We start from the raw sequence: 72,089 nt of genomic DNA, 5'->3' as shown, positions 1-72,089 counted from the left end.
TATTATCAAAGGAGGAGAGTTTATTCACCCCCCTTCTAAACTCTATATTGATCCCCAACAAGTGATATCGAAGCAGATTTCTCTTGTTCTGAAAATTTGCAACAATTATGGCACATTTTAGCAAGGTTCTCATGTTCTCAAAGGAATATTTTGATGATTGGAAGATTCGGATGCAATCTAATCTTGCAGCCCAAGTTGATGACATTTGGTATGTCATCACAGACGGTCCATTAAAGATCTTAAAGACAAATACAGCTATTGCTGTTACTGAAGGTGTGACGTCCCGAAAATTTGAGGTCCACGTGAAGCACGTGCGTGCAAGTTATTAAATTCCTTATGTATTTTATTAAATGATTTTAATGCATGTTTAATTCATTGACTTGAGTTTTAGTTCACGATTTAAGAAATTGCATTATTTTAATATTTATGTTTAATTGATGCATGTTAAAATGTTTTTCGAGTTTCTTGTTCAGGCGATTATTCGAGGCGGGATCGAGGAAAGAACCGGTGACGATTTTTAGCAATTTAAAGGGTGGTATTTTATTTTAAGTTTAAGATGAGGTATTTTAAATAATTTATTTAGTTTTAGTATTTTTAAAAACATAATTTATTTATTTAGTAATTTTAGAGTTTAAAACCTTTAAATCTAGCATTTTGTGTGGGTTTGTTATTCTAATTAAGGCAATTGAGGGAGTTAGTGTTTGATTAACTTTAAATTAGTGGTCAATTTATTATTAAGCAATTTAATTCCCATAATTAACCACTAAACTCACACACTCACACTTTTACACACACCTAACTCACACACTAACACACGGCAACTCACAACACACACACAAACATATTTCTATTTCAATTCTTTTTGAAGAAAAACCTAGGTTTCTAAGAAACCTAGCAGCCGCCCCCTTCCCCGTTACCTTCCAACATGTTTTTGTTCGATTTTATTGCAAGAAAATCGCGTCACGTTCGTCCCGGATCAACCTCGCTTCCATCTCCGCTTCGGTGTCGTCGTACGGTATTTTTAAATATCAAAAGGCACGTATATTCTGTTCTTTCTGCATCGATCTTGTCATATTATGTGTTGGGTTATTTTTATGCGTAAAAATTCATGTGTGACATTCGTCGTTTGAGCGGAAAATGGTTTGAATGCGTTTTGAAATACTTTTTAGATCTGAAAACTCGTAACTTACTGTTCTGTCGAAAACTGCGATTTTTCCGTCGGGATTTTGAGAAAACTTTCAACTAGAAAATTGTAGAACTTTTAGATGCCCTCGATTTGATATAAAATTCGGGATTTTTGGATGAAAATTGAGTGAGTTATGACGTTTTTCGCGGGACTGCTCAAACTGCGTTTTCAGAAAATTATGTATTGATGTGTTCTTGAGATTTTATGGTTGCAGGCTTCGTTGGGGATCGACGGGTGATCGTTGCTGCGTCTAGGTATGCTTAGTATGATGTTGGGTTGTTATTTGATAGGTTGTTTAGTGTCGATAGGCACTCGACCTCATTAAAGCCGTAGGAAACGTTTCGGTGTCAATTGCCACGTTTTTGAATGATATGCGTCGTAAGGTGAACATTGTTGCTTTGGGAGTCTATGCGAATGTGTTTTAAGGTTATGGCAAGCTAGGATGGGTCTCGAGGTGTCCACTCATAGTCCGTACAATCGAGTCGAGAGCGCTAAACAAAACATGTACAAAATTCTCGTGAGTTTTCTTGTCCGCGAGTACACGGACCCTCACCCGGACCCCCACACGGGGTCCGTGCCTTTGTTCCCTCAGCAGTGCCAAGTTCCCGAGAGTACACGGACCCCTTGACGGACCCATGCACGGGGTCCGTGCCCCTCTCATTTCCGAGTGTTCCCTTCACAGTATCTACACGGACCCTGACCCGGACCTATAGACGGGGTTCGTGCCTTTACTTTTCGGCACACACACCATGCAGTGTCTACACGGACCCAAGCCCGGACCTAGGCACAGGGTCCGTGTCCTCCTAGGTTATTAAGAAACTTGAGAATAAGTGAATATGTGTGTTGGAATTATGTTATCCAAAACTAATTGGGTTGCGTAAGGTTGAATTTCAAATTTATGGGATATTTGTTCATATGAAATTTTGGGTGAAATAAAAACTAAGGGAATTAGCAGTGTTCAACATAAGTTATCAATGAATGAATATTAAGATTTTTATTGAATAAGAAATCTAAAAGCTTGATATGGGGATTCTAGAATTCTATTGGTTATAAGTGGAGTTGATTTATTAGAGTTAGTCCATCATTAACAAAGGAAACTTATTAAGTTTTATACGCTAGAATTAATTGAGTATTGGGGATACGTCTAAGTGGGACATTCGTTCCAATGAGGAAGGCTCAAGTGTCTTAGGCTTTAACTATATTGTAATCGTGAAGAAAATAGTTTAAGCTTGTGATTGATGCTTTATTATTTAAGGAGAGGATCGATATTATATATTTTGGGGTTTTACGGATTTATGTTACTCGAAATTAAAGGTTGACAGCAATTTTTATATTTGGGATGTACTCGTAAATAGCTAAGTTATATAAGTTTGTATCGTAAGGTAAATATTCGATTCAAGGATTGTAGGCCAATACTAACATATGAGGATTAAGATAAGATTTAACTTTTAAGTGTATTGCTGAGGATGAAAGTTGATCAGTAACCGTTGGTGCTAAGACCTCTTAGGTTGGACTGCATAAATGCGTATGTAATAGTTCGATGAGCATTAGGGGTATGGTATAAAAAGTAAGATACGATAAGTTTAAACCTCTATTCCTAATATTGGGAATTGTGAGAAAAGTCAGAATTCGAGTTTAATAGCAAAGTAAAACTAAGACACCATAAGTCGTTTTAAGTTGTGATTTGCAAACGAGGTTTTTGGTAGGTAATTTAATTAGGATTGGAGAGACGTAAGGACAACATAAGACTTAATTTTATTCAGAGTAGCGCAGCGGTAGCGTGGATCGTTGGGATACTAGAATTAAGAATCTAACTTTTGGATTATCGAGGATAAGCGAATTTCGGGGACGAAATTCAAATTAAGGGGGATAGATTGTGACGTCCCGAAAATTTGAGGTCCACGTGAACCACGTGCGTGCAAGTTATTAAATTCCTTATGTATTTTATTAAATGATTTTAATCCATGTTTAATTCATTGACTTGAGTTTTAGTTCACGATTTAAGAAATTGCATTATTTTAATATTTATGTTTAATTGATGCATGATAAAATGTTTTTCGAGTTTCTTGTTCAGGCGATTATTCGAGGCGGGATCGAGGAAAGAACCGGTGACGATTTTTAGCAATTTAAAGGGTGGTATTTTATTTTAAGTTTAAGATGAGGTATTTTAAATAATTTATTTAGTTTTAGTATTTTTAAAAACCTAATTTATTTATTTAGTGATTTTAGAGTTTAAAACCTTTAAATCTAGCATTTTGTGTGGGTTTGTTATTCTAATTAAGGCAATTGAGGGAGTTAGTGTTTGATTAACTTTAAATTAGTGGTCAATTTATTATTAAGCAATTTAATTCCCATAATTAACCACTAAACTCACACACTCACACTTTTACACACACCTAACTCACACACTAACACACGGCAACTCACAACACACACACAAACATATTTCTATTTCAATTCTTTTTGAAGAAAACCTAGGTTTCTAAGAAACCTAGCAGCCGCCCCCTTCCCCGTTACCTTCCAACAGGTTTTTGTTCGATTTTATTCCAAGAAAATCGCGTCACGTTCGTCCCGGATCAACCTCGCTTCCATCTCCGCTTCGGTGTCGTCGTACGGTATTTTTAAATATCAAAAGGCACGTATATTCTGTTCTTTCTGCATCGATCTTGTCATATTATATGTTGGGTTATTTTTATGCGTAAAAATTCATGTGTGACATTCGTCGTTTGAGCGGAAAATGGTTTGAATGCGTTTTGAAATACTTTTTAGATCTGAAAACTCGTAACTTACTGTTCTGTCGAAAACTGCGATTTTTCCGTCGGGATTTTGAGAAAACTTTCAACTATAAAATTGTAGAACTTTTCGATGCCCTCGATTTGATATAAAATTCGAGATTTTTGGATGAAAATTGAGTGAGTTATGACGTTTTTTGCGGGACTGCTCAAACTGCGTTTTCAGAAAATTATGTATTGATGTGTTCTTGAGATTTTATGGTCGCAGGCTTCGTTGGGGATCGACGGGTGATCGTTGCTGCGTCTAGGTATGCTTAGTATGATGTTGGGTTGTTATTTGATAGGTTGTTTAGTGTCAATAGGCACTCGACCTCATTAAAGCCGTAGGAAACGTTTCGGTGTCAATTGCCACGTTTTTGAATGATATGCGTCGTAAGGTGAACATTGTTGCTTTGGGAGTCTATGCGAATGTGTTTTAAGGTTATGGCAAGCTAGGATGGGTCTCGAGGTGTCCACTCATAGTCCGTACAATCGGGTCTAGTCGAGTAAGCAAAAACCCGTACAGAATTTCCGAAGATTTACTTGTCCCACAGGTACACGGACCCACGGACGGACCCTGACACGGGGTCCGTGCCTTTGTTCCCTCAGCAGTGCCAAGTTCCCGAGAGTACACGGACCCTCCACACGGACCCATGCACGGGGTCCGTGCCCCTCTCATTTCCGAGTGTTCCCTTCACAGTATCTACACGAACCCTGACCTGGACGTATAGACGGGGTCCGTGCCTTTACTTTTCGGCACACACACCATGCAGTGTCTACACGGACCCAAGCCCGGACCTAGGCACGGGGTCCGTGTCCTCCTATTTTTGGGATACATTCTTTCATCACTTAGGATTCGGTTTGAGGTTGTATGTTAAGGTTTAATATGATGTTTTCAAGGTCGAGTCATGGGAAAACTTAGAACGTCCTAAGTATTGATTGAGCTTAAGATTTAGTATGATTTCTACGTCTAAGTTATGTCAGTTAAGTATGCAGTTTCATGTTAGTATGTGCAGCAGCGACGGCCCCAGTCAAAGTCCAACGAATCCCTCAACGCCAAGTAAGTATGTATGACGTGCAATGAAAATATTTTAAGTTTTTGAGGTATGCTAAATGTCTTGTGACCAAATTATGAATGGGTTTGGAAGTCGGTGAACGTGGCCGAGGACCTCTCCACCCCGTTAAATTATGAACGGGTTTGAAGTTAGGATTGGAAAGCGTTAAATTATGAACGGGGACCAATCCGCCCGTTAAATTATGAACGGGTTAGATCGTGGTTGTGAAGCATTAAATTATGAACGTGGACCAACTGGCCTGTTAAATTATGAACAGGGATCTCATGTATGTGGCAGTGGATACGTCCCTGTCAGCCCAGTACTGTGGTGTGTCTGATCAGGCATTTATTATGTATGGGTCACTTGCTTTGAAACATCCTCTACGCAAAAATGATGAAGTTATGTATGTGCAAGTATGTTCAAGTATGCAGCATGTTTATGAAAAGTTTAAGTTATGGCACGTCGAAGTATGTATGTACGTATGTTCAAGTTTTGATACGCAAGTTCAAGTTTCAAGTTATGTATGTCCTATTTTAAAGTTGCATGTGATTTTATTATGTAGTACTCGTTATGCCAGTTTATACGTGTTGAGTCTTTAGACTCACTAGACTTGATCGATGCAGGTGACTATGTTGATGAGGAGACGGGAGGTGGCGACCAAGGGGCAGGTTTGGACTGAGTGGGAGGCTAGACCCGAGGACCGCCTACGTTATTTTAAGATTTTAAGCATGAAAACATTTACACTCTGATTCTATGATTTGAATGTTAGATATTATGAGGCAGCCTTTCTTTTAGTAAATTTTAGTTGGCGACATTGATTTCAAATATTATTTTGATGAATGATGAGTGACGACCATATGGATGTTTTTATTTAAGAAAATTTTTAATTTTTCCGCAAATTTTAAGTATGAGAAGTACGGTTCGTTACAGAAGGTGCTCCACAAATGGTTGAAAAATAAAGAAACGAATGGACTGGAGAAGATAAGAAGAAAGATAATATCGACAATGTTACGAAGGATATTCTTTATAAAACTCTTGATAAAAACACATTTAGTAAAATCAAGATGTGTTCTATTGCGAAAGAAATCTGGGAAAAGCTCATTCAAATATGTGAAGAAAATGAGCAGACCAAGGAAAATAAACTGTCTGTAGCAATGCAAAAGTTTGAAAATCTGAAAATGAAGGCTGGAGAAACTCTAAATGAGTTTGATGAACGTTTCAGCAGCCTGGTTAATGAACTCGCTGCCCTTGGTAAAGAGCATAGCAACAGAGAAATAACACTCAAGGTGATGAGAGCTTTACCTAGGGAATGAGACATCAAAACAATGGTTATGAGAGTGTCTAAAGATCTAAACAAGTTGGAGCTACATGACTTGTTCGTCGACTTAAAAGCCTACGAGTTCGAGCTAGAAGTGAGAAGCGGAGAAGAGCCATCAACAAACCTACCAACCAAGGCCCTTGCTGCAAGTGCTGCTACCACTTCTACTGCTGCTGATGTAGTCATCCAACAAGCAGTACCTGCTACATTTATTGAGAGTACTTCTGAAAAGGCTGCTGAAAAGACTGCTGACGCTATGTCTCTCTTTGTAAAAAAGTTCTCCAGGTTCATGAAGAAGAATCACCGAGCTTACCAAAACCCTAATCGGAACTTCAAGAAGGATTCACCACCTAGTGATATGGCGTGCTTCAACTGTGGAAAGATTGGTCACTTTATTGATGACTGTCCAAAGCCCAAGAAAGATGACCAGAAGAAGGAGTACAAAAAGAATGACAAGAAGTTCAGAATAGACCGCAAAGCGATGATTGCTGGAAAAAGCAAATCTAAATGGACGGATTCCAGTTCTGAGTCTTCTGACTCAGAAAGTCATTCCAGTGAAAGTGATGCAGAAGAGGTCAAATGTCTTATGGAAGATGTTGAACCAAACTCGACATCTGAAGAGGTATTCGACTTTGACTCTGACGAAATTACACGAACTGATTTAATTAAAGCATTGCATGACATGGTAGGGCAGTACTCGAGACTTTCTCAATCATTCGAGGAAGTTAAGATTGAAAATCTAAAATTAAAAAATCAAGTCAGTTAATTCACTTGCTTGCAAGAGAATAGCTGCAATGATTTGAAAGAGGAGATGAGTAAGTTGAAAACCGAGAATGAAAGAGTAAAGGCAGATTACCAGACAATGAGATATGAAAATCAGAAGCTGTCGGTTCTGGTAAATGCTTGGAATAAGTCTTTTGTTTCATTGGAAAAGATGCAAGAATTGCAAAAGCAATCCGGAGATAGAAGTGGTCTCGGATTCAGCAATAATGAAAACATTTCTGAAACCAGTACCACACCAGAACTGGATAAAGGCAAAGGGAAATTCATTCACTTTGTTAAATCCAGTGTGGTATATGAACCTGAAGCACCAACTGTTCAAGTTGAAAAGAATGTAAATCAGATGAACATAAGAAAGAATTATGCTCTGGGATATGTTGAACCTAAGGGAAAATTTTACCACAGTGCTGGATCCAGTAGAGGATTCAACTCAGGAGGACAACCCCCTATGAAGGTTAAAAACTATCAGTACTATAATTCTAGACATGTTCAGAAGAGATACAGGCTAGACAACACAAACATATGCATACTGTTAGAAATAACAGATCCTCTACTGCACACACCTCTATGGATACCCGAAGTACAAAATCACCGAAAATTGTACAAATGTGGGTTCCTAAGGGACTAATAAGGTTTGGACCCAAGTAAATTGGGTACCAGATACTAAAATTTGTATTTGCAGGAACAGGTGAAGAAAACTAAAGTAAGCAGCTCCACATGGTATCTGGACAGTGGATGTTCCAGACACATGACTGGACAGAGGAATCTACTTTCTGAAATAATGAGTTGTACTGGACCTAAGATAACCTTTGGAGATAACTCAAAAGGTAAAACTATGGGTAAGGGTAAGATTATCCATGGTAACATAACTATCAATAACGTACTACTGGTTGGGAATCTCTGTTATAATTTGATTAGCATTAGTCAACTGTGTGATAATGGTTATTATGTAGCATTTCAGAAGCACATATGCACAATTAAAGATTCTGCTGAGTCTTTTGTATTAACTGGAAAGAGAGAAGGTAACACTTACAAAGTCTCATGGAACTTAGATCATGTTACTGCTCTTACATGTTTAGTTGCTTCTCTTACTGATAAGCATTGGCTCTGGCACAAGAGATTGAATCATTTGAATTTCAAGTCTATCAATAATCTCAAGAAGCAGAACATAGTGGATGGTGTGCCTGATATTAATTTTGTTAAGAATCATGTATGTTCTGCATGTCAGCTTGGAAAACATATCAGGTCCAGCTTCAAGAACAAAGGTAGTAAATCAACTTCAAGATGTTTGGAATTACTGCATATGGACTTATTCGGTCAAATCTCTATCATGAGCTTAGGGAGAATGAAATACACCCTTGTTATTGATGATTTCTCTAGATTTACTTGGGTAATATTTCTTGCTGGAAAAGATCAAACCGGTAACCTCCTGATCAAGCTTCTGAAAAGATTCAAAATGAAAAATCTTCTTCTATTATTAAAATCAGAAGTGATCTGGGTACTGAGTTCACTAACAAAATTCTTGAGTTATATTTAGATCAACAGGGAATTCATCATGAATATTCAGCTGCCAGAACGCCTCAACATAACGGAGTAGCTGAGAGGAGAAACAGAACTCTTAAAGAAGCTGCTAGAAAAATGCTAGCAGATGCAGATATCTCTCAGCGCCTCTGGGCAGAAGCAATCAACACTGCATGCTATACGCAAAACAGAACAATGATCAACAAAAGGCATAATCAGACTCCTTATGAAATATGGAAAGGGAGTAAACCTAATGTATCTTATTTCCATATGTTTGGTTGCAAATGCTTTGTGCTCAATAATGGCAAAAATTATTTAACTGCATTTGATTCAAAATCAGATGCTGGACTATTTCTTGGTTACTCTGCTGTGAGCAAGGTTTTCAGAATCTTCAACAATAGAACTCTCAATGTTGAATAATCGGTTCATGTTGTCTTCGATGAGGAAATCAGTGCTCCTGAAATATCTAATATGTCAAATTTGAGTAACAGGTTAGACATGATTCACTTGGAATTGGATAGTGAACATGATGCAGAACCAAGTATCAAAGATATTCAAAATCCAGAACCAGAAATTCCAATAGTGGAACCAGAAGTACAGATATTAGATTTACCAGTACAGCAGAAGACACTCAAGAACCTTGTAGAACCCGAAAATCAGAGTACGTATAAGCCATGCATAATTACCATTATTTAAATTAAATATAAAGTTTTAAATCATGATTATTTATTTAAAGGTAGATGTTTAGTTTTATCTTTTCGGGATGAATACGCGAGGTCGGACCGGAGTTTGGAGATTAAAGATAAGATTAATAATAAGAAAATATTCCTAAATTTAATTTAAGCCAAGGAATAATTTAATTTAAAGAAAAAGAATGTTTTAGGATTTATTAAATTAAATAGAGCTAAGTTATTAAATAAGTTCTTTTGGATTCAATATTTAATTAAATCTTAAATTAAAATGGGTAAACAAATGGAGATGAATTAATATAGGTCAAATATATTCAAGAAATTAAACATAACATTTAAATACTTAAATTATAAACCATGCAATGTCATGCAAGAGCTTATTCTAAATTAATGTGGTAATTCATTAAAATGTATAATGAGTATTTAAAACCTGAACAATTTAAAATACAAGAATTTAACAATATTTTACCATGCAAGAAGCAGTAATAATATTTGGTCAAGACAATTCAAAAATGTAGTAAATCCATTCAAACCATCTCTAATTGCACTTCAAGGTGAATTCAATCCCCATTTTTATTCACTAGTTAGTAGTAAATTCAAATACTAAAATACCCATCATTTTTCCTCAAATTATTATCTTAGCAAACTGTCGAGTACATGCAGTAGAAAGGAGAAAAAAATCGATGGCAGCTAGGGGAGGAAATAATTCAAATGCTTTTCAACTTTTTCACTTGTAACCTCCCACCTTAATGCTTATTATTACACCTTTATCACCCCTTATAACACTCACCTTTATTAGTCTAGCAAAGAAACGAGAAAATGAAAGAAAAATGAGAAAAGAATCGGCAGATAGGTGAAGGAGAAACCATTCAAAAACCCATTCAATTTCTTGACTTGTAACTCCCAAACTAAAGGCATATAATGTCACCTTTAACACCTATTATATTATTCACCTTCATCACCTACAATCCCCACAACCTCACCTTCGAAAAGTAGCAGAAAACAGCAGCTTAAAAATCATGAAAGTAGCAGCAGAAAACAAGAAAAGAAACCAACTCCGTTCCGTCGCGTCGTATTATCGTTTTGATTTGTTTTCTTCAAAACAAATTCCAGGCATGTATATATTACTTCTTTGCTCTTCAATCAAGTTATATTAGCTATTTTAAAATAATATATGATCAAGAATCATGAGACATCACGAAATTACAGCAAGGTTTACTACAGATTTTTCCTAAATTCTTTTATTTCCAACTTCACGGGTTTGCTAAATTTTGTTGATTTCAGGATGTTGCTGGGTTCCAGGCTCAAATGGCTGCTACTAGGCATGAATTAGAATGTGTTAGGGTGTTTTTGGGTCAATGGTTCAAGTCCATACACGCACAACAAAGAATTGACATCAACATTTCAAGGAGTTACAGCTTTGTGTCAAAAATTTTTTGTCATTGATTTTCTAAGGGATGTGTTCGAATCCTGGCGGTCCTAGGGGCTGTAGCCATGGTTAGAACCCTCCCGTAGCATGTCTAGGATGTGGCCAAGGAGTCCTTTCCAAGTTTGGTTCACAGCTCCATCAGAATTTCATCAAAACAATACAATTGCATTCTGTTTCTTCAAAATTCTGCATGAGCACACTTTCGGTTTTGGGTTTTGTTTGGATTGTGGTTGGCTTCTAGCCCATAGCCATGATTTATACAACACTACATCATGTCTAGGTCGAGCCATGGATGATCAAATTTCCATTGGAACGACCCAAGACAGTAAAACAAGTTAATACATCTCAAGACACAGCAGGCTGCAGTTCTCGGCTAGCATGATGCATTGTCCTAGGTGTTGGCTCGGTTTATGGTTGGCTTTGAGCCCTTAGCCATGGTCCAAGCCATGCCTTGGGATGCTGGTAAGAGTCTTTGGGCGGTGGTTCAAGCCCATAGTCAATTATTTTCAGAGTTTACTACAAATACACACAAGCTCCCACTGCTGCACTTTTGACAGCAGCTATGGGATCCGGTTTTTGGGGTTGTTTGAGTTCTTGGTTGGCTTTTAGCCCATGGCTTTGGACTGGACAGTACCTCAATGAGTTAGGAAGGTCATGTTTTGGCCCTTCGTGATTTGGTCGAGTTTAGAGGTCGTACGAGAATTTACGGTGAAAGGTGCCAAAATGACTCTCGAAAGAGTGTTTTATGTTTTTGGATTCCTTTCACCTATTTTCGTGTTTTGCAATTCTTATGCATGTTTTTCAGTATGTTTGGGGTATTTTTAATCATGGTTAAATGTCGGTTTAATGTTGGTTCCAGTTGGTACGATACCATGATTGAAAAACCAAGTGGTTGGTCCTCATAGGCTCATTGTTGGTTCTATTGTTATGTTTTTGGTTAGATTGTCAAGTTAGGTCAAGATAATATTATTTGCATGTGTCACATATTAGAATAAAGTCGCAGCAAGCCTGGGAGCGATCCAACTCATCCGGTAAAATAAGGGTATAATTATATTATGTGCATAAAAATATAAAATGTTTATTTTCGAGATATATGCTATATGTCTTGTGGCCACATTATGCTTATGGGTTTGGAAGTCGGTAGGAACAATCAAGGACCTCTCCACCCGGTGACTTACGATCGGGTTACGATTATGTATGGGTACGGACATCCAGTCCAAGGGCTGTGGTGATCTCTACCGCCCAGTATACCATGATTTAGTCTGATCAGGCGCTTACGCTATGTTATGGGCCACTTGCTTAGAAACATTATCTCTACCAGAAAAATTATGATATGTTATGACAGAGCTCTATTGAGCAAAGCTTTTACGTATGAATTTTCAGATATGCACGTAGTTATAATTAGTCATGATACGATTTTCACCATACGCTCTACGATACAATATTTTTATGATGCATGCGATTTGATGTTATATTTACTTGTTATTCACGATATATACATGTTGAGTCTCTAGACTCACTAGACTTGATTGTTGTAGGTATTGACGAGGTCAAGACCGCGGGCGGAGACCAGTGAGCGATCTTGGGACAGCAGTAGTAAAACCGAGGACCTTATGATTTAATTTATGAATCTTTTATTATTCAAACTCAGTTTTAATACGTTGGATTATTTTAAGTTAATGTTTACGTTGGATTATCTTTAAATTGTTGGTTGAAAACAATATTTGCTTCCGTTGTTATTTTAAAGTTAAAATTATTTACATGTTTATTTTAATTAAATAAGACAAGATAAATATTTATTTAGAAAAGTTTAATAATTCCGGAAAATTATGAATACGAAATACGGGCCTCTACAGTTGGTATCAGAGCCTATGATCTTGTAAAGGGTTGTACTACTACCGATCTCAAGAAGCTCATGAAGTCACATCTTCGGTCTGTAAGTTTACATTTACGCATTTTATTTAAAGTATGAATTATTTTAACATCGTGTTTTCATGAAATGTTTTACGTTCAAATTTTTAATTATTCCAGTATTTATTTAAATTTAAGATAAATTATGGGATTATGCATGTTAGTTACGTATGAGCTATATATGGAACAGTATGCCTCCTAGATGCCAGGTTGGACGCCCGAGAGGTGGTGGTGAGCACCGTCATGAGGACGGTGAGGATCAGAGGCAAGAGAGGCAGTGACCTCCACCCCCTCCAACAGACATGAATGCCCAGATGTTAGCTAGGATGACTCAGTTCTTCGCACAGTTTACGGGGAACAACGTTGTGGCAGCCAGACAGACGGGGCCTGAAGCTGTCTGTGAGCGGTTCATGAAGATGAGGCCGAAAGAGTTCTCAGGGACGACAGATCCTTTGGTTGCAGATGGCTGGATTAAATCCCTTGAGGTTATTTTCGAGTTCATGGGGCTTGAAGATGGAGATAGAGTTCTTTGTGCGACTTATCTGTTTGGAGGAGACGCTCGCCTGTGGTAGGAAGGAGCATCTGTAGCTTTGTATTTGGCTACTTTGAGCTGGGAGCGCTTCACAGAGGTATTCTACTCTTAATATTTTACTGACGAGGTGCGTTCCAGGTTGACCAGGGAGTTTATGACAGGTATTTTAAGTTACCGTGTATGATATCTTGTGTTCAGGCTAGGAAGCTCATTCATTGAGGGTGCCGAGAATTTTTAGCTACTCTTGTATCTATTCCCGAGACGCCCAAACAATCAGCATCTGATAATCCTATTGTCCGGGATTTTCTAGACGTTTTTCCTGACGACGTCTCTGGCTTACCACCTGTGAGAGAGGTGGAATTTTCTATTGAGCTTATGCCTGGTACTACGCCGATCTCCAAAGCACCATACCGATTAGCACCGACAGAGATGGCAGAACTCAAGAAACAGATTCAAGAACTTCTTGACAAGGAGTTCATTCGCCCGAGCTTTTCGCCATGGGGCGCACCGGTCTTGTTTGTGAAGAAAAAGGATGGTTCGATGAGGCTCTGCATTGATTACCGGGAGTTGAACAGAGTTACAGTGAAGAACAAATACCCACTCCCGAGGATTGAAGATTTATTTGATCAGTTGCAGGGAGCTTCCGTATTCTCTAAGATTGATCTGCGTTCTGGGTATCATCAGTTACGGGTGAAAGACGCCGATGTTCTCAAGACTGCTTTCAGGACTCGTTATGGACACTTCGAGTTCCTTGTGATGCCGTTCGATTTGACGAATGCGCCAGCGATCTTCATGGATCTCATGAATCGCGTATTTCAGCCGTATCTTGATCAGTTTGTGATAGTATTTATAGACGACATTCTCGTCTACTCAAAGAATCAAGAGGATCACAGCAGACATCTGACCACAGTATTGCAGACCCTACAAAAGCACAAGTTATTCGCAAAGTTCAGCAAGTGCGAGTTCTGGTTAGAGAAGGTGGCGTTCTTAGGCCACGTCGTTTCTAGCAGCGGTATTGAGGTAGACCCGGCGAAAGTTGCAGCAGTCAGAGATTGGGTTGTGCCGCAAAATTCATCAGAGATCCATAGTTTCCTTGGACTAGCAGGATACTATCGGAAGTTCATTCGGGGATTTTCCTCCATTGCAGTTCCACTCACATCATTGACGAAGAAGAATGTTAAGTATGTGTGGAGCGAGGAATGCCAGAAGAGCTTTGATACATTGAAGCAAGCTCTTATTTCAGCGCCAGTATTGGCCATGCCTTCAGGACCCGGGGATTTTGTTCTGTACACCGATGCTTCGAAACTCGGGCTAGGCGCAGTATTGATGCAGCATGGGAAGGTGATAGCATATGCTTCTCTTCAGTTGAAGATTCATGAAAAGAATTATCCTACCCATGATTTAGAGTTGGCAGCCGTAGTATTTGCATTGAAGATTTGGAGACACTATTTGTACGGAGAGAAGTGTCAGATCTTCACCGACCACAAAAGTCTCAAATATTTCTTTACACAGAAAGAGTTGAATATGAGGCAGAGGCGTTGGTTGGAGTTAGTAAAGGACTACGACTGTGACATTAGCTATCATCCTGGCAAAGCTAATGTAGTTGCAGACGCGTTGAGCAGGAAAGTCGCAGGGATGGCTCATTTGGTGGTTTCGAGACCTCTTCAGTTTGAGATGCAGAAGTTTGATTTAGAGACAAATCCTCGAGGTAGAGTTCCTCATCTATCTACTTTGACGATCCAGTCTTCTCTCCTAGACCGTATTCGCAGTGGGTAGTTAGCAGACGAGCAGTTGGCTAAGTGGAGACAGATAGATGAATCCAAGGGCAGTATTTTGTACACATTGAGAGACAGTATTGTCAGATATCGAGACAGAATGTGGGTTCCGAGCAGCGATTCTATTCGAGAGGATATCTTATCTGAGGCCCATATGTCGTCGTACTCTATTCATCCTGGGAGCACGAAGATGTACAAAGACCTGCAGTTATTATATTGGTGGCCAGGGATGAAGAGGGATATCAGACGATTTGTATCCGAGTGTCTGACATGTCAGCTAGTGAAAGCGGAATATCAGAGACCAGCAGGTATGCTCAAGCCTCTTCCTATTCCCGAGTGGAAGTGGGAGAATGTCACTATGGACTTCGTTGTCGGTCTACCGAAGTAAGTCAGAGGGTCGAATGCTATATGGGTGATTGTTGATCGTCTTACGAAGTCAGCTCATTTCCTGCCTATTAAGACGACTTTCTCCATGATCCAGTATGCAGAGTTATATATCCGGGAGATCGTCAGACTTCATGGTATTCCCGTTTCTATCGTGTCTGACCGAAATCCTAGATTCACTTCATCATTTTGGAAGAGTCTATATTCAGCTATGGGTACGAAGTTGTTATTTAGCACAGCTTTTCACCCACAGATAGATGGTCAGTTCGAGAGAGTTATCCATATTTTGGAGGATCTTCTTCGTGCATGTGTCCTCGATTTCTCCGGGAGTTGGGAATCAAAGTTGCCGTTGGTGGATTTTACCTATAACAACAGTTTTCAGTCGTCTATAGCTATGGCTCCATACGAATCATTGTATGGTCGTAAGTGTAGATCGCGTATTCATTGGGATGAAGTGGGGGAGAGAGCAGAATTGGGTCCGGAGATTTTGCAGCAGGCTGCTGATGTAGTATTTAAGATTCGTGATAGGATGAGGGCTGCTCAGAGTAGACAGAAAAGTTATGCGGATCAGCGAAGGAGAGATCTAGAGTTTGCTGTTGGTGACCATGTTTTCGTGAAGGTAGCACCGATGAAAGGCGTCATGCGGTTCGAGAAGAAAGGAAAGCTCAGTCCGAGATTCATTGGACCATTTGAGATTCTCGACCGAGTTGGGACGTTAGCTTATCGTGTTGCTCTTCCGTCGAATCTGGCCGGAGTACACAACGTGTTTCACGTTTCCATATTGAGGAAGTATATGGCGAATCCATCGCATGCTTTAAATTTTGAACTGTTGCAGCTTACTCCGAACTTGTCGTATGAGGAAAGACCAGTGCAAATCTTAGACAGGCAGGAGAAAAAGCTTCGGAACAAAATGGTCAAGCTAGTAAAAGTCAAGTGGCTCAATCATTCGGAGGAGGAAGCTACGTGGGAATCCGAACCAGAGATGAAGAGTCGATATCCCGAGTTATTCGGTAAGTTTTAATTTCGGGGACGAAATTCCTTTAAGGGGGGTAGAGTTGTAGAACCCGAAAATCAGAGTACGTATAAGCCATGCATAATTACCATTATTTAAATTAAATATAAAGTTTTAAATCATGATTATTTATTTTAAAGGTAGATGTTTAGTTTTATCTTTTCAGGATGAATACGCGATGTCGGACCGGAGTTTGGAGATTAAAGATAAGATTAATAATAAGAAAAATATTCCTAAATTTAATTTAAGCCAAGGAATAATTTAATTTAAAGAAAAAGAATGTTTTAGGATTTATTAAAATGAATTAATATAGGTCAAATATATTCAAGAAATTAAACATAACATTTAAATACTTAAATTATAAACCATGCAATGTCATGCAAGAGCTTATTCTAAATTAATGTGGTAATTCATTAAAATGTATAATGAGTATTTAAAACCTTAAGAATTTAAAATACAAGAATTTAATTATATTTTACCATGCAAGAAGTAGTAATAATATTTGGTCAAGACAAGGAGTCCTTTTCAAGTTTGGTTCACAGATCCATCAGAATTTCATCAAAACAATACAATTGCATTCTGTTTCTTCAAAATTCTGCATGAGCACACTTTCGGTTTTGGGAGTTTTGTTTGGATTATGGTTGGCTTCTAGCCCATAGCCATGGTTTATACAACACTCCATCATGTCTAGGTCGATCTATGGTTGATCAAATTGCCATTGGAACGACCCAAGACAGTAAAACAAGTTAATACATCTCAAGACACAGCAGGCTGCAGTTCTCGGCTAGCATGAGGCATTGTCCTAGGTGTTGGCTCGGCTTATGGTTGGCTTTGAGCCCTTAGCCATGGTCCAAGCCATGCCTTGGGATTCTGGTAAGAGTCCTTGGGCGGTGGTTCAAGCCCATAGTCAATTATTTTCAGAGTTTACTACAAATACACACAAGCTGCCACTGCTGCACTTTTGACAGCAGCTATGGGATCCGGTTTTTGGGGTTGTTTGAGTTCTTGGTTGGCTTTTAGCCCATGGTCTTGGACTGGACAGTACCTCAATGAGTTAGAAAGGTCATTTTTTGGCCCTTCGTGATTTGGTCGAGTTTAGAGGTCGTACGAAAATTTACGGTGAAAGGTGCCAAAATGACTCTCGAAAGAGTGTTTTATGTTTTTGGATTCCTTTCACCTATTTTCGTGTTTTGCAATTCTTATGCATGTTTTTCAGTATGTTTGGGGTATTTTTAATCATGGTTAAACATCGGTTTAATATTGGTTCGGGTTGGTACGATACCATGATTGAAAAACCAAGTGGTTGGTCCTCATAGGCTCATTGTTGGTTCTATTGTTATGTTTTTGGTTAGATTGTCAAGTTAGGTCAAGATAATATTATTTGCATGTGTCACATATTAGAATAAAATCTCAGCAAGCCTGGGAGCGATCCAACTCATCCGGTAAAATAAGGGTATAATTATATTACGTGCATAAAAATATAAAATGTTTATTTTCGAGATATATGCTTTATGTCTTGTGGCCATGTAGTAGCCCGAATTCCAAATTGGGTAATTAACGGAGTAATGGTGATTAAGAAGGTTTAATGTGTAATTTTGACCGAGTCATGATCGGACGGACCGAAGATGGTTCGGAAGCACCGAAGAGTTCGGAAGGTCCGAAGTGGGTTAGGTGGATCCGATCATGAGGTGTCAAGAGCAGCTGGACACGTGCATGTTCGGACGGTCCGAAGTGTATGATCGGAGGATCCGATCATGAGCTGTCAAGAGCCGATGGACACGTAAGAGTTCGGACGTTCCGAAGAGGGTTCGGACGATCCGAACATGGCCTATAAATAGTGGTCGGATTTCCTCATTTTGACTCGCCAATTCAGAGAATTCCATAGCATTTCAGTCGTTTCTGACAGGTTCTAGTCTTGTTCCGAGATTTGGGCACTAGCGGGGAGCTGCTGGTCTTGTAGCAGAGCTGTGCTCTAGTTGGGAGCTAGCGGCATCAGCGGGCTAGCGACGGACGAAGGTTTGGAATTTTATCAGTATTTATCTCAGGATTATCTAGTTAAGTCTGGTAGATAAGTTTAGTGATGGTTTTCACTTGATGAATAGGCTTGGATTAGACCTGTTGTCTGGTTGTTCCAGTGAATTAGGATTGCTGTGATAGAGGTACGAAAGTACTATCCGAGATATCCTGGTTGAGTATACATTCTTATATGTGTTGCATGATTATGTGGTGCATTGATATATGTCATATGATGCATGCTATTATGTCACGTTTATTACTGCACGTTGCATTTCATGTTGAGCCGTATTCTTCTTCGAGATAGCCTTTACTGTTGAGCTGTATCTCTTTCGAGATAAGCTATATCTTGGGGCCGCTCAGCCCTGTCTTGTGGACGCATGGACACCGAGAGTACACAGTGGCCGACGGGTCGGGAGGGCTTCGGTGGTCCGGGACATTTTAGGTCCACGTCTGTCTTGTAGTGGATGCAGTGACCCAGAGGTGTACCGCGCGGCACTATCCACTTGGCGCCTCTAGACTGAGCATTGTTGAGATCCTTTTGTGACTCCTGTTTCTTGACTACCCCGGTATCATGATCATAGCATGTGCATTTCATATAGGTCTGTATACTCATACTTTTGTACTGGGCGTTCTTATCGCTCACGTCCTCGGTTTTGTTTATTCTTGGACACCCCATTCCCACGGGGCAGGCCTCAGGTTGGACAGCTCAGGAGGAGCAGGAGGAGGACGTTGAGTAGCTGGTTGGTTTAGTTTATCGGTATTGTTTTGATTCGATATGGTTGTATTGGATATTTTATTTGGAGTTATTCTAGACTTCGATTGGGTTGTATAACCATTATTTTGTTGACTTTTCCGCTGTTATCTCTGATTATTGTTAATTAGGTTAATTGCATGCTTAGTTCTTGCCTAGTAGGTGATTCTGGAACGGGTCACTACATTTATGGTATCAGAGCATGCATGCGATTTTGGGATATAGATTTCTGTTTTAGGATTTCCGTTGACCAATTTACTAGTTTCCCCATTCTATTGTTGTAGCAATGGCTGACCACTTTGGTGATGAGAGTAGTCAGGGAAGTGTAGGTCGTTGGGGTGACCAGGACGATCATAGACGTCATCGTGAGCATCGTCATCGTCGGGATGGTCCTAGGCGTTTCGATATGCATCGTTTCATGCAGATGGGGCCTAAGCCTTTAGTTGGCGGTGAAACTCCCGATGATGCGGAGGATTGGTTAGAGCGCATGGAGAGTTGTTTCGTTTTGTTCATCCTCTAAGCTTGATTTCGAGGACGAAATCGTTTTTAAGGGGGGGAGAATGTAGTAGCCCGAATTCCAAATTGGGTAATTAACGGAGTAATGGTGATTAAGAAGGTTTAATGTGTAATTTTGACCGAGTCATGATCGGACGGACCGAAGATGGTTCGGAAGCACCGAAGAGTTCGGAAGGTCCGAAGTGGGTTAGGTGGATCCGATCATGAGGTGTCAAGAGCAGCTGGACACGTGCATGTTCGGACGGTCCGAAGTGTATGATCGGAGGATCCGATCATGAGCTGTCAAGAGCCGATGGACACGTAAGAGTTCGGACGTTCCGAAGAGGGTTCGGACGATCCGAACATGGCCTATAAATAGTGGTCGGATTTCCTCATTTTGACTCGCCAATTCAGAGAATTCCATAGCATTTCAGTCGTTTCTGACAGGTTCTAGTCTTGTTCCGAGATTTGGGCACTAGCGGGGAGCTGCTGGTCTTGTAGCAGAGCTGTGCTCTAGTTGGGAGCTAGCGGCATCAGCGGGCTAGCGACGGACGAAGGTTTGGAATTTTATCAGTATTTATCTCAGGATTATCTAGTTAAGTCTGGTAGATAAGTTTAGTGATGGTTTTCACTTGATGAATAGGCTTGGATTAGACCTGTTGTCTGGTTGTTCCAGTGAATTAGGATTGCTGTGATAGAGGTACGAAAGTACTATCCGAGATATCCTGGTTGAGTATACATTCTTATATGTGTTGCATGATTATGTGGTGCATTGATATATGTCATATGATGCATGCTATTATGTCACGTTTATTACTGCACGTTGCATTTCATGTTGAGCCGTATTCTTCTTCGAGATAGCCTTTACTGTTGAGCTGTATCTCTTTCGAGATAAGCTATATCTTGGGGCCGCTCAGCCCTGTCTTGTGGACGCATGGACACCGAGAGTACACAGTGGCCGACGGGTCGGGAGGGCTTCGGTGGTCCGGGACATTTTAGGTCCACGTCTGTCTTGTAGTGGATGCAGTGACCCAGAGGTGTACCGCGCGGCACTATCCACTTGGCGCCTCTAGACTGAGCATTGTTGAGATCCTTTTGTGACTCCTGTTTCTTGACTACCCCGGTATCATGATCATAGCATGTGCATTTCATATAGGTCTGTATACTCATACTTTTGTACTGGGCGTTCTTATCGCTCACGTCCTCGGTTTTGTTTATTCTTGGACACCCCATTCCCACGGGACAGGCCTCAGGTTGGACAGCTCAGGAGGAGCAGGAGGAGGACGTTGAGTAGCTGGTTGGTTTAGTTTATCGGTATTGTTTTGATTCGATATGGTTGTATTGGATATTTTATTTGGAGTTATTCTAGACTTCGATTGGGTTGTATAACCATTATTTTGTTGACTTTTCCGCTGTTATCTCTGATTATTGTTAATTAGGTTAATTGCATGCTTAGTTCTTGCCTAGTAGGTGATTCTGGAACGGGTCACTACAGGCCACCTTTTGCTTATGGGTTTGGAAGTCGGTAGGAACAACCGAGGACCTCTCCACCCGGTAAAAGCAAAGCTTTTACGTATGAATTTTCAGATATACACGTAGTTATAATTATTCATGATACGATTTTCACCATACGCTCTACGATACAATATTTTTATGATGCATGCGATTTGATGTTATATTTACATGTTATTCACGATATATACATGTTGAGTCTCTAGACTCACTAGACTTGATTGTTGTAGGTATTGACGAGGTCGAGACCGCGGGCGGAGACCAGTGAGCGATCTTGGGACAGCAGCAGTAAACACGAGGACCTTATGATTTAATTTATGCACATTTTATTATTCAAACTCAGTATTTTAAGTTAATATTTACGTTGGATTATTTTTAAATTGTTGGTTGAAAACAATATTTGCTTCCGCTGTTATTTTAAAGTTAAAATTATTTACATGTTTATTTTAATTAAATAAGACAAGATAAATATTTGTTTAGAAAATTTTTAATAATTCCCCAAAATTATGAATACAAAATACGGGCCTCTACAAACCTACTACTGGTTCAGTTGAGATCAATTCAAATATATCAAACCAGGAAGAAATCCCTTAAACCCTTTTATTTGGAGAAAATCTCATCCTCCATATTTGGTTATTGGAAATCCAGCAGCACCCTTGCGAACCAGAAAGCAAATGATTAATGAATATATGCATGCTGCTTTTATCTCTCAGGATGAACCAAAGAAAATTGAAGAGGCTCTTCTGGATCCAAGTTGGATTGAAGCTATGCAAGAAGAACTGAATCAATTCAAAAGAAACGAAGTTTGGTTTCTAGTACCTAGACCATCTCACCAAGCTGTCATTGGAACCCGGTGGGTATTCAGAAACAAATTAATGAAGAAGGAACAGTGATTAGAAATAAAGCAAGACTGGTGGCTCAAGGTTTTAGACAAGAGGAAGGAATCGACTATGATGAAACCTACGCGCCAGTAGCAAGGCTCGAAGCTATCAGAATATTTCTTGCCTTTGCTGCTTTTAAGAATTTCAAAATTTATCAAATGGATGTGAAGAGTGCCTTCCTAAATGGTCTACTACAATAAGATGTTTACGTCGAACAGCCTCCAGGTTTAATTGATCATTTATCACCCCATCATGTAGTTAAATTACCCAAAGCTCTGTATGGTTTAAAAAGGCACCTAGAGCATGGTATGACACTTTGTCACAATTTCTTATCAATCATGATTTTACAATTGGCACAGTAGACAAGACCTTGTTCACTCTAGTCAAGAATAAACATATTCTATGAGTACAGATCTATGTTGATGAAATTATTTTGGGTCAACTAACCCCAAACTATGTGCAAAGTTCGCTAAGTTGATGCAGGATCAATTCGAAATGAGCACGATGAGAGAATTAACATTCTTCCTAGGATTGCAAATCAAACAACTTGATACTGATATTTTCATAAATCAAGCCAAGTATACTAAGGAGCTACTGAAAAAGTTTGGTATGGAAGCATGCTCTGCTTCTTCCACTCCAATGAGCTCATCTTTGCATTTGTGCAAGATTTCAATCTAATCCCAAGCAATCTCATTATATTGCTGCTAAATGTATTCTGAAGTACTTAAAAGGAACTCAAAATGTCGGCTTATGGTATCCCGTTTTCATCTTTCAATCTTATTGGATATTCAGATGCTGATTATGCAGGTTGCAAACTAGACAGGAAAAGCACAAGTGGTTTTTGTCAATTCCTTGGTGATAGGCTAATCTCATGGTTTAGTTAAAAGCAGACTTCCATAGCTACGTCTACTGCAGAAGCAGAATACCTTGCTGCTGGAAGTTGCTGCTCTCAAATACTTTGGATACAACAACAACTCAAAGACTATGGAATTCAAGCCTCAGAATCACCTATCTTCTGTGACAATACTAGTGCCATTGCAATCACGCAAAATCCAGTACTTCTTTCCAGAACGAAGCACATCAACATCAGACATCATTTTATAAGAGATCATGTGCAGAAGGACATTCGTCTGAAATATGTTTCTACTGATTTACAAGCAGCAGATATAATAGCCCGAAAATTTGTGCTTGAAAATTTGCGAAAAATTAAAAATTTTCTTTTTAAATAATTAAAATGCCTCATTCATAATTAAACCGATAAACAAAGTTTGATATCCAAAATGGCAGCGGAAGAAAATATTTGTTTGCGAAATAAAAATTTAAGAATATCCAACAACTGATAAAAATTGTTTGCCGAATAAAATAATAAATGCTGAACTGAGGTCCTCGGGTGCCACTACTACTGCCGACCCAAGCTGGCTCTCTGGTCCCCGCCCTCGGCCCTGACCTCATCGGTACCTACAACAATCAAGTCTAGTGAGCCTAAAGACTCAGCATGCATATATCGTAGGTAACGAGTAAAACATAATTTGCATGGTTAAAAGATCATGTCATGAGGCATACTGAAAATACTTGTACTGAGCAATTATAATACGTGCATAACTGAACTGAAAGTCATAGTAAAAATGTTTGCTCCTTGGAGCCCTGTACTGAAATTACTGGTAATAATTTTCTGTTGAGATTATGGTCTACGCATGTGGCCACTGCACTGAGCTGAACTGATCGGTAACTGGCTACCGGGGGAGTATCAAACTGAACTGAACTGACCGGTCACTGGCGACCGGGTGGTACCAAACTGAACTGATCGGTCACTGGCGACCGAGTAAAATAGTGCTCCCATAACAGTGAATTGACCACAAACAATATCGCATAAATCTCAAAGATAAGCATTTTCTAATTTCATGCACGTAATATAATTAAATGGCATAATGAAAATATCCTGTATATTTTACCAACTGGATTGGATCGCTCTCAGGCTCGCTGCAACCTAAAAATGTCATGAAAAATATGAAATAGATTTATACTTGACCAAACTATGCAATTAAGTTTGAAAATGCGACAATTACGTCTAACGACTTCGTATTTAATCATGACTCCGAACCAACCCGAACCAACACTGAACCGATGTATAGTCATGATTAAAATACGCTAAAAATTATGAACTAATGCTCTTAAAATGATGAGGGTCGAAATCTAGGTGAAAGGGAGGCCAAAACAAGAAACGCTATTTCGAGAGTCAATTTGGCACATCGCACCGTAAATTCTCGTACGACTTCAAAATGATCCGAATCACGAACGGTCGAAAACATGACCTTCCTAACTCGATGGGGGCACTGTCCAGTCCAAGGCCATAGGCTAAAAGCCAACCAAGAACTCAGACAAGCCTCCGAACCATCACAGCAAGTTGCTGTCAAATTTCAGCAGCTGCGCAATTGCAAGTCTCGTGTTGTTTTCGAGACTACCGGCCATTGGGGCGTGAACCACCGACCAGAGACTCTTACCAAAATCTCAAGGAATTATTTGAACCATGGCTAAGGGCCCTAGGCCAGCCACAATTCGAATTATTCCAGCAACCACTCGAAGTGATTCACCCGAGAGCACTCCTACATGCGTGTGTAGTGTTTTGCTTTGATTGTTGTCTCGTATCGTTCCAGTGGCCATTTGATTGACCATGGCACGATCTAGACATATAGAGGCATGGTATGTACCGTGGCTAAGGGCCATAGGCCAACCAATATCCACACCATTCCACAAAATTGAAACAACACCTGCTGTCAAAAATCGAAGGGGCCAAGAGGGGAGGGGCTGTTCTTGCATTTGATTTAAAAAAACTGATGCACCATGGACCAAGCCACCAAAAGAGTGACTTAGTCACGTCTTAGAAATGCTAGGGGAGTGATCTAACCATGGCTATAGGCTTTGTAGCAGCCATGATCCGATTCATAACCCTTTGACAGCACATTAGATTTTCGAACATGAATGGACACCAAGGGAAAGTTGCTGTCATTTTCTTGCTTTCCAGCGATCAGGGGTTAAACCAATGGACAAATGTGGTCCTAATGCATCCTGTTACATGTATAGACGTCGCCTTGGGAGCCTGGAATCGAACCAATACCTGAAACTCACAACACAAGGCAAACCGTGAAATGCATCTTGAAATATCGAAAATTCTGCATGTGTAAGTTTCTGAAATTTGCTGGTATATTTCGGTTTTAACACAACAGTGATGATCATGGAATGAAAAATAATTATAATAGGACTTGTTTGAGGTTTTAAAGAAATAAAGACATGCATGGATTTTCGTTTGAAAGAAAAATTGAAAAGAAGAGACGATACGGCGCGGAGGAGGTGGAGCGCTTCCTTTCCTTATCTTTTTTCTCTTGTTTCTCACTAATTCTCTCGATTTTTTTTTTGGTTTAACACTACTGAATTGCTACTGCTTTCGGTGGTGAGGGAGAGGAGAAATGGTTGATAAGAGAGTGAGGGGAGATCCACTAATAAAGGGATACCAAGTCTACCTTTCTTTGAAATTTGAAAAGTTGTTTGATATCAAATCTTCTTGGGGTGCTTGTGGATGGGGTGGCCGATTTTTTTTCCAAGTTAGTCTAGGTTAGAATGAAGCTAATTAGTTAATTAAATGGTGCTAAAAAGATTTTAAGGATTATCCTACTAATTAATTACAAGGAAATGATTAAAGGTGAGTTGGCAATTGAATTGCTTAATAATTCCAAGGGGCCGAAATTTTAACAATTAAAGGAAGGGAAAAAAAATGTTATCTAGTTGATAAATTTTAAACCTTTAAAGCCTTACTTATTCTTTAAATAATTTAGTGAATAAATCCCTTAATTAAGAAACTTAAATGAATTTATTTCTTATTCACCTCAAGTAATTAAATTAAATCCTCAACCTCCTTTTAACTTAAATTAACTTATTTGCTTAGCTAAAATAAATTCTGGGAATATTTTCTGAAAGCTTAAATTTTATCTCTAAACTCCAACTCCAGTCCGGCCTCACTGAATTAACTGAAAGAATAAAATTAAACTGCTGGTTAAAATAATTAACTTCAAAGGAAAGCATTTAAATATTCATGCAATGAGGTCAATTTAATTTAAATATTAGAATTATGCATGGCTTATACGTAGTCTAATTTACGGTATCTACAATCCTTCCCCCCTTAAAAGAAATTTCGTTCTCGAAATTAAAACTCCCGAATAACTCTGGGTAACGATCTCTCATCTCCGGCTCAGACTCCCACGTAGCTTCCTCCTCTGAATGGTTGAGCCATTTGACTTTGACTTGCTTAACCAACTTGTTCCGAAGTTTCTCCTCCTGCCGGTCTAGGATCTGCACTGGTCTCTCCTCATAAGACAGGTTCGGAGTAAGTTGCAACGGCTCAAAGTTCAGCACATGCGAAGGGTTCGCCATGTACTTTCTCAGCATGGAGACGTGGAACACATTGTGTACTCCGGCCAGATTCGGCGGAAGAGCAACACGATAAGCTAGCGTCCCAACTCTGTCAAGGATCTCAAAGGGTCCAATAAATCTCGGGCTGAGCTTCCCTTTCTTCCCAAATCTCATGACACCCTTCATAGGTGCCACTTTCACAAAAACATGGTCGCCAATGGCAAACTCTAGGTCTCTCCTTCTCTGATCTGCATAGCTTTTCTGTCGACTCTGAGCAGTCCTCATCCTATCACGGATCTTGACTACTACATCGGCAGCCTGCTGAATAATCTCTGGACCCAACTCTTCTCTCTCTCCTACTTCGTCCCAATGAACAGGACATCTGCACTTGCGGCCATACAGTGCTTCGTACGGAGCCATTCCAATAGAAGACTGGAAACTGTTGTTATAGGCGAACTCTACCAATGGCAAGTTCGACTCCCAACTCCCAGAGAAATCAATGACGCAAGCACGAAGAAGATCCTCTAAGATCTGAATAACTCGCTCTGACTGCCCATCTGTCTACGGATGGAAAGCTGTGCTAAACAGCAACTTCGTACCCAGGGTCGAGTGCAAACTCTTCCAAAAGGAGGAAGTGAATCTAGGATCTCTGTCAGATACTATCGAAACTGGAACACCATGAAGTCGGACTATCTCCCAGTTATACAACTCTGCGTACTGAACCATGGTGAAAGTCGTCTTAATAGGCAAGAATTGCGCTGATTTGGTAAGACGATCTACAATCACCCAAATGGCATTTGATCCTCTGGCTGACTTCGGCAGTCCGGTCACAAAGTCCATAGTAACATTCTCCCACTTCCACTCAGGAATAGGAAGAGGCTTGAGCAAACCTGCTGGTCTCTGATGCTCTGCCTTCACTAACTGGCAAGTCAGACACTCGGATACAAATCGCCTGATGTCTTTCTTCATACCAGGCCACCAATACAACAACTGCAGATCTTTGTACATCTTCGTACCCCCAGGGTGAATAGAGTACGGGGACATGTGGGCCTCTGATAAGATGTCTGTTCGGATAGAATCACTGCTAGGAACCCATATCCTGTCTCGGTACCTCACAATACCGTCGTTGACTGTATACAAGACACTGCCCTTGGCTTCATCTCTCTTCTTCCACTGTGCCAGTTGCTCATCTGCTGACTGACCGTTGCGAATACGGTCAAGAAGAGAGGACTGAATCGTCAAAGTAGATAGACAAGGAACTCTACCTTGAGGATATGACTCTAGATCAAACCTCTGCATCTCAAGCTGAAGAGGTCTCTGAATCGTCAAATGAGCCATCACTGCGACTTTTCTGCTCAATGCATCTGCAACTACATTAGCCTTACCCGGGTGGTAGCTAATGTCACAGTCATAGTCTTTCACAAGCTCCAACCAACGCCTCTGACGCATGTTCAGCTCCTTCTGCGTAAAGAAATACTTGAGGCTCTTGTGGTCGGTAAAGATCTGGCACTTCTCTCCATACAAATAGTGCCTCCAAATCTTCAAGGCAAAAACTAATGCGGCCAACTCTAGATCATGGGTGGGGTAATTCTTCTCGTGGATTTTCAACTGTCGAGAAGCAGACGCTATCACTTTCCCATGCTGCATCAAAACTGCGCCTAAACCGAGCTTCGAAGCATCGGTATAAAGGACAAACTCCCTGGGCCCTGACGGCATGGCCAAACCTGGTGCTGAGATGAGAGCTTGCTTCAAAGTATCGAAGCTCTTCTGACAATCGTCGCTCCACACAAACTTCATATTCTTCTTTGTCAATGATGTGAGTGTAACGGCAATGGAGGAGAATCCCTGAATGAATTTCCTGTAATATCCTGCTAACCCAAGAAAACTGCAAATCTCGGATGTATTCTGTGGCACAACCCAATCTCTGACTGCTGCCACCTTCGCTGGGTCCACCTCAATACCGTTGCTAGAAACCATGTGGCCTAAGAACGCCACCTTCTCTAACCAGAATTCGCACTTACTGAACTTTGCGAACAACTTATGCTTCTGCAAGGTCTGCAACACTGTAGTCAAATGTCTGCTGTGATCCTCTTGACTCTTGGAGTAGACGAGAATGTCGTCTATGAACACTATCACAAACTGGTCAAGATATGGCTGAAATACGCTATTCATGAGATCCATGAATATCATTGGCGCATTCTTCAGACCGAAAGGCATCACAAGGAACTCGTAGTGGCCATAACGAGTCCTAAAAGCAGTCTTGGAAACATTAGCATCTCTCACCCTCAACTGGTGATAACCTGAACGCAGATCAATCTTGGAGAAAATCGAAGCTCCCTGCAACTGGTCAAACAGATCCTCAATCCTCGGAAGTGGGTATTTATTCTTCACTGTAACCTGTTCAACTCCCGATAGTCAATACAAAGTCTCATAGAGCCATCCTCCTTCTTAACAAACAAGACTGGCGCGCCCAAAGGTGAGAAGCTAGGGCGAATGAACTCCTTGTCCAGAAGTTCCTGTATCTGCTTCTTAAGCTCTGCCATCTCTGTCGGTGCAAGTCGGTACGACGCTTTGGAGATCGGAGCCGTACCTGGCATAAGCTCAATGGAAAACTCCACCTCTCTCTCGGGTGGCATACCAGAGACGTCTTCGGGAAAAACGTCTAAGAAATCTCTGACAATCGGAACATCTGAGGCTGACTGGCTGGGTTCCTCGGGGACAGATAAAAAGGTCGCTAAAAATGCCCGACACCCTCTATGCATGAGCTTCCTAGCCTGAACATATGGAATAATGCGCGGTAAAGGAACGTACCTGTCCGGCTCAAATAAGAACTGCTCCATTCCAGGCGGTCGGACAAGAACAGATCTCCGCTGGAAGTCTATCAACACTCTGTTCCTCAATAGCCAGTCCATCCCTAGGATAATGTCAAATTCTGGCATCGGTAGCACAATCAGATCCGCATAAACAATATGACAGTGCAGCTCAAGGTCTATATCTCGGATAACATTGGTAGCTGCCATCTCCTCGCCTGACGGCAACACTACTGAAAAGGCTATGTCTAGCCCAATGGTCTTGATCTTGAGAAAGTTCGCAAAGACCTCCGAAATAAACGAGTGAGTGGCCCCTGAGCCTATCAAGGCCTTGGTAGCGGAACCAGATATAAAAATTCTCCCTGAGAGATCGGAACTCTAAGTTGAATCCCATAGCTACAAGAACTAAACTTATAGACATGCAAAGGTCAAAGTTCTTCTAACTTAAATTCCCAACATAATACTGAGTAGAGCATGCAATCCTATCGCGGTTCTAAGTTCAAATCTTAATCCCGATTCCCAAAACACGGAAATTCAATAATAACTTAAAGCTTAAAAGTACCTGTCAACAACATAGTCTCCGGGTTTGTTTCTTTGGCATGGAGAGCAAAAACTCTGCCTTGAGTAGGCAGATTCCTCTGAGGGCACTGTAGCAACATGTGGTCTGGACTGCCACACTTAAAACACTTTCCTGAGCCAGACATACATGCTCCAGAGTGGCGGCGTGAGCACCTCGGACAGACTGGGTGCTCAAAAGTCCTCGGGGCTGGGCGTCCCCGCTGTTGCTGCGGCTGCTGGCCTCTGTTCCTAGGCAGCCCATGAAATGGCCTCTTGTTTTGCTGCTGATGCTGATGAGGAGGAGGGCGGTGTGGTACCTGGACTGGGCGCTTGCCCTGGTGATCCCTCTCGATATCCCGCATATCCTGCTCTGCGGCTAGGGCTTTGGAGACAGCGATCTCATAAGTAGCAGGGTCAGACACCCTAACATCCCGGCGCAAGATCGGCCGTAGACCCACCAGGAAATGCATCAACTTGGCTTTGGCATCATTCGCGATCAAGGGCACGAAATGACAGCCCCTCTCGAACTTACGGATGAACTCCGTAACCGTCATATCACCCTGTCTCAAGCTCATGAACTCAGTGGTCAACCTGGTGCGAACTTCCTCAGCAAAATATTTGGAGTAGAAAACCTCCGTGACGCGTGCCCATGTCAGTGTAGCCAAGGTCAGGGCTACTGACGCTCCTTCCCACCATAAGAGGACATCTCCACTGAATAGATAGGTGGCACATCGGACTCTGTCGGCATCTCACAGCTCCATAAACTCGAAGATGACCTCGAGGGATTTGATCCATCCCTCGGCAATCATGGGGTCAGACGTCCCAGAAAACTCTTTCGGGCGCATCTTCATAAACCTCTCATAAACAGCCTCGGGCCCTGTCGGCCTGGCTGCGGATGCGGCATTGTTCCCCGCAAACTGTGCGAAGAATTGCGTCATCCCAGCTAGCATCTGGGCATTCATGTCAGGTGGAGGTGGAGGTGGAGGTGGAGGAGGGGGAGGAGGAGGTGCCTGCCTCTCCTGTCTCTGATCATCATCGTCCTCGCGACGGTGCTCGCCACCACCTCTCGGTGACGTCTAGGGGGCATACTGTTCCAACATAACCCATACGTAACTAACATGCATAATTCCATAATTTATTTTAAATGAACACTGAAATACTGAAAATCTGATCGAAACTATTTCATGGAAGCATGCTGTCAAAATAATTCATGCTTTAAATAAAATGCTGAAAAGTAAAACTTACAGACCGAAGACGTGGCTTCGTGAGCTTCTCGTGGTCAGTAGTAGTAGTAACCCTTTACAAGAACATAGGCTCTGATACCAACTATAATAGCCCGAAAATTTGTGCTTGAAAATTTACGGAAAATTAAAAATTTTCTTTTTAAATAATTAAAATACCTCATTCATAATTAAACCGATAAACAAAGTTTGATATCCAAAATGGCAGCGGAAGAAAATATTTGTTTGCGAAATAAAAATTTAAGAATATCCAACAACTGATAAAAATTGTTTGCGGAATAAAATAATAAATGCTGAACTGAGGTCCTCGAGTGCCACTACTGCCGACCCAAGCTGGCTCACTAGGTCCCCGCCCTCGGCCCTGACCTCATCGGTACCTACAACAATCAAGTCTAGTGAACCTAAAGACTCAGCATGCATATATCGTAGGTAACGAGTAAAACATAATTTGCATGGTTAAAAGATCATGTCATGAGGCATACTGAAAATACTTGTACTGAGCAATTATAATACGTGCATAACTGAACTGAAAGTCATAGTAAAAATGTTTGCTCCTTGAAGCCCTGTACTGAAATAACTGGTAATAATTTCCTGTTGAGATTATGGTCTACGCCTGTGGCCCCTGCACTGAACTGAACTGATCGGTAACTGGCTACCGGGGGAGTATCAAACTGAACTGAACTGACCGGTCACTGGCGACCGGGTGGTACCAAACTGAACTGATCGGTCACTGGCGACCGAGTAAAATAGTGCTCCCATAACAGTGAATTGACCATAAGCAATATCGCATAAATCTAAAAAATAAGCATTTTCTAATTTCATGCACGTAATATAATTAAATGGCATAATGAAAATATCCTGTATATTTTACCAACTGGATTGGATCGCTCCCAAGCTCGCTGCAACCTAAATACGTCATGAAAAATATGAAATAGATTTTTACTTGACCAAACTATGCAATTAAGTTTGAAAATGCGACATTACGTCTAACGACTTCGTATTTAATCATGACTCCGAACCAACCCGAACCAACACTGAACCGATGTATAGTCATGATTAAAATACGCTTAAAATTATGAACTAATGCTCTTAAAATGATGAGGGTCGAAATCTAGGTGAAAGGGAGGCCAAAACAAGAAACGCTATTTCGAGAGTCAATTTGGCACATCGCACCGTAAATTCTCGTACGACTTCAAAAATGATCCGAATCACGAACGGTCGAAAACATGACCTTCCTAACTCGATGGGGCACTGTCCAGTCCAAGGCCATAGGCTAAAAGCCAACCAAGAACTCAGACAAGCCTCCGAACCGTCACAGCAAGTTGCTGTCAAATTTCAGCAGCTGCGCAATTGCAAGTCTCGTGTTGTTTTCGAGACTACCGGTCATTGGGGCGTGAACCACCGACCAGAGACTCTTACCAACATCTCAAGGAATTATTTGAACCATGGCTAAGGGCCCTAGGCCAGCCACAATTCGAATTATTCCAGCAACCACTCGAAGTGATTCACCCGAGAGCACTCCTACATGCGTGTGTAGTGTTTTGCTTTGATTGTTGTCTCGTGTCGTTCCAGTGGCCATTTGATTGACCATGGCACGATCTAGACATATAGAGGCATGGTATGAACCCTGGCTAAGGGCCATAGGCCAACCAAGATCCACACCATTCCACAAAATTGAAACAACACCTGCTGTCAAAAATCGAAGGGGCCAAGAGGGGAGGGGCTGTTCTTGCATTTGATTTAAAAAAACTGATGCACCATGGACCAAGCCACCAAAAGAGTGACTTAGTCACGTCTTAGAAATGCTAGGGGAGTGATCTAACCATGGCTATAGGCTTTGTAGCAGCCATGATCCGATTCATAACCCTTTGACAGCACATTAGATTTTCGAACATGAATGGACACCAAGGGAAAGTTGCTGTCATTTTCTTGCTTTCCAGCGATCAGGGGGTTAAACCAATGGACAAATGTGGTCCTAATGCATCCTGTTACATGTATAGACGTCGCCTTGGGAGCCTGGAATCGAACCAATACCTGAAACTCACAACACAAGGCAAACCGTGAAATGCATCTTGAAACATCGAAAATTCTGCATGTGTAAGTTTCTGAAATTTGCTGGTATATTTCGGTTTTAACATAACAGTGATGATCATGGAATGAAAAATAATTATAATAGGACTTGATTGAGGTTTGAAAGAAATAAAGACACGCCTGGATTTTCGTTTGAAAGCAAAACGAAAAGAAGAGACGATACGGCGCGGAGGAGGTGGAGCGCTTCCTTTCCTTTATCTTTTCTCTCTTCTTTCTCACTAATTCTCTCGATTTTTTTTTTGGTTTAACACTACTGAATTGCTACTGATTTCGGTGGTGAGGGAGAGGAGAAATGGTTGATAAGAGAGTGAGAGGAGATCCACTAATAAAGGGATACCAAGTCTACCTTTCTTTGAAATTTGAAAAGTTGTTTGATATCAAATCTTCTTGGGGTGCTTGTGGATGGGGTGGCCGATTTTTTTTCCAAGTTAGTCTAGGTTAGAATGAAGCTAATTAGTTAATTAAATGGTGCTAAAAAGATTTGAAGGATTATCCTACTAATTAATTACAAGAAAATGATTAAAGGTGAGTTCGCAATTGAATTGCTTAATAATTCCAAGGGGCCGAAATTTTAACAATTAAAGGAAGGGAAAATAATGTTATCTAGTTGATAAATTTTAAACCTTTAAAGCCTTACATATTCTTTAAATAATTTAGTAAATAAATCCCTTAATTAAGAAACTTAAATGAATTTATTTCCTATTCACCTCAAGTAATTAAATTAAATCCTCAACTTCCTTTTAACTTAAATTAACTTATTTGATTAGCCTAAAATAAATTCTGGGAATATTTTCTGAAATCTTAAATTTTATCTCTAAACTCCAACTCCAGTCCGGCCTCACTGAATTAACTGAAAAGAATAAAATTAAACTGCTGGCTAAAATAATTAACTTCAAAGGAAAGCATTTAAATATTCATGCAATGAAGTCAATTTAATTTAAAATATTAGAATTATGCATGACTTATACGTAGTCTAATTTACGGGTTCTACAGCAGATATCTTTACTAAACCTCTGCCTGAGAATAAGTTTTCTTACTTTCGAAATATATTGGGATTAAATGATTTAACTTAATTTTATTAATGTTATTATCTGGATAATTATTATAAATTTTGTGTTAACTCTGTTCTCTTTGTAGAGAATAAAAAGACAATTTAAGATAAATACTGTTATTTCATCTTGAATGTAATCGAAACCAGGTTACATTACACAATTGATGATCTACAGAATCTTGCCACTCAGTAATCCAGTTATTCAACTCATGACTCCAAATTTGTTTAAAGGACTCTGTGCTGAGAATCTTTTGGAGCAGATGTCACTCCTTCCAGAGCATCATCTGAAGCAGAACCCTTTTAGTAGCAAGCTCAGAGACTTGATCAACTTGAAACTCCCGTTTTTACTTTCTTGCTCTTGCTCGCTGAGCAGTAGTAAAAGCAAAACCATTCTGATACACATTCTGCAGCTCCTGCACTTTGAACCATACGGACATAACCTTTAAGCAGACATACTCCTCTATGGTTTTCTTCAAAGTTTCCAGATGTGGAAGTGTCTCTGGTGTTACCAAGACATGAGTACTGCTACAAGCATCAGAATTGCCTGAGTCCGACATATCGATTTACTGTTTTCTTAATACTTGTTGTATTATTATTTATAGACAGGTTGCATTTAATGGTGAAGAAGTTGAAGCGCTTTCAAGTCAACCAAACTGTTCTACTAAATTACACAGACTGAGTTTTTTTACTCAATTTATTTTTATTATCATTCATTCAATGAAAGCAGTAGATAAACAAAAACAAATATGTCAAAATGAGATTTTTTCATTCATAAAACCAGAAACATTACATGGAGTTTATCTACTACATTTGTTGATATCAGCAGCTTGAAGTACTTTTCTATGTTGCAAAGTACTTCAACAGGAACTTATCTAAGGACTGATGGGACCCCCCCACTCTCTCGCTTTGCGTGATCGTGGTTCGTGAAGGGGATTATCCCTCAACTTAGTCCTAACAAGAACGAACAATGTAACTGATTGTTCGTATTAATAAACTAAGGATTTTCTTCCTAGTCTTCATATCTTGAAAAAAGACGTCTTCAAACATCTGCTTACGAGAGACTGGAAGTTGTCTTTGGAATTCCTCTGCTGATTCTGACTCTGGAGAAGGCTCCGAGAGATCACTTGTACTTATCGTTTGTGTTGGTATGATAAAAAGATTGAATGATTTAGTTTGTGAATTTTCAGGTAATTTTATAGAGTCTTGGGAAGCTGAAGAGACGGCGATTTGACTACACGAATACCAAGATTGATCTATCTTTTCCTCAGAAACCGTATCGTCGCATTTATTAATTGCATGAATTTAGGGGGAACAGTATCGTTTTTCAGACTCTCTTTTATACCCTGTCAGAAGCAGAAAGGATGTTTGTCTTTTTCATAAAACAAGTGTCTACTAGTTTTTGTATCAATATGCTGAAAATATTTCAGCATCTTATGACTTCCAGTAGATATTATCATAAAACGACAAACCCTCTTCTGATCTTTTTCAGTAACCATCTGGACAGCCCGCTCTTTTATTATCACTTTTCAAATTTTGAAATAATTAGTCTCTCTGACACGCTCTGCATGACTTTTCTCACACTCAACCGTAAACATATTGACACGTGTCCTTGTGTTTACATTGACGGCTATACATTCTCTTTTGAATATTAACCGCTCTTTTTACTCCTTTTCACTTTTTACGTTTCTAGAATCTTACTCTCTAGCTACTGCTTTCATTCGAAATCGTGATTACACAATCTACTTCGAAGCTAATTCTTTTACAGGCAAAGAAATGGCTACAACTTACATTCTCCATGCTTATCAAGTCAACTTTGCATCAGTACTTACCATCATGTATGAAGGACTTGTTCAGATGTTCAATGCTGTTGAAAAATCTAGACTCCGAAAGTTTCAGGAAGCAGCCGCTGTTATTTACAAGACCGCTCTTTTGGAATTCTTCGCCAAAGCAACTGTTCAAGATGGAAATATTGTTTATTCTCAGGGGGACACATCTATTTCTATTGATGCTACACTGCTTGGTTCAACTTTCTTTCTTCCAATCTCAGGCACCTCTGATCTATCAGGAATTTGGAAGGAAGAAATGTCCATTGCCCTTTCTACCTTCTCAGCCTCTAGAGAGGAACTTTCTCCCTCTTGCTTCAAGAAGCTTCTGAAAATGGAGTACCAAGTACTAGTTGATATTGTGGCGAAGGCACTTCTTGTGAAAATCGGTACTTTTGATAAGTTAACCAAAGAAAAAGTTCAGGTGATGGTGGCAATCACTTCTGAGATTAAGGTAGATTGGAGTTGGTTCCTATTCAAAATCATGAGAGAAATGATTTCACGAAAGAGTACTGGGTTTGCTGTTCAAATTAGCCAGATGTTGAAAGATGCTGGTTTTCTGTTCACCACTGAACAGAATGCTTCTTTTTTTACTATGGCAGACGCTGATAAGGTGCTTGCTCTTCGACCTAAGCCAACTGTGGCTGAATTTGTTTCAATGAAAAAGGAGATTGGAGATGCCCAGACAGAAGGCCAAGCTGTTCTAAATAAAATCAAAAGAAAAAGAGTAATTGTATTGACTGATTCGGAGAAGACTATATCTGAAGAATCAGCTGCACCTACTGCTGTTTCTATTCCTGAAGCAACTCCGAGCAAGAAGAATCTCAGAACTACCATCCGCATCAAGAAAACAACAGCGATTGCCGATTTGGATACTGTCCCGTTGAGACAAGTATTTCCAGCTGTCAACTCACCCAAACCCAAGTCTGTTTCAGATCCAGCAGTCACTATTACTGTTTCACAACCAACTGCTGCCACTTCTGTCATCGCACCAGTAGATGCTGTTATTCCATCTACATCAACTTCAGTGTCTACTCTCAGACCTTTTACTGGATTTGTTTTTCGAGATTCACTAGCCGGACCCTCCACTACTCGATCCGTACTGCCCTCTCCTACTAGAAAAGGAAAAGGGAAGATATTTGAAGAACCCCAACGCACCAAAAAAACAGTACAAACTGGCATTGAGCTCCACCTTCAGGAGATTGAAAACTCTGCCAAAGAAATTTATTATTTTTTATGAATGGCTGAAGATGAGAGTTTTTCATCCTCTCACTTATTTACGTACTGAAAACACATTGGGACGCATGATGAAGCATGAGAAGAAAGTTTTTGCTACTGCGAAAACCAAAATTGTTATTGAGACAATGAATCGAAGGAACTACATCCTTGATCAATTCAGGCAGAAGGAAATGGACTCTGTGTTGTCAACACTTAAGTCTAATTTTGATCCAATGAGTCCTACTGCTTCTCATGATCAGGATATTATCAAGATTATCACTGATAGATTGAATTTGTTGGTTGAACAGATTCACACTCAAGAGCAGGCTTTTTCTAAGCATGTTTCATACAGATTAGGCATAGTTCCTGAACTTTTGCAGATACAGCCAGTTGAGGAAAGGACCACAGCTCCCATAAACGCAAAGGTCTCAAGTACTCCTGCACTACCAGAACTACCTACTCGATCTTCTTCTTTGATCTCTGTTCAAGATCTGGCCTCGGTGGATGAGGTCATTCAGTCAATTGTTCCTACTGCTGCTTCACCACAATCCAATCAGGATGTGTTCTCCTCAGAACCATCACTCGAAACCCAACCCATGGAAGCTTCAGATGATCGTTCATTACCAAATCTTGAGAAATTTTCTGCTGAACATCAAACAGAAATGACAGCTCTCCTCCATAGGTCATCTGAACTCACCTCCTCGGAGCAACCACTGGAAACAACTGAAAATGTTCACCCAGCCGAGAATGTTACTTCCGAACAAGGTAATGCTCTTGAAGTCACCTCTCCTGCTCCATCTGCTGCTGAAGAAACTATTGCAACACCAATCCCTCCTACTGCTCCAGAAGGAATCTCTACTGAGCCTGGTTCTTCTACAGCTATGCTGGACACAATCCTTCCTACTGATCCTCCACAGTTTCCAGTCTCTACTGCATTGGTTGTTTCTGTTTCTGAGTCTGCTGCTCATATGGTCCATGTTGCTGAAATCAGACAGCATATGCTCGCCAGAACTCCATCTCCAGAACCAGAAATCTTTAACATGGAATTTGAGATAGAAGCTCTGCAAAGAAATCTCAACAATCTATCGGAGATGGTTAAGAAAATATCGCGTGAACATGCCGCAGAAATGAGTGGCGCGCAGTTTTTCCGAGACCGTATCTCTAAAGAAATATTTCGCACGATGGAATCTGTTAACAAAATGCATGCTGAGACAACTGTTTTCAGACAATCTGTTTCCAGAAGTCAAGGTGCCATCATGCTCGGACAAACTGACATTCTCCAACGACTCATCGACCATGATGATGTTATTCGCTCAGTTTCTACTTCAATAGAGTTGATGGATGCCAAGATTGAATCTCAATCTCAATCTCTTAATACTCTGAGTGAACAAGTATCTCATCATACACCATATCTGGAGATGCTCAACGATGGGATTATGAATCTCTCTGGGCGTATGGACTACTAATTTCCCAAGTCATGGCCGCTGATGCCAAAAAGGGGAAGAGACTCAACCAGAAGGAAGTCAACCAGAAGTTCGAAGAACTGGAGACTTGGCAGAATCCTCTGCCAGAAGAAATCTCAATGCTGATGATCAGGATGTTGAAATTATTTTCAGAGACATTGTCACTGATAACTAAAATCTTTGTTGTTTAAATATCTTAATATATTTTGTTGTTTTACATTATTGTTATCTATCTTTGTTAACATCCAGGTTTTAGCATCATCACAAAGGGGGAAATTGTTAGACGTAAATTTATTGTGGCGATACGAATCAAAACCAGCTAGCTGTTAGTTAAAACCAGTAGACAATATTAAATCAGGACTAAGTTTTCATAACTCAGTCAACCAGAAGCAGAACCGAGTCTGCAATTAGGATAACTTGACGTCTTCTATGCTAATGGAAGTAGTCTTAAATGTTATCGTTACTTTATCGAGTACAAGTATTTATTGCACCATTAAATGATGTACTAAGTCATTTAATTCGATTTACCCATTTTAGTAAGTAACAAGATTGATTGTGTTGAAAGCTTTTTGCAGGATCCATTTAAGGAATAAAGCTGTTTCTTTCAGACACTAAAAGAACCGTTTTTTATTATAGACGTTGGATTCAAGTTATCTATATATATGGATCAAAACCACTTGAAGATGATCACTGATCTTTTATCTATCCAACGCTACTTTGAGCAACCGTGAATCAATCGCCATCTTCTAAGCTCAAAATTGCAGAAAAACAGCTCACGCTTAATATTTTACATCTGATCTTTGGAGATCATCTTGTACTGCCGTTTCCTCATCTCTTCAAGTAAAACACCTTACTATATTTCGAGAATAGTTTGTAAACTGGAAAAGAGTCTTTTCCTAGAACTTCGTTATACTGAGTCACTTTGTGTTTAGTTACTAAGAGTTTCAGTAGGCAAGAGATAAGCCCTGCTGAAGTGGGTGTGTTCAAGTGTTGTACTGTAAAATCCAAAGTCTTTTAGTGATATCTTCTGGAAACAGAAGAAGGGGAGACGTATAAGATTTTATCTTCGAACTTCCAGAAACAACTACTGTTTTATTGCCTACTGCTATTATTATTTTTCACCTTACTCCATCGGATTGTTTCCGCACTCTTATCATTGTGATCTGCTGGACGTACTATTGAACAAGAACAGCTACAATCTCTAACAGGATTCTAACACCTTTTGCAAAAACTATTATCAAAGGAGGAGAGTTTATTCACCCTCCCCCCACCCTCTAAACTCTATATCGATCCCCAACAAATTTACCATTATCATAAATTTTTTTATCTAAAATACATATTATTTCGAAATTACCTTAATTTGAAAGAATTAATGCGTTGTAGTTTTTTCCAAAACCATATGTATATTGTACATCTTGAATTGTCTTCTTAAAAATTCAAATAAGATAGCACGAGAAAATTAAAAGAGATTGATTCAAAAGAGTTTCAAATGTACATTAAATTATTCTCAATAAACATGTGTATTACCCTCAATAATCAGAAATGATTGACACTCAATGCATGCAATTCGAGATTTCCATAATTTAAAATAGTTAGTGTATGATATAATCAAGGTTGTAAATGGCGGGAGGCGGTGGTGGGGCGGTCGGTGACCGCATACCACCTCGGCCGCCTAGGCTGGTGCCTAGGCGGTTGAAATTTTTTAAGTAATTTTTTATAGATTATCATGCAATATAATTATTTTTATGTAAAATGTGCAATTAAATAATGTTTAAGCACAAAATATAATATCATCTAGATAATGTGCAATTAATAAAGATTCATCATCATATTAATGTTATTATGCTAACGAAGTAATATAATTTTTCTTACCAAAAAACTAAGTTCAAATTTTCAAAGTTTCAATCAATCATCCATCATTAGAACAAGTAGTAGACTAAATATAAGTAATATTCTAAATTATCTACATATGCACCATCTACTACATCCATGATCCTCTCATCATCGGACTCAAAATCAACATTTTCTTCATTCTCCTCCTCCGATATTTCTAAATCTTCATTAAGTTCTCTAATGGGGATGTTCCTTGAACTACTCCTTGGATGTAGCAATTCATCCGCTCCCGAGGCCTCCGCTACCATTCTCCAAGTAAGTCCTGAACCCGACTCGACCTCATCTTCATCACCATCATCGACAAGCCAACCTTGAGCTTCACTAGCTTGAGAGGATAGAAGCAAATCTCCACCCATTTCTCTTTTACTCTTCTTCTTCAAAAGATTAGCATTGAATTTGACATATACAAGATCATTCAATCTTGATGTCTCAAGTCTATTCCTCTTCTTAGTATGTATCTAAAAATTTAAAACCATTGTTTAAAAAAAATGATAGATAACATAATTTATGAATTAGTTCTCAATGTTTACCCCTTCAAATTGACTCCAATTTCTTTCACACCCCCGATGAACTAGTTGTCAAAGAGAGAAATCTCATTGCCATGTTTTGTAAGTTTGGAGTGTCACCACCGTAATTGGACCACCATCCAACTTAAAAAATCAAAGAGGAAAAAAATAATTAAACCAATGATGGGTAAAAAAAATACATGTATTGACTTCAATAAAAATAAAGGAAAAAAGATTTACCCGGGTCAAAGTCATGGTACACCTCCACCTTCTCATATGCCGCAACCGCCATTTTTCTTCCAAAGTTTCTAGATTTACTCTTATATTTCAGCAATTCATCATTAGCAATGGTAGATTGCATGTCCTCGTCAGTGGCAAAAATTATCTCAACACAATTCAAAAACTCATTCATGACATTGGTGTCATTTGATATGCTTGAATCTTTGAAGTAAAAGAACGGATTCAATAAATAAGCGGCATAATGCAAAGGACTATCAAGTCTACCCTTAGACTTCTCATCAATAATCTTCAAAATAGGGATGGCATTTTCCTCTTTTTTGAAAGACTTTTTAATGTCTTCTTTGGCTTGTTTAAGAGCACCCAATAAGAATGTCATGGAAGGTTTCTTATCACCTGTCAACAAGACATAAAACTTTCACTAAAGGGGTGAAAACATTCAAAGTTAAAGAAACACCATTCCAAAAAGATATACTTGTTACCGTGGCTTCCGCCGCTTTCCCCTTCACACTACTCCTTAACTTTGTTTTGCTCCATTCATCGGATGTAAACATGAGTCTCAATTGATCTTTCATGTCTTTGAGACTTTCCAAAGTCAAAAATGAAGTAGCAAATCTAGTCACTCCGGGCCTCACAATATCACTCTTCTTGGTATATTTCCTCATAATAGCCAAAGTTCTATGATGTGCATAGATGAATATAGTCAAGGCCTTTGCTTTCTCAAGTATTCCGCTAAACTTGAGTAGTCTTCCAATTGCTTCAAGCATGAGGTTGATTGTATGAGTCGCACAAGAGGTCCAAAAAATTTGAGGTTGTGTAACCTTCAATAAATCCGTCGCCGCCATATTGTTTGCGGCGTTGTCCGTCACTACTTGAACAACATGTTGCGGGCCAATCTCAATGATATATTTTTCAACAAACTCAAATATATAAACCCCGGTGTGTGCCTCCATGGATTCTTCAATAGAACCAAGGAATGAAGTGCCTAGCTTGCAATTAACACATATATTCATAATGCTTCTCCTCTTGCGATCGGTCCATGCGTCGGTCATTATGGAACATCCATTTTTCATCAACTCTTCTTCCTGTTTTTTTAGAGATAATTTGGTCCTCTCAACTTCTTGTTTCAAAAGTGGCTCTCTTAAAAGATATTGACTTGGAGGTTTGTAGCCCGGACCGAATTGGCCAATCGCCTCTACAATTTGTCTAAAACTTTGATTGTCAATTGAATGAAAAGGAATCCCTGTTTCGTATATCCATCTAGCAACATACTCATGCACATCATTTATAAACTTTAACTTCAAGGCATCATTTATGTTTTGTTGTCTTGCCTTCGTTGGATCGATTGCGGATGTCCACTTATCAATAGGACCGATATTCTTTGGCTTTTTTTTTTGAATTATCTCCCATCACTTCACAATCACCATCCTCTTCATCAACACATATGTTTACCTCCGCCCTTTCTTCTTTTAATTCTTCCACCCTTTGACGCTTTTTATTCTTGCTATTTTCAAGATAGTCTCTCACTCTTTTTTTGTCCTCATCGGATGCTTTAGGACATGCTTCAACTTGTCCTACAATACCCGCAATATGATGCTTCATCCTATAATCTCCTCCTTAATAAGCCTCTTACACAACTTGCATGTAATCCAATCCCTTTTCTCTTTATTATACAACACCCCATATTCCCAAACAATATCATTAGACTTTGGCTTAAATTCCAACTCCGGTTGTTTATCTTTTTCCTGCCATTAATCTTCAACAATAAATTAATAATAAAATAATAAATTAATAATAGTAAAAAAATTGATTTTTGAAATCACAAAATCTGAAATCTTATAAAAAAAAAGTATGCTAAACAATAAACATGCAATGTCTAACCTAAAATCTATATATTCTGACTTCCGGTGGTAGCAGGCGGCGGCGGGCGACGGGCGGGCAGTGGCAGATTGTGTGTGGACTATGGTGGTTGAGAGTTGAGAGTGGAGAGTTGTAGTGAAAACATAAAATAAAATAAAGAAAGAGGTGTGTTAGGGTTTTAGTTTTTAAAATTGTTGACTTTGACTTAGTTTTAAAAATTGTTGACTAAGTTTTAAAATTGTTGACTAGGTTTTAAAATTGTTGACTGGGTTTTAAAATTGTTGACTACTGCCTCACCTGCCTCGACGCCGCCTCGACCCGCCTCGACAGCCGCCTCATGCTAAGGCGGTGCGGTCGAGGGCCGCCTACCGCCTAGGCAGTCGCCTCGACCGCTATTTAGAACAATGGATATAATTATGTCAAAAGCATCCAATGTACAATTTTTGTCCCTTGGGATGTCTTATTTGAATTTTAAATTATTAATAATGCAATATTGCATATTATATTATAAATCATTTTTATTCTATTTATCTTACTAAATTTATCTACTCCAAAATTGAATTCTGAAATGACTCATCTTTTTAGCACCATATATGAGTTGAATCCTTCCAAGATTTAATGTTCGTTTAAATTTAGATTTGTTCGTTGATATCAACTACTTACATATGGAAACAACGAGAACAACAAAACATTAATTTTGAAATATGCTTTTCATGATCGAGAAATAAAAAATATTATTCATCTAGTTGTACAAAATTTTAATTATTACGTATTACGAATGTGATAATTTTCTTCTATATTACAAAGTTCACGGATACATGATAGTATAAAATGTCCCATAATGGAAATGATTAAATCAATTTTAAATAAAGTACGCATCTTATTAGAAGACATCTTATAAAATTTATTGACATTGTTTTGGAATACACATAGTAAATGTTAATAAAAACAACTTTTCTGATTTATAAATAATTTATTTATGATCACATATTTCGTTTTTCTTTCGGAATAATAGGCTATTGTGTATATTATGAAGAGATTTTGTAGATAATATCACAACTCATTTGGATAAAGATATTGATGAAACAATTATTGTTATTATTCAAATATGTCAAACAAGTGTTATGTCACATAATTGTTTGTGAATGTGGATTTAGACTAAATTACTGAATTTTTAAAAAAATATTACTCATTAATTTTGATTGAATGTGATTTAAAAATATTTTTTCTATCACATGTTAAAAATATAATAATATATAGTTTTTCGAAAATTAAAGAATTAAATATGTATTAAGGTTGATGGTCAACAGCAATACACTAAACACGATAAGCATCATGTCATTGCTTTAGGCTAACACAATCTAAAATTTTGATATATGACAGTGATTATTAACTAAAAAAATTAATCGACATGTGTTGTATTTAAGAAATTTTTTTAAAATTAGCGAAAAATAGTTTTATTTTTATTTTTATTTTTTATAATTATATTATTTTTTTCAATTTAAATATCTATTCATTTTTCACTAATTTTTAATAATATCATCTCGTACATCGCACGGGTTAAATACTAGTTTGCATAGAAAAAGAGTTGATACTCAGTTGCTGATCAGGTTGCGGGGAGGAAATTCGTTTTCATGTTAAATATACACCAAAGACAATTTAATTTCAAGTTTTAGCAATAATATAAATTTACAAATTGGCATACCAAAAGAGGGGAGTGGTGGTTTCATTTATTCTGTATCGTTACGTGGTTGCACAAATCAACAAATATGGCCAACATTTGAGAGGGAAAACAATACCAAGTCCATGATTTCATATACAGTAAATATAGTCAATATTTGAAAGGGTAAACAATACAAACCCCATGATTTCATATACACCACACAAATATCAAAGATTTACCTCGTCTATTTCTTTTCACATTCAGGTATATATTTTCGACAAAAATCACGTATCATTACACGAATATGCATACCTGAAACCTAGTTAAATACTTAACAAGGTTTCTTTCCGTTTGCTGTATAGCCAGATTCCCTAAACCTGCACTGCAGCACCTCTTATTTCTCTGCATAAGCCTGCCAAACATCCCATATTTCACAACTATCAAACATGTTCTGGTAATTCGGAATGCGGTCTTGCCCCTTTTATGAATACATTAAAGGATAATCAAAGAAACATGATGCAATAGGTAATGAGTGAGGTTTACCTGAGAAGAGCAATTTTGCCGAGAAATTGTTTCATTGATCGTATCAGCGACGATTGCGCATGAAATTTTTGGCTGCAACAGATCATAGATAGTCAACTACATGTTAAGACACATTTGAGTTGGGTCCGTAATTAACGCATTCACCAAGAAATTTGAGGATACAGTAGAAGCCAGTGAATCAAGTTACGCACGACTAAAGAGAACAGTCAAATTTATCTCATGGGTGACTGAAAAAAATATACCTGGTTTCCATATCGAACCAGTTTGCAACTTTGTGAAACAACATTTCAACCCCATTACAAATTAAATATATTTACCAAATTCACCAAAAGCAATGAGAAGGATATCCGTATCAGACCATTTGTTCCATTCATTTATGCCTTTTATTCTTAACGATAAATGCCATCATCATTCATCAGCCCTTGCTACGAAAATCGCAACAACTGCCCTTCTGCGTTAACCCAACATGTGATTTTATTTTTAGTAAAGAAGATGAGGTCGAGTCGGGTTCAGTATATGCTACTACTTACAGTAAAAGAAGACCAGGCAACCCAATTATTGGGGCTTTGTACCATTATCACCAAACCGGGAACATGGATTACTCCACAGAATTATATTCCTAAGTCATCTCACTTATACTTGTTTTCATACCACATAAAATTTTAACTGCTTTATTCCCTAAAAAGAAAGAATGAAGGACAAAGAACCTAGCATAATAGCAATTATGACCATTTCTAGTAAATTTGAACCATAACTTCTACGAAATCTCTGGTTGGTCATTAATAATGCCACCTAAACCTGGAGCTTTGCTAGGAAAGCTCTCTTCAATGTGGAGGATCAAAAGATTCTCCATCATCCCACTTGAAGCTAATAATAGAAAATCCATAAACCACATAATCCATAATGCTAAATCATTAATAACTTGACTGAAAATTTAAGCGGTTGAAGTTTTGGTGTCAAGTTTTAGTGCATCTAATAGGTTGTGAACCTTTAATGTGTAGAGACATAAGTATAATTTTTGTTTTTATGTTAAATTAAAACAGAAATATCAGAAGATAATGATAATTATTATCTATACATGAGTCATAGTCACTAGATCGCGCGACATCACGTTCACTATTCTCTTCCTCATTAAGAAAATAGTTAAGAAGAAAAAATTAAAAGATGCTCTCAGGAAGATTGATCCAACAATCTCTCACTTGGTCCTCTCTCAACCTTATCGAGATCGAACATTAAATCATAATCAGAGTGTGACTTAACTTGAAATTTATTTTTCCAGAAAATAAGATTAATCCAACATTAACAACATTGAGAACCCAATAAAATTAACTTTTTCTTTAAAACTAATTAAATATTACTTTAAATAGATGAAAATTCATCTTAGGCTTCTTACCAGACAAGTGACTACCATACTACCGGACAAGATCAAAAGTCACACCCAGAATCCGACAGTAGATTTATGTTCCCAAAACTGGCGTAAAACAAGGATCAGATATGTACTTTTCACCACTCTGAATGTGCGTTTGAAGTTAAGGGGTATCGATAAGGTAAACAGGTACAGCTCCCTAACTTTTGAGGAGTTGATTTACAGCGTAAAAGATTCACGGTATATTTCAAGACTGTTAGTCAGTAAATTGGGACAAATTGTTGTTCTATGAAAAGTTTAAGGTAATCGAAACAAATCTATAAAACCAGAATAGATTCATTTCAGTTTTCACCATTTCAGTCCGGTAAAAGCAATATTTTACCTTTATAGGCAAGTCAAAGAAAAAAACCCTGAGCTTCCCATCAATCTGCGTCTCTGTGTCGAACTTGATCTCGCCTTTTGCCAAATCATCCAACAACAGAATCACATCGCTCGTGATCTCCACCCGTTCCAGCTGGAGCGTAGCGTTCACGTAGGACGACGCCCTCGCCGTTATATTCCCAACATCTGATGTGACATCCCCCAGTTTCTGCCCCCTATACCCGATCGAGACCACCGACGAAACGTACTGAATTGAGTAGAAATCTTGGTTACGAATCCTAACGGTGAGGTTCAACGTTAAGTCAGTGGAGACTTCAGGGATCAAGTGGAAACGGAGACGACCGAGGTGGAGGCGAACAACGGAGAGCTCGGGATCGAATGGCCAGAGAAGATACAGTGCGGCAGCTAGGAAGATGAGTACGGTGGCGCAGCTAATCAGGCCGCGGCGGCATGATTTGCGGAGGAGAAGGTGGTGGTTGGGTGGCGGATAAGGAGGTAAAACGAATACGTATCGGGTTTCAGATTGGGGGGTGGATTGAGTTTCGGGAAGGAGTGGCCGGTGAACCGACGACGAGTCAGAATGTTTCGCCGCCGTCATGTTTTAAGGATGCGTGGCGTGTGATTTATTGCAATTATATGAATGTATATCAATGTTATAAAAAGCCGGCGTTCACTCACCGCCTACTGTTTAATGGATCGTCTAAGTGATTTTTTCTCACCTAAGGCATAGTTTGATACATGAATAAGATAAGGATTGATAAATAATCTTCTTTATCTTATATTTGGTACTTTTTTAAAAAGCTCATGATACTATCACGGGCCCTTGATAAATAATTTTTTAGAAGATAAAATAAGGTGTGATAATTTTAATTTAATGATAAAATACACTAAAATAACTCAATTACCCTCAATTTATAAATGATTTTTTTTTATAAATCTATGTTAGTAGGTAGAAATTAAAATTAAATAAATATTTTATTTATTTTTATATATTATATAATATAATAATTATATAAATGAATTCGAGATAATTATATAAATAATTTTTATAAATCTCAATAAAATTATTAGTATCACTCGATTAACCTTAAAAATTAATATTTAACTTGACTCATAAAATCAAGGGCTCAATTATCATATTATATAATATATAAATTAGGTAAAAATAAATAAATCATGCAAGTACTATCGGTTACATGAACAGATAAAAAATATGAACTCAAGCAACAACTTTGAAATTATAAAATTTATTATGATAAGGTTAATTTTGTCATTACAATCTAATATATAAATTTAATAACTCTTATTAAAATCATACCAAATATTAAATATAATATCCTACATCTTATTTATCCTTGACTTATCATTATATTATATATCACATGTTTATCCTATCATGTGTACCAAACTATGCCTAAATATATTATTTTTTTATTCATCTACATTTTTATCCAATAATTCTTATATCATATTCAAATTCAATATCAATGTTATATCATTTATGTTTATCTGATATAAATTGATTGAAAATATATCGAAATTTTTTTTAAACAAAAAACAAAATTTTTAAAAAAATCAAAAAATTATATTGATGTATATAGAAATGAGGTGTTGATGTCATAAGATAGATTCATCCCGAATATAATTATTTCAAAAAATTGCTAAGTTTTAAAATTTAGTTTGACATGATATTTATCAATCGTGTTCATCTTTGTCTACCAAAATGTGTCATTTATCTATTACAAGTGATGAATTATATCAAAATTATACATCCACTAAATTAGTATCATCTCACCAATGAACACAGAAATAGACACAATTGGTGGTTTTTTTTAGAGCACAAAGTAGGAAAATTGAGTAATCTAAACATCCCTCCACAGTTTAAAAAATATTTTAAAATTTTAATATAATATTACGTCATCATATTATTAAATATAAATTTTAAAAATAGATAAATAGCGTACTTGGACAATAAAGCGTTGATTATTTTAATCAATTAATTTGGATATTATATATTATGGTGGTTAAGAATATTCTTAGTTAATATTTGACTTTTAATTGGTTCACATGGTGCCGACTAAAAATCATGGATTATAAAAAAAAAATGAGATTGAATAGCAACGATGTTAGATAATTGGCGATGCTTTCACTTTCATTCAATAGGCTACGCCTTTCAAATTTAGAATAAAAACAATTGGTCTCGCGACATTCAATTATTGCCAAGTTCTATTATTGGGGTGGCTCTTTCCATTCCCGTGAACTTCTGAGAAACATAAAGTTTGAGTTTCGGCTTTTCGTTTTTATTTCATCGGAGGATTAATATAGCATCGGAAAATATTGTCATGACAACAAAAATTATTTTCATATCCAATGTCACATTGTTCATTGAATCAAAAGAGCAAAAAAATAAAAGTTAATATATAAAAACCAAATTTGAAACTTAACGGATCAAAGTCCAAAATTTAACATGTCACTAAACCAAAAAAATTATTTTCGTGATTCAAAGATTATACACAAAAATTATAATGAGACCATCTCATAAATCAATTTTGTTTGACTAATCTCTGACTCGGCCCATATCATAAAAAAAATATCACTTTTTATGCCAAAAATATTACTTCTCATGATAATTATAGATCATGTCAACTAATCTCATATATAATAATCTATGAAACTGTCTCAAAAGATATTTACTTAAATTGTACATGTTATTCACCTATTCATATGTATTATGTGTGTGTACATTTGAAAAAGTGGAAAATTTGCACATTAGTTATTCTTTGGCGATTTAGATAGTTGATAATGTAAAAATTAAGTCTCATTCCATATTTTTTATTTATTTCATAATTCTAGTGATTGGCCGTGACCGTATCCACACTCCGTTGAACAAAAATATAAAGTTGTAAGAAAGTTAACAAAAAACTAATAGATTAAGACTTGATTTTGATTACTTAAAGAACAAATCTCACAAAAAGACCACCATACACCACTAAAATTGTCATTTTTCCTAGTGCCGTATTTCCATGTTTGATCATCTTAAATCCTCTTGAACGGCAATTTAACTACGTACTTTGAACTCGAGTTCTTTAAATACCATACAAGATCAGATTCTAGGCAATTAGCTACTCGGTGATGATTAAGGATAACTAATTCTTACAGCAATAACAAGTACAGAGATTGAATAACTGTTGAGATATCGAATTCTCACACTCAAGACGCAACAAGAGTTTAAAATTTTTACGTCTCGACAATCGAGGCGGTGCTTGGGCGTCGTGTGTTTAAAATCATTTACAAGGCCGGCGGAGCGGCAGTGGAAGGAATTCACTTGGCCGAATTTTTCACCAAGATTTTTGAATTGGCCAAGAGCCTTTTCAAACGTGGAGAAATTAATTGATTCTTAATCAATTATTATTGAAGCTAATTAAGTTACTAATCCATAATAGATTACATGGATTGATTTGCTTCCAATTCAACATGGCCGTGACTTTCAATTCAAGGAGAGAGGAAAGCTTTGTTGTGTGTTTTGTGTGCAAGAGTTTCGTTCTGATTTATGACCTCTCATGGTATATATAGAGAATGAGATTTCTAATCTGATCAGGAGCTCCTCTCCCACAAGGACTTGTGGCACTAGACTCTATGTTTCATTATTTTAAAACTCCGATATAAGTAATATATAATATATTTATCACTCTTGATAATAAATGATATATTAATACCATATATACACATATTTTATATCACCATAAATTAAATAATATTATTTAATTTACAAAATTAACTCATTGATTAATTTTAAATCTAAAATTCTCTAGAACATTTATGAGAATTTATGCATGTTAGTAGTCATTACTACTATCACAATCATTCATCGGTAAATTCTAAATTAACTAAATAAATGATTATGAACTCATTATAACCCTGGACGATCATCCAAAAGCGCCTATGTATCAAGGATACAAGTCTTGATAATAAAATTAAAATGAAAATTTTGAATATCAAAATTTTCACTTACCATATTTGGAAGCTGTCAGTTTAGTGAACTCCTTCACTAAAACAGACAGTTTCACTCTCTTTCCTTAATTACCAATTAATCTAACTTTCGTTTTTTCCATCCTATGGAATCAACTTATAAATTATTTTATAAGCATCATGTTTGATCTCCATCAAAGTATAAGTTGTCAAATTCAAATCCTTGAATTTTGACTTTCTCAACAGGAACACAGAATCCGATACGTGTCTCAGTGGTTCGTGGATATATCTATTAGTGGGTTCATATATTTATATGATTCAGAATAACATTTATTTTTATTCAAACTTACCCTAGTTAGCCTTATTCTTTTCATTAACTCCTCGATCAAGAATTCAGAACTCATTCTGATTGCACCTATCGGATCATGATAAGAGCGTCTAGTAACACCGACCCATGATTCCCTAGATATCACTGGTAATGTCTGCAAGAACTTTAAGTCATGGTTAACATATAGTATAATACGGTCTCTTCAACTTATATATCCCGATAAAATATACAACCATTGATATATCGAGAGTTGCATATGAATTCGATAAAGATGTTATTTATATTTGAGTAATAGTGTCATTGTATGCGCAACTGAGGAAACACATTTTCAAGCTGCATATGTCTTACTCTGACTAGAGATTCCTTGCACCATTAATTCATCATATCACATAGGATATCTTTACCTGTAGGCAACGGTGGATCCTCGATTACAATGCATTTGCTCCTACGTATTTTGAAACTACACCCAACCTCGCCACCTGGTGACCCTCAATGGAGTCGATAAAAGGATCAAAGTGCATGCCTTTATGTATAGCCCCTACATTATCTCAGGTCAAAGGACTAATGGTGTACAACCATAACCGCTGACTATACTACTCGATAAGTGAGAACCACTTGGACAGTCTGAGGGAGGGTTGTTCAGTACATCATCATATGATCACTCATCCGTGTGAATGGACATTTCCATGCCCTTCTCAATGAAACATGATGTTTACATCACAGATTCTAGTCTCGAGATCGAGCGACCTTTGTCCTTATTTTGGAAGGCTATTTCGACTAGAAACCTGTTTAGAATATACAATACATTTCCTACTGAGTTTCATGATCTTACGTTGCGAGGCAAACATCATGGTACCTATTGTATAATCAAAGAATTTATCTACACAGTTTACATGAGTATACATATAAATATAATGTAATAATTGAATAAAATCATAAAATATTATTAAAACAAATATTGTTTTACATTAGAATCAATAAAAGCTCGAGCTGCAAGTTGGCTTAATGGGCATCTACTCTAACATAATGAAAAATTAATAAATATTGTGTGAGCTAGCCAAGACATTGGTCTAAGAGTGACCATGAAAAAGCTTAGCTGCTACGCCACAGTATGGAGTGCTTGAAATGTTAATCTTTCATAAAATAATTCAGAATAACCTACACGAGCCTTGATCCCATTTTCTGAGTATTCAACACAAGGAAATGAGTATAAACCTGCATATCCCATTATAGAACTTGCATCAGATAGTTGTAGCATTCGAAACCATTATACTTTTTAGACAAATCAAGATATTGAACAACTCATGGACATGAGTGATATATCTTCTTTTCGTTGAGGCAAGATTTTAGGGATGCAAACCAAGCAGCAGAACAGAAGGAAAAACCCGCATCCGGGACAATTTAACCAGGAGAATGACTCAAATTGCTATAAAAAGGGAAAGTTCTACACAGCTTGAAAGTGTTATCCTCCTGTGTGAGGAAGAACGAAAATAATTATGACCCTCAATAGTTTCGAGAAAGGTGGAGATAGAGGGGGCCCGTCGTGACAACAAGTTGTTAGAGTAAGTGTCAAGTGAGGCAAATTGTTGTTTGAACTTTTTTGACTCTTATGTAAAAATTAATAGTATTTTATGGTTTTATTCAAATATGACATTTATTTTATCTGTATACTCATCCAAGCTGCATGATAAAGCAGTTGAATATATTCTAGTACCATGAGGTTTATCTCGTAACGTAGATCATGAAATTCATTAGAAGTGTATTATGTATTCTAAACCCATACTTAGTCGGCTCAAATGCATAAAACAAGAATAAAGATTGCTAGAGTTCGAGACCAGCATCTGTGATGTAAATGTCACGTTTCATTAGTAAGAGGATGAAGATGTTCATTAATACAGATAGATGCTCATTGGATGAGGTAGTGAACAACCTTTCATCGGACTTTCCAAGTGTTTCAATTATCGAATGGATTAGTCTGCGGTTATTATTGTATACAATTATATAGAGGCTCTACATACTAGCAATGCACTTTGATTCGTTTACCAACTCCAAAAGGGTCATTAAGTGGTGAGTTTGGTGTAGTTTTGATATACATAGAAGCCGATACATTATAGTTGATGATTCACTGATCACCTATTGGTGTGAATACTCTATGTGATCTGATGAGTTAATAGCAAAAATAATTTTGGTCATAGTAAGATATGAGTATTATGGAAATGTGTTCCTAAGTTGTACATATGATATCACTATTATTACTCAAAGATATATTATATAGTTATCGAATTCATTTGCGATTTTTGGTATACCAATGATCAAATATTCGATCGGGATATATGTATTGAAGGGACCGTAATGTACTAAATATAACCTACTAGTTCTTGAAGGCACTATCAATGATACTTATGGATCATGGGACAATGCTAGTTGTAAGCCCGAATAAGGACAAATATTGTCCTAAATCACATTAAATTGTGATTTCAAAACTAGTTGTATCCCTAAACCATTGAGGGAGCACATAAGTTTTAAATTTTGTGTTTCTGTTGAAATAGTCAAATTCAAGGAGTTGAATTTGATAATTTTGGTTTGATGGAAATCAAATAGATTACTTATAAAGGTGTTTATAAGTATATTCCGTATTTGGAAGTTGTAGAAGTTAGCTTGACTGCTAATTTAATGAGAAGATTGTAATTGTAGTTTAGCGAATAAGTTCCAAAATAGGCAAGTGTAAAAAATGACTCAATGGAAAGATTCGATCTATGAAATTTTCACTTTTAATAAAAGTACGAAATTTGTACCCTCATCACATCGGCGTTATGTGATCGTCGATCGGGATTAAATGAAGTGAAAATTATTTTTATTAATAAAGTTATGATATGTTAATTAAGTATTAATTTAGTAGTTTTGACTATTACGTGAAATTCTCATAGAATATTCTAGAAGAGACTAAAATTAATTAATTGAATAATTTTTCTTTATTTATATCATGTATTGCCAAAAGTTGAAAACACTGCATGGGATTATGACTCAATCATGTATTATTGGATTGATAGGAATGGGGAATCCTAATAAAACTCTAACCATTAGAAGTTTTAATAGGATTAAAACTTAAGAGCCCTTTTAGGATTCTAATTTAAACTCACAGTAGGATTCTAACATAATACATGAAAATTATAAATATGACAATACATGTCATATTAAGATGCTAACTTTATCTCCCTCCTCACAAACAAAAAATAATCCACCACCACCTTAAGAAGGGCACTATCAGCCAATCACCTCCACACCATCATTGTACGCCATCGATGCTCCGCCGTCGTGGTTCTGCCATCTTCCTGAGACCATGCCTCAATGCAAAACTTTAATATATTATCTAGTGCGAATTAGAAGAGAAATCAAGTATTTGATCGTGAATCTAACTAGATGATTGAAAAACGACGTTACTTCAAGTTGATTGTTCATATGAATTTACAAAAAAGACTATCTCAACTTAAAGTCTGGAATAATTTGGTATCTAGCGTTTAGAATGCAAACATAAAAACTGTAGTGCTCAAATTCAGTACACGTATAACTCATGCATATATTTAATTATTAAAGTATTTATTTAATTTTTAAATGAGTCTTAGTGGTGCATGATTTATTTAAATACATTTATTTAATTGTTAATTATTTATAGTTTAAAATGAGTTTTAGCCATGTATGACTTATTTAAATACATTATTTTAAATTATTTAAGTTTAGGTGATGCACGTAAAATTTTTTTCGAGTTTAATGTTTCATGCGATTATTTGAGGCATGATCGAAGAAAAAGAACGATGACGATTTTGACAATTTTAAAATGTGATATTTTATTTAAGTTGAGGTTGGGGCATTTTAAATAATTTATCAAGTTTTAGTATTTTAAAGCCTAATTTATTTATTAAGTGATTTTTAAAACCTGTAAAGATTTTGTGTTTGTACTCTTTACTTTAATTAGGGGATTTTTTTAAGATTATTAGGGGTTAGCATTTTTATTAACTGTTAATAAAGTTAGTGTTACAATTAGCAAGGTAATGGTATAATTAAGCTAAAATAATTCCCCTAATTACCCACTCACACACACGTTACCAATCTATATTCAAAACACACGCACACACACTTATACACACACATTTGCACGCTAACACATATACACACTCTTCCTTGCCTTTTATCTTCATCATTTGAAAGAAAAAATTAGGGTTCTAAGTCTTAGTAGCAGCCGCCCCTTCCCTCTCCATCTTCCAGCAAATTTTCGTGTGTTTTTTTCAAGGATTTTAGCGCCACGTTCGACCCGGATCAATCCTCGCGTCATCTCTACTTCGGTATCGCTGTGTCGGTAAAATTTAATTCAAAAGGCACATATATTCTATTATTTCTGAATCGATCTCGTTATATTCTGTGTTGCATTGTTTTATGCGTAAAAATATATGTGTGATGTGTAAGGTTTGAGCAGAAAATGTTTAGATCGCATTTGAAACATCTTTTGGATCACAAATCTCGATTTTTTCTGTCATATTTAAAACTGCGATTTTTCGGTCATGATTTTGAGAAAGGTTTCAACATATAAAATGTAGAAATTTTTGATATCTTCAATTTGACAGTAAAGTAGAATTATTTGGATAAAAATTGAGTGAGTTATGGTGTTTTTCGTGGGACTGCTCAAACTGCCTTTTTCAGAAAATTTTGTATTGAGGTGTTCTTGAAGTTTTGTTGTTGCAGGCTTTGTTGGGGATCGACAGGTGATCATTATTGCATTTAGGTATGTTTAGTATGATGTTGGGTTGGTGTTTGTTATGCCAGTTACTGTCGATAGGCACTTGAATTCATTAGAAGTCGTAGGAAACGATTTGGTGTCAATTTCCATGATTTTGAGATTTGTGTTGTGTTAGGATGGGCGTCGTGTTTCGGGGTGTTTGTACATGTTTTGTCAATGTGGAAGTATCCTAGGATGGGTCTCGTGGTGTCGGTTCATAATCCGTCCAATCGGGTCTAGAACTTTCAGCAACACATGTACTGAAATTTCGTGGGTTTTCTACTACCGCGGGTACACGGACCCTTACACGGGGTCCATGCCTTTGTTTTCTTCGAAGTGGCTTGTTACAGAGTCTACACGGACCCTTAGACGGACCCTGACACGGGGTCCGTGTCCTCTCTTTTCTTTGAATATACAGATACAGTACCTACACGGACCCGGATCCGGACCCGGAAGGGTGCACGGGGTCCGTGTACTCCAAATTTTGGGAAATACTTTATTGATTGTTTTGGGGTTTTACGTTATGTTTTAGTACGATGATTAAACGATGTCAAGTCCAAAGCGAACTAGAATGTCATAAGCTACTTATTCACTTCGGTGGTGAGCTCGAGTATCTACGTCTAAGTTATGCAAGTTAAGTATTTTAAACTCATGTTAGTATGTTGCAGCAGTGGCCCCAAGCAAGATCCAACGAATCCCTCAACGCCAAGTAAGTATGTTCGACGTGCAAAGAAAAAAATGTCTTGTGACCAATTTATGTATGGGGTTGGAAAGCGTTAAAGCATGAACGGGGACCAACCCACTCCGTTAAATTATGAACGAGTTTAGACCAGAATTGGAAAGCGTGAAATCATGAATGGGGACCAATCCGCCCGTTAAAGCATGAACGGGGATCTCATGTATGTGGTAGTGGATTTTTCCCTGTCAGTTTAGTACTGTGGTTTAGTCTGATCAGGCGAATTATGTTATGAATCACTTGCTTTGAAACATGCCTCTACGCAAAAATGATGAAGTTTATGTATGTTCATGTATGTACAAGTACGCAAGCACGTTTAAGAAAAGTTTTATGTTTATGACACGTCTACGTATGTACATATATAAGTTCAAGTTTAAGTGCAAGTTCAAGTTTCAAGTTATGTATGCTCTATTTTAAAGTTCCATGTGATTTTATTATGTAGTATTTGTTTCTCCCAGTTTATACGTGTTGAGTCTTTAGGCTCACTAGACTTGATCGATGCAGGTGAAGATGTTTTCGAGGAGACAAGGGGTGGGGACCAAGGAGCAGGCTTGGACTGAGCAGGAGGCTAAACCCGAGGACCGCCCAAGTTTTAAGATTTTATGAAAATGTTCAAATACTTTTGTCAAACTTTTTTTTCAGATCTTTTGTTGCAACAACTTTTGAGACGTACAGTTCATTTTATCGATTTTGAAGGTTCATGAATTATTTAAGAATTTTTTTAATTTTTCCACAAATTTCAAGTAGTAAAAAGTACGGTACATTACAGTTGGTATCAGAGCAGTGTTCTTGTAAAGGGTTATGCCTACTGCCAGTCGCAAGAAGCTCACGAAGTCACACTTCAAGTCTGTAAATTTTAAGGTTTTAAATTTATGTTATGTAGTAAGCATTAAGTCATGATTTCAGCATGTCCATGTTTTAAGCTCAAATTACGTGCATCTTATGTCATTGAAATCATGTTCATGCATGTTGGGTTTACGTGTTGGGTAAATTGTTGGAACAGTATGCCTCTTAGACATGTGATTGACCGTGAAGCAAGGGAAGATGGCCAAAAGCCTCGAAATGAGGAGTGGGCCAATCCCCCACCTCCACCATCAGATATGCAGGCACAGATGCTTGTAGGAATGACTCAGTTCTTCGCACATGTTAGCGGGGAACCAGGCTGCGGCAAACACAGAAGCGAGGCCCAGACCAGAAGCAGTATATGAGAGGTTCAGGAGGATGAACCCAAAGGAGTTTTCGGGTACCACTGACCCGATGATAGCTGAAGGATGGATTAAGTCCATCGAGGTAATCTTTGATTTTATGGAACTGACAGATGCACATAGGGTCAGGTGTGCCACGTTCCTTCTGACAAAGGACGTCAGACTATGGTGGGAGAGTGCGTCAGTGTCAGTCAACTTGCAGGTGTTGCCTTGGAATGGTGTCAAGGAGGTTTATACTCAAAGTACTTCACTGAATAAGTACGCTCCCGTCTGACCAGAGAATTCATGACGTTGCATCAGGGGATAACAACGTTGCGGAGTTTGTGAGGAAGTTCGAAAAAGGGTGTCACGTTGTGCCCCTGATAGCTAATGATGCCCAGGGAAAGTTGAGGCATTTCATGGATGGGTTGCGGCCGATCTTGCGCCGAGATGTCCGAGTTGCTGGTCCTATTTCATATGCAGTTGCCGTGTCTAGAGCTTTGGCGGCAGAGCAGGATCAGAGGGATATTGAGTTTGATAGGCAGGGCAAGAGGCCCTATCAGGCTCCACAGCAGCAGCAGCAGTAGCATCAGCGATCCCAGCCTAAGAGGCCTTACCAGGGGCCGCCAGGGAAGAAGCCGTATCAGAGACCGCCAAAGGGAAAGGGTCCAATTCAGCAACAGGTGGCGCCTCAGAAGCCCGGGTAATTTCCCAGTGTGTCCTAAAGGCAACCGCCAGCATCCGAGGCAGTGTTTGTATGGGTCGGGCAAGTGTTTCAAATGTGGGGCCAGTGACCACATGTTGAAAGAGTGCCCACAGTGGAGGCAGCCAACCCCGGGCAGAGTGTTCGCCATGCATGCACAGGAGGCGAACCCAGACACGACACTATTGACTGGTAACTTATTTAATTTGATACAGTATTAAATTTTTGCCTTGCGTGTTGGAATTTTATTTGGGACTATTAGTGTGTTAATAATATTTTTAAGTGACTTGAGATATTAATTTCTACTATGCTTGAGGTTAATGATAGATTTTTTGGGGATATAAGTTTTGTGTTGTGCTACGTCTCTCAGGAAATACTTTCATTAAGAGAATAGCTACTCAGGCCCTGATAGATTTCGGGGCCACCCATTCATTTATCTCGGAGGACGTTCGCTAGTCACTTGGATATCAAGACCATTGGACTCGATGTGAATTATTCAGTAACAGTCCCATCAGGGGCAGAGCTGTCAGCTACTAGCATGGTCAGAGACATTGATATGGAATTGCACGGCCACATAGTGTATGCCGACTTGATCATCTTGCCGATGCCGGAATTCGACATTATTTTGGGAATGGACTGGCTGACAAAGAAGAGAGTCCTTATCGACTTCCATAAAAGGTCAGTATTAGTAAGATCTTTGGTATATGAAGCAGTTTCTCTTTGAGCCAGCTAGATGGAGGAGTTTTCCTCGCATGATCTCTACATGCAGGCGCGGAGACTTATGCACAAGGGTTGTCAGGCCTTCTTGGCCAGCATTATTTCCGCACCTGACGTACCCACACTGTCAGTATCAGATGTGCCAGTAGTCAGAGACTTCCCAGACTTCTTTCTTGATGACGTCACAGGTCTTCCACCAGAGAGAGAGGTGGAGTTTGCGATTGATCTCATGCCAGGCACAGTGCCAATCTCTAAGCACCGTACCGATTGGCTCCAGCTGAGATGTTAGAGCTCAAGCAGCAGATACAGAAGCTTCTGGACAAAGAATTCATTCGCCCTAGTTTCTCACCGTGGGACGCACCAGTGCTCTTTGTGAAAAATAAATATGGGAGCATGAGGTTGTGTATCGATTACCGAGAATTGAACAAGGTAACGATCAAGAATAAATACCCATTACCTAGGATCACGGACTTGTTCGATCAGTTACAGGGAGCTACAGTGTTCTCAAAGATAGATCTTCGATCAGGGTATCATCAGCTGAAAGTGAAAGACGCAGCTGTTCACAAGACAGCCTTCAGAACCAGATATGGGCATTACGAGTTCTTGGTGATGCCATTTGAACTGACGAATGCTCCAGCAATTTTCATGGACCTCATGAACCGAGTATTCCATCCTACTTAGATCAGTTCGTCATAGTGTTCATTGACGACATTCTTATTTACTCTAAGAGCCGCGAGGAGCACAATCAGCACTTGAGGACAGTTCTACAGACCTTGTAGAGTCGCAAGTTATTTGCGAAGTTCAATAAATGTGAGTTTTGGTTGGAGAAGGTAGCATTTTAGGGCCATATAATTTCTAGCAGTGGCATTGAGGTGGATCCAGCGAAGGTAGCAGCCGTTAAGGAATGGGTTGAGCCGAAGAATATATCAGAAATCCGTAGCTTTCTGGGTTTAGCCAGTTACTACCGTAAGTTCATTCAGGGGTTTTCTTCGATAGCAGTGCCACTCACTTCACTGACCAAGAAGAATGCTAAGTTCATGTGGAGCGGCGAGTGTTAGAAGAGCTTCGATACTTTGAAGCAAGTCCTTATTTCAGCACCAGTGTTAGCCATGCCAGCAGGACAAGGTGATTTTGTGTTGTACACTGATGCATCTAAGCTCGGGTTAGGCGCAGTTTTGATGCAGCAGGGTCGGGTAATAGCTTATGCTTCCAGGAAGTTGAAGGTGCATAAGAAAAACTACCCGACTCACGATCTGGAATTAGCCGCTGTTGTCTTTGCATTGAAGATTTGGAGACACTACTTGTATGGTGAGAAATGTCAGATATTCACTGATCACAAGAGTCTCAAGTATTTCTTCACGCAGAAAGAACTGAATATGAGACAGAGACGGTGGTTGGAGTTAGTGAAAGACTACGATTGTGAAATTAGCTATTATCCAGGGAAAGCTAATGTTGTGGCAGAAGCCTTGAGCCGTAAAATAGCAGTCGTAGCATAGCTGTCAGTATAGAGACTTCTTCAGTCAGAAATTCAGAGGTTTGGGTTAGAGGTTTATCCCAAGGGCACAGCCCCTAGACTATCTAATCTGACAGTCAAATCCAGTTTTCTAGACCGAATCCGTAGAGGACAGCCTTCAGACGAGCAGTTGTAGAAATGGAGGCTAAAGGATGAAGCCAATAGCAGTGTACTCTACACAGTGTCAGACGGTATGGTGAGATACAGAGGTAGAATGTGGGTGCCTGGTGTTGATTCGACCAGAGAGGATATTTTGACAGAGCACATGCATCTCCGTATTTAATATACCCAGGAGGTACTAAGATGTACAAAGACTTGCAGGTTTTGTATTGGTGGCTAGGGATGAAGCGAGACATCCACAGATTTGTGTCTGAATGCCTCACTTGTCAGCAGGTGAAGGCAGAACATCAGAGGCCAGCAGGAATGCTTAAGCCACTCCCCATCCCAGAGTGGTAATGAGAGAATATTACCATAAATTTCGTCGTTGGGTTGTCGAGATCAGTCAAAGCTTTTAATGCCATTTGCGTTATAGTAGACCGACTCACCAAGGCAGTGCATTTCTTGTCAGTGAAGACGGCTTTCTCCATGACGCAGTATGCGGATCTTTATATCATGGAAGATCGTTCGATTGCACGGGATCCCAGTTTATTGTGTCCGACCTGGGACCTGAGGTTTACATCGTCCTTTTGGAAGAGCTTACATGTAACCATGGGGACTGAAGTTGCTATTCAGTACAGCTTTTCAGCCTGCATGACAGATGGCCAATCTGAGCGAGTGATTCAGATTTTGGAGGATATATTGCGAGCCTGTATGATCGATTTCCAGGGGACTTGGAAATCTAAGCAACCTCTAGTGGAGTTTACCTACAACAACAGTTTCCAAGCATCTATTGGTATGGCTCCCTATGAGACATTGTATGGAAGGAAGTGCAGATCACCAATTCATTGGGATGAGGTTGGTGAGAGAGCAAAATTGGTCCAGAGATAGTTCAGCAGACTGTAGATGTGGTGGTCAAGATTCGAGACAGAATGAAGACCAGCCAGAGTCGTCAAAAGAGCTTTGCTGATAAGAGAAGGAGAGATCTCGAGTTTGCCGTAGGTGATCACGTTTTAGTAAAGATAGCACCCATGAAGGGTGTTATGAGATTTGGGAAGAGAGGCAAACTTAGTCCGAGGTATATCGGACCGTTTGAAGTTCTTGACAGAGTTGGGTCACTAGCTTATCGTGTTTACCTCCCGTCGAATCTGGTCGGGGTATACAATGTGTTCCATTTCTCGATGTTGAGGAAGTACCTAGCTAATCCTTCGCACGTGTTGAGCTATAACCGTTACAGTTGGCTCCAGACCTGTCATATGAGGAAAGATCCGTCCAAATCTAGACAGACAGGAGCATAGACTTCGGAACAAAGTGACCAAGCTGGTCAAAGTCCGATGACTGAACCAATCAGTGGAGGAGGCCACTTGGGAGTCAGAAGCGGACATAAGGATTCGATACCCGGAGTTGTTTGGTAAGATTTAATTTCGATGACGAAATTTTTATAAGTGGGGGAGGAACTGTAGTGCCCAAATTCAGTACACGTATAACTCGATGCATTTATTTAATTATCAAAGCATTTATTTAATTTTAAAATGAGTCTTAGTGGTGCATGATTTATTTAAATGCATTTATTTAATTGTTAAATTATTTATTTAAGTTTAAAATGAGTTTTAGCCATGCATGACTCTATAAATGCATTATTTTAAATTATTTATGTTTAGGTGATGCACGTTAAAATGTTTTTTGAGTTTCATGTTTCAGGCGATTATTCGAAGGGGGATTGAGGAAAAAGACCGGTGACGATTTTGACAATTTTAAAATGTGGTATTTTATTTAAGTTGAGGTTGGGGTATTTTAAATAATTTATCAAGTTTTAGTATTTTAAAGCATAATTTATTTATTAGGTGATTTTAAGATTTTTAAAAACCTTTAAAGATTTTGGTGCTTGTACTCTTTATTTTAATTAGGGGATTTTTTTTAAGATTAGTAGGGGTTAGCATTTTTATTAACTGTTAATAAAGTTTGTGTTTCAATTAGCAAGGTAATGGTGTAATTAAGCTAAATAATTCCCCTACTTACCCACTCACACGCACGTTACCAATCTATATTCAAAACACACGCACACACACTTATACACACACATATGCACGCTAACACATATACACACACTCTTCCTTGCCTTTTTATCATCATCATTTGAAAGAAAAAATTAGGGTTCTAAGTCTTAGTAGCAGCCGCCCCTTCCCTCTCCATCTTCCAGCAAATTTTCATGTGTTTTCTTCAAGGATTTTAGCGCCACGTTCTTCCCGGATCAATCCTCGCGCCATCTCCGCTTCGGGATCGCTATGTCGGTAAATTTTAATTCAAAAGGCACGTATATTATGTTATTTCTGCATCGATCTCGTTATATTATGTGTTGCGTTGTTTTATGCGTAAAAATATATGTGTGATGTGTAAGGTTTGAGCACAAAATGTTAGATCGCATTTGAAATGGCTTTTGGATCACAAATCTCGATTTTTGCTGTCATATTTAAAACGGAGATTTTTCGGTCGTGATTTTGAGAAAACCTTCAACATATAAAACGTATAACTTTTTTATACCTTTGATTTGACAGTAAATTCGAATTATTGGATAAAAATTGAGTGAGTCATGTTGTTTTTCGTGGGACTGCTCAAATTGTCTTTTTCAGAAAATTTTGTATTGAGGTGTTCTTGAAGTTTTGTTGTTGCAGGCTTAGTTTGGGATCGACGGGTGATCATTGCTGCATTTAGGTATGTTTATTATGATGTTGGGTTGTGTTTGGTATGCCGGTTAGTGTCGATAGGCACTTGAATAAATTAGAAGTCGTAGGAAACAATTTGGTGTCAATTTCCGTGATTTTGATATTTGTGTTGTGTTAGGATGGGCGTCGTGTTTCGGGGTGTTTGTTCAGGTGGTGTCAATGTGGTAGAGTATCCTAGGATGATTCTCATGGTGTCGGTTCATAGTCCGTCCAATCGGGTCTAAAATGTTAAGCAACACATGTACTGAAATTTCGTGGGTTTTCTACTACCGAGGGTACACGGACCCAGAAACAGACCCTTACACGGGGTCGTGCCTTTGTTTTCTTCGAAGTGCCTTGTTACAGAGTCTACACAGACCCTTAGAAGGACCCTGACAAAGGGTCCGTGTCCTCCCTTTTCTTCGAGTATACAGATACAATACCTACACGGACCCAGACCCAGAGGGGTGCACGGGGTCCGTGTACTCCAAATTTTGGGAAATACTTTATTGATTGTTTTGGGGTTTTACGTTATGGTTTAGTACGATAATTAAACGAGGCCAAGTCCAGAGCGAACTAGAATGTCATAAGCTAATTATTCACTTCGGTGGCTAGCTCGAGTACCTACGTCTAATTTCTGCAAGTTAAGTATTTTAAACTCATGTTAGTATGTTGCAGCAGTGGTCCCAAGCGAGATCCAACGAATCCCTCAACGCAAAGTAAATATGTTCGACGTGCAAAGAAAATATTTTCAATTTTTTGAGGTGTGCTAAATGTCTTGTGACCAATTTATGTATGGGGTTGAAAAGCGTTAAAGCATGAACGGGGACCAACCCACCCCGTTAAATCATGAACGGGTTTAGATCAAGATTGGAAAGCGTTATATCATTAACGGAGACCAATCCTCCCGTTAAAACATGAACGGGGATCTCATGTATGTGACAGTAGATTTTTCCCTGTCAGCCCAGTACTGTGGTTTAGTCTGATCAGGCGAATTATGTTATGGGTCACTTGCTTTGAAACATGCCTCTACGCAAAAATGATGAAGTTTATGTATGTTCATTCATGTACAAGTACGCAAGCATGTTTAAGAATTGTTTTATGTTTATGGAACGTCTACGTATGTACGTATGTAAGTTCAAGTTTAAGTGCAAGTTCAAGTTTCAAGTTATGTATGCTCTATTTTAAAGTTGCATGTGGTTTTATTATGTAGTATTTGTTACTCCCAGTTTATACGTGTTGAGTCTTTAGACTCACTAGACTTGATCGATGCAGGTGAGGATGTTTCGAGGAGACCAAGGAGCAGGCTTAGACTGAGCAGGAGGCTAAACCCGAGGACCGCCCAAGGTTTAAGCTTTTATGAAAATGTTCAAATACTTTTGCCAAACTTTATTTTCAGGTCTTTTGTTGCAACAACTTTTGAGACGTACAGTTCATTTTATCGAATTTTGAAGGTTCACGAATTATTTAAGAAATTTTTTAATTTTTCCGCAAATTTCAAGAAGTAAAAAGTACGGTATGTTACAAAAATTCTTACCACCATATTGTTATGATTCGAATCATACGACATCTAAACAAATATTTGATTATCAAATTAATTTTTTTTAAATATTTTAAACTTCAATTGCATTTTGGGTGCAAGAAAATGACACTCCAACATTGGTATCAGAGCCTAGGCTGAAAATAAGATTTTTGAAACAAAAAAAATGTGTGCAACACTTCCTTTAACGGTCAGTGCAGTTTTTTAACAAAAAAACATTTCTGCATGGCAGTTGTTTTCACAAAGTCTTAACTGCGCAAGCAACAGGGGCGTGAGGGCAAGAGGCTGTCAAAGATAATTTTAATAAAATCACGAAATTATCTTATAAATAAATGATTGAAATATGATTTTTATTATTTATGGTCAAAAGTATTTTACAATGAATTTTAATTATTACAAAATTAATTGGATGATTGAGTAAATGTGTTTGTTCAATTCATTAAATTATTTTTAATTATGACGTTTAGTGATAAATTTAAAATATTAATGATTTAAGTGATAATATTATATGATATTATATGGTATAAGGATGATCGAAACCAATGAATAATTTTCTATATATATGATATGATATTTTATATTGTTGTGTTTTTAATTAATTAATAATTATTAAATTGGGCATGTTTGTGGCCCGTTCTTGAATTTGTGTCCCAGTGTTCCATAAAAATTTATTGTAAATATTAGATTTAGTAGAAGATCAAAATTCGAAGAAGGTGAGAACATATCCTCAAGAATTTTGAAGATCGAATACATATAAAAATATTGAAAACTTTTGCAATATTGCATTTGCCTCACTACATTTCCTTAAGTATTCGACCTTGGATCTGTGAATGGCTCTCAAGGATGAAATATATATCGGTTATCGATTATTTTTTATTATTTATAATACAGTATATAGAGCCCTTACCTGAGCCACTAGTAAACACACTAATAAGCATGCATAAATAAAATAATAACAACAATTAAATAGCGGAAACAAAAAAAATCTCCACTCTATCAGCACCAAAAATTCAACTGCTCTAGCCACTGCCCTTGCCATCTGAACTGTCCAAACTAAGACATTCCTTGTGGAATGGGGTGTCCAAGATGAAACAAATATGTGAGCGACAATCGTCAATACGAGAATGTACGAGTATACAAACTGATATAATTCATGTGAAATGCAATATGCTTGGATATCAAGGATCAATTAAGCATCTCATACTCAGTCTAGAGGCGCTTGAGTATGTAGTCTCCGATCTACCATAAGAATTTTTTATCTCTCACACTAATCACCAAGACGTGAACTTAAAATTTTCAGGGTCATCAGAACCCATGGGTCCCCTCAGACACTGTAGATCTTGATACCCTACAGTCTACAATACAAAATAAGGCTGAGCAACCCAAAAGGATGAGGTATATATCAAAAGATATTAGGCTCAATGTAATATGTCATTCATAATATGTCAAAGCAGTGAAGCATGTAACATGCAATATGTTGGAACTTTTTAAGTTCGAAATCTTGTTTTGGATGTCTACAAAACTTGTTAATTTTTGTGACTAATAATCTACCTTAGTGTGCAGAAGTTATGATCAGTCACGGGCTGTTTACATCGCAAACTGAGGACTCAACTGATCCCACAAACTAAATCAGTCTAACTGTTACGTCAATTGAGCATTCCAGTTGATTGTCCAGTTAATAGGTGGTTCAACAGGAGAACCTCAGAAGCCTGGCCAGCCGAAGGAGTGTTCAACTGATGAAGAAACCCAGCTAATCAGTTCAACTGAACGAGAGTGAAATCAGTTCAACTGACGAGTCAACTGATTTCACCAGCCCAACTGAAGATCAGTTCAGCTGACTAGTTCGAAGTATCAGTCAGAATCTTTCAGTTGTAAATAAAATACAAACTCTTTATGAGGATTCCAGCTATGCACAAAAGTAAAAAGTAATTGTCCAGTCAAATGACGGACGTTGTATCAGAGCATTAGAGAAAAACGTCTCAGAAGGGCATTCGGAAAGTTGAGACACGAAGTCCAACAAACGAATTCAAGATGCAACAGATACAATAATTGAGTCTCACTGTACGATCAGTTTTCCCGCCTATATAAAGAAAAGATCAGTGAAGACTCAATATACACATATACAGAGATAAGAAGCTTCAACGCAAATACGAGAGAAAAGAAAGGGCACCCACATTGCGCATCAGCTTTCAGAAGCAATTAGCCGAGAGGGAACTCCTCACAGTCATATCAGCTTATATTAGAAGTTTATTTCCCTCAGTGTGTGAGAATATATTTTTTCAGTTCTAACACACACACAATCACTCTCACCACCACTCAAATACAGTCTTGCACAAAGATGTTAAACTTGTGTATGTAGTCTTTCTCACATAGACGTAAAAGAAGTGTTGGCTGGAAGGTGCTGCCTTCAGTCTAGACTAAGAGTTCAGTTAGGCAGTGGGTAAGTCCTAAGCTAAGTGGGTTTGTACAAGTTGTTGTATAAATCAAAATCTTCTAGTGGATCCGACCCAAGGTGGTAGAAGGGGTGACGTAGGAGCAGTTAAAGTCTCCGAACATCTATAAACATATTTTGTGTATTTAACTAATTAACTGTCGTCTTAAAATCATTTGGATCAGTTAGAGTATATGTCAGTTCAGTTGTCACTATAACTGAACTGATGAATGCAAAAACTAATCTACCTTCTTTCAGTTATTTGGTTTACATAAGTTAAAATATTTTTTAATATAACAGTCTTCCCTACGAAGGACTATTTCGAGTTTCTTCCGCTCGGTTTTAAAATCAAACTCAATTTAATTTATCGGTGTTAAATTTCTTATAACACAAGCTATTGCAGCTCATTGGAGAATGTAGTATTTGAAATGCTTTCGAAGGCAATAGCACACTCAATCCTTCAGTTGGGCAATAGATAAATATTCAGCATGTAAGTGTTTATACTACACTTGGATATCTCAGTCATTACATCACATACCTCAATAAAACATTTTGAAAGAAAGTCTACTTGTCTGAACCTAAACAATACCAACATTCTGAAATAACTATCATCCCAGATCCATAATCACTAAACAAGCTTTTAAGTTCTTCCTAAGGATCATTAAATCATTATTTAAGGTTTTGTGATTATACATGACCCTGTCGTCGGTCCGCTAATACAGTCTCGATCTGTGTTTCCCAATTCACCAACCCCTCCCTGAGTCAACACTAGTTTCAAAGCTTCCCGACACTAAATTGCCCTAGAAACTTTCTAAAAACCTAATGTATATGGCTAGAACTCGAGAGATAAAAGATGAGGAAAAGCGGTGTAGGAAATAAATAAAATCAACTTCTATTTATAAGCTGCATCCGAACTAGTTCAGAAGATCCAAACTCAATCATATCTGCCAAGTGTCATAATATCATTCGTCTAGATGGATTTCTCGATTTAAGATAATTTAAAGTAGATTGGGTGATCCATTCTAAATTCGATGGATCTCAACATGTTGATTCTCAATTAATCAATTCCTTAATAATACTTAATTAACAATTATTTAATCATGCATTAATTAGTACTTTATTTAAATAAATATTTGAGTCATTACATCATCCATCCTTACAAAGATCTCTTCCTAAAAGTCAGAGCTGAAGTAAAAATACAATTGAATAAGATATAACTCATTATTACAACGATACAACTCAAAAAAAATGTGGCTACACTGAGTGTATATGGCTCTCTAACTCCAAGTCTCCTCAGTGGTATCTCGGCATTTCCATTACACTAGAACAGGTGAGATGGTCTTGTTTATGAGATTTTTCTCTTCCTTATCTAGAATTAAGAGACGTCGCTCGACATAAGTAAAAAATTCTTCAAATAAACCATTTTTTGAGTCAAGAATGTATGACTCATCTGCTACATACCTTAAGAGCCGTTGCTCGACATAAGGCAAGTATTCTTCAAATAAAACATTTGTCGAGTCAAGAATGTTGATTGTTTGACTCATATGCTACATACCTTCATATCAATGATACATGAAAGACATTGTGAATGCTAGACAGATAATGTAGTAAAACCAATCGATACGCCAAATTTCCAACACATTCTAGGATCTCGAAAGGTCTGATGAGTCTTGGGGCTAATTTTTCGTTAAGTTAAAATCTCAACATCTTGAGGAATGGTGAAACTTTAAGGAATAATTTTTCCTCAACTGTAGGGGCCTATGCTTGGTTTTCACGTAACTTGCTTGACAATATTGTGCAGTTTCTTCTTTATCAATTCTATTTGGTCAATCGCTTGTTGCACTAATTCACATCCTTGCACTTGTTGTTCTCATATGTAGACAATATATACCATACAATGTTTCAAACGGAACCATATTTATGCGGCTATGGTAGATATTGTTATATAAAAACTCCACAAGTGGCGGTTGATCATGCCATGCCGGTCCAAAATCCATAGGACAAGCACGTTGCATGTTCTAGAATGTCTAAATAGTCCTATCAGACTGACCATCAGTCTCTATAAGATAGACAGTACTCAGACTCAATGTCGTTCTCAATGCCTTCTGAAAACTTCCCTAGAACATTGAGGTAAAGCATTGGTCTCTTGTACTGACTATACTTATTGGCACACCATTTTATTTAAGAATCTCTTGGATGTATAGTCTTGTCATGCGATCAAACTTATATTCCTAACTATATGGAACAAAATGTGCTGACTTATCCAGTCGGTCCATAATAACGCAAATGACATTACACTTCTTGGAAGACAACACAAATTTTGTGCCAAAATCCATCGTCACATGCTCCCACTTCCACTCAGGATTAGGAAGATCCTAAAGTAATCCTCCTAGTCGTCGATGTCCATCTTTCACTTGCTGAAAAACCAAATACTTGATTACAAACTGGGAAACACTTCTCTTCATACCTTTTCATCAAAACATGGTCTTCAAATCCTTATATGTTTCATGCTTCTAGGATAGAAACTCAATTTACTCCAATGGGCTTGAGATAAAGTCTCGTATTTCAAATCAGAATATCTGGAAATAAGATTTTTCTTGACAGACACAGGGTCCCATCTGTTTAAAACTCAAAGCATATGTGTTGTCTCAGTTAGCTAACTTTTTCACCTTTGGGTAAAAAACGGAGCTTATCTGATTCTTACACACAACGTCAGTTCAGATAAAATGTTCGTTACCCAAATGTTTTACATTCCTTTCTTATGGCGGAACTCAAATCCCAGAACAACAATCTTGGATTACAATTAATGTGAGACTTTTCTGAAGTCCATATAATCTCTCTTTGCGACTAAGAGTGTCATCTGCGAGATTCTTTGATCCTGGATGGTACTTGATTTTGAGATCATAATCCTTTAACAAAATCAACCATCCTCTTTAGCGCATAAACTCTGCTTAAGTGAAGATATATTTCAAGCTCTTTGTGATCCGTAAAATCTCAGATCTCTCTCTGTAGAGATAATGTCGCCACATCTTTAAAAGAAACAAAATCGCTATCAATTCCAGATCATGAACTGGATAATTCTCTTCATGCTTCTTCAAATGTCTAGATGCATATGCAATCACATGTTCATTTTGGGTTAAAACACAGTGAAGTCCTTGAAGTGATGTGAAGCATCGAGTGTGCTAGTGTCTTCAAAGGCATTTCGAACACTATATTCTCCAATGAGCTGCAATAGCTCGTGTTCTAAGAACATTAACACCGATTAATTAAATCAAGTTTGGTTGAAACCAAGCGAAAAAAACTCGAAGTAATCCTTCGTGAAGAAAAAAAACTGTTATATTAGAAAACATTTTAACTTATGTAAACTGAATAACCGAAAAAGGGTAGATTGGTTTTTGCATTCATCGTTTCAGTTATGGTGACAAATGAACGGACTGATACTCCAACTGATCCAAACAGTTTGAAAACAGCAGTTAATCAGCTAAATATACAAGATATGTTTATGGATGTTTAGAGACTTCAACTACTCCTAACTAACCCCTTCTACCGCCTCGGGTAGGATCCACTAGATGAATTTAATTTATACAACTACTTGTACAAATCCAGTCAGCTAGGACTTACACTACTACCTAAACTGAACTCCTAGCTACGACTGAAGGCAACATCTTCCAGCCAACACTTCTTTAACATCTATGTGACAAAGACTACAAACACAAGTTTAACGTCTTTGTGCAAGACTGTATTTGAGTGGTTGAGAGATTTTGTGTGTGAGAACTGAACAAGGATGTTCTCACACACTGAGGGAAATAAGCCTCTAGACTAAGCAGGTAACACGTTAAAGTGTCCCTCTGGGTTGAATGCTTCTGAAAGCGGATGTGCAATGTGCATACTCTTTTTTTCTCTTGTATTTGCGTTTTAGCTTCTCTTCTATGTAATTTGTTGAGTCTTCACTGATCTTCTCTTTATATAGGCGGGAAAACTGAACGTACAGTGGGACTCATTATTGTATCCGTTGCATCTTGAATTCATTTCTTGGACTTTGTGTCTCGACTTTTCGACTGTCCTTCTGAAACGTTATGTCTTTAATGCTCTGATGCAATGTCCATTATTTTCCTTTGACTGGACAATGGCTTTGTACCTTCACACACATCTGGAATCCACTGAAAGAGTTTGTCTTCATCTACAACTGAAAGATTATGACTGATGATTCGAACTGTTCAGCTGAACTGATCTTCAGTTGGTTTGGTGAAATCAGTCGACTCGTTAGTTGAAC

At 38.2% G+C, this 72,089-nt stretch overlaps 1 protein-coding gene across 1 annotated transcript; it reads right to left on the bottom strand.

The window, feature by feature from the left end:
- Positions 1–44,961: 44,961 nt before the first annotated feature.
- LOC140805217 (uncharacterized) lies at positions 44,962–47,779 on the bottom strand. The gene is made up of 3 exons (XM_073161453.1): positions 47,128–47,779; positions 45,380–45,451; positions 44,962–45,248 (listed from the first exon to the last, which is right to left on the bottom strand). The coding sequence occupies exons 1-3, from the start codon at positions 47,722–47,724 to the stop codon at positions 45,231–45,233; spliced, it is 687 nt and encodes a 228-aa protein (XP_073017554.1). The 5' UTR covers positions 47,725–47,779; the 3' UTR covers positions 44,962–45,230.
- Positions 47,780–72,089: the final 24,310 nt, after the last annotated feature.

The sequence above is a fragment of the Primulina eburnea genome, chromosome 11 (assembly GCF_022965805.1).
Source record: "Primulina eburnea isolate SZY01 chromosome 11, ASM2296580v1, whole genome shotgun sequence".
Classification (NCBI taxonomy): Eukaryota; Viridiplantae; Streptophyta; class Magnoliopsida; order Lamiales; family Gesneriaceae; genus Primulina; species Primulina eburnea.
The sequence above is the reverse complement of the archived record's forward strand: the minus strand, read 5'-3'. Positions and strand labels throughout refer to the sequence as shown.

Bases quoted from the DNA above. Each gene is read 5' to 3' on its own strand.
- LOC140805217 (XM_073161453.1), bottom strand. From the start codon at position 47,724: ATGACGGCGGCGAAACATTCTGACTCGTCGTCGGTTCACCGGCCACTC. The intron at 45,452-47,127 runs GTAAAATATTGC...GATCTGTTGCAG, and splicing joins TCTTTGACTTGCCTATAAAG to CCAAAAATTTCATGCGCAAT.